Source organism: Lactuca saligna, chromosome 7 (genome assembly GCF_052625555.1).
Source record: "Lactuca saligna cultivar CGN05327 chromosome 7, ASM5262555v1, whole genome shotgun sequence".
Taxonomy (NCBI): Eukaryota; Viridiplantae; Streptophyta; class Magnoliopsida; order Asterales; family Asteraceae; genus Lactuca; species Lactuca saligna.
In genome coordinates this window covers 26,269,107-26,341,195 of record NC_136423.1, presented here as the reverse complement: position 1 = coordinate 26,341,195, position 72,089 = coordinate 26,269,107, and the positions used below count along the sequence as shown (strand labels likewise).

The 72,089-nt window shown below is 36.1% G+C and overlaps 4 protein-coding genes and 1 pseudogene across 5 annotated transcripts; 4 read left to right on the top strand and 1 right to left on the bottom strand.

Annotated features, from left to right (window-relative positions):
• The first annotated feature begins 17,653 nt into the window (after positions 1-17,653).
• Positions 17,654-23,486, top strand: LOC145003914 (putative leucine-rich repeat receptor-like serine/threonine-protein kinase At3g14840). Its single transcript, XM_078962819.1, has 24 exons — positions 17,654-17,931; positions 18,271-18,445; positions 18,575-18,646; positions 18,769-18,837; positions 18,928-18,999; positions 19,098-19,169; positions 19,259-19,330; positions 19,408-19,479; positions 19,629-19,700; positions 19,796-19,867; positions 19,946-20,017; positions 20,107-20,175; positions 20,320-20,385; positions 20,471-20,533; positions 20,648-20,695; positions 20,793-20,836; positions 20,990-21,381; positions 21,484-21,679; positions 21,760-21,906; positions 22,030-22,148; positions 22,220-22,430; positions 22,500-22,737; positions 22,828-22,978; positions 23,053-23,486. Exons 1-24 carry the CDS (start codon positions 17,838-17,840, stop codon positions 23,398-23,400), a joined length of 3,006 nt encoding a protein of 1,001 aa, XP_078818945.1. The 5' UTR covers positions 17,654-17,837; the 3' UTR covers positions 23,401-23,486.
• Positions 23,487-45,724: 22,238 nt separating this feature from the next.
• LOC145003915 (putative LRR receptor-like serine/threonine-protein kinase At1g07650) lies at positions 45,725-53,925 on the top strand. Its single transcript, XM_078962820.1, has 19 exons — positions 45,725-46,023; positions 46,145-46,319; positions 46,419-46,490; positions 46,619-46,687; positions 46,780-46,851; positions 47,008-47,079; positions 47,177-47,248; positions 47,329-47,400; positions 47,575-47,646; positions 47,738-47,809; positions 47,880-47,951; positions 49,786-49,854; positions 50,052-50,225; positions 50,376-50,454; positions 51,913-52,047; positions 52,123-52,275; positions 53,020-53,114; positions 53,372-53,581; positions 53,678-53,925. The coding sequence occupies exons 1-13, from the start codon at positions 45,930-45,932 to the stop codon at positions 50,143-50,145; spliced, it is 1,077 nt and encodes a 358-aa protein (XP_078818946.1). The 5' UTR covers positions 45,725-45,929; the 3' UTR covers positions 50,146-50,225; positions 50,376-50,454; positions 51,913-52,047; positions 52,123-52,275; positions 53,020-53,114; positions 53,372-53,581; positions 53,678-53,925.
• On the bottom strand, positions 50,901-53,240 carry LOC145006759 (glucose-6-phosphate isomerase, cytosolic 2B-like). The gene is made up of 6 exons (XM_078965815.1): positions 53,226-53,240; positions 51,515-51,578; positions 51,350-51,423; positions 51,197-51,250; positions 51,050-51,118; positions 50,901-50,975 (listed from the first exon to the last, which is right to left on the bottom strand). Exons 1-6 carry the CDS (start codon positions 53,238-53,240, stop codon positions 50,901-50,903), a joined length of 351 nt encoding a protein of 116 aa, XP_078821941.1.
• Positions 53,926-55,353: 1,428 nt separating the features above from the next.
• Positions 55,354-56,325, top strand: LOC145006758 (putative LRR receptor-like serine/threonine-protein kinase RFK1). Its single transcript, XM_078965813.1, has 4 exons — positions 55,354-55,752; positions 55,828-56,023; positions 56,104-56,198; positions 56,308-56,325. Exons 1-4 carry the CDS (start codon positions 55,354-55,356, stop codon positions 56,323-56,325), a joined length of 708 nt encoding a protein of 235 aa, XP_078821939.1.
• Positions 56,326-56,559: 234 nt separating this feature from the next.
• LOC145003916 (putative LRR receptor-like serine/threonine-protein kinase RFK1) lies at positions 56,560-57,807 on the top strand (annotated as a pseudogene). The gene is made up of 4 exons (XR_013662194.1): positions 56,560-56,773; positions 56,843-57,080; positions 57,172-57,322; positions 57,397-57,807. The product of XR_013662194.1 is annotated as a putative LRR receptor-like serine/threonine-protein kinase RFK1 (transcript).
• Positions 57,808-72,089: the final 14,282 nt, after the last annotated feature.

The following is a 72,089-nucleotide window of genomic DNA, read 5'->3' as shown; positions in this document are numbered from 1 at the left end:
AAAAATAAAAAAAAATTTGAACCGAACCCGAAATGGACCGGACGCTCGGTTCATTTCGGTTCCTAAAAAAATATTTTTGGATTTTTAGAAAGACAGCTTTACAAAAGGATACAACCATAGACAACACCTTATTGAGATTTGAGCGAAAAATTTGTTATGGGACCGAACCCGAAATAGACCGAACGTTCGGTTCATTTCGGTTCCCATGTGAACCGAACCCGAAATGGACCGAATGCTCGGTTCATTTCGGTTCATGTCGCTCCTTACTTTTTAACTTTGGGATGAAGTCTTTGGAACTGATTCAGATTCCATCATTCCTAGACCATGAAGGATTTTATTGAAACTAGCTTCAGGTAGAGCTTTGGTGAAGATATCCGCCAGTTGATCGGTGGTTCGAACAAAGTGAATTTCGACATTACCATCCTCCACATGATCCTTACTGAAGTGATACCTCAGTGTTATATGCTTGGTCTTAGAGTGTTGCACTGGGTTCTGACAGATCCTAATTGCACTTTCTGAGTCGCAATATAGTGGGATCTTTTTCATGTTAAGCCCATAATCCCGGAGCTGGCTTTGGATCCATATTACTTGAGATGTGAAAGAGGCGGCTGCAATGTACTCCGCTTCGGCTGTAGAAAGAGAAACGCATGTTTGCTTCTTTGACTGCCAGCTGACCAATTTCCCATCAAGAAATTGGCAACCACCTGTGGTTCTTTTCCTATCTAAACCACATCCTCCAAGGTCAGCATCAGAGAAGGCTTGAACGAAGAAGCCTGAGTTGGATGGATACCAGAGACCGAGAGAGGTAGTTCGCTTCAGATACCTAAGTATGTTCTTCACTGCAATCAAATGAGGTTCTCGTGGGTTTGCCTGAAACCTAGCACAATAACATACGGAAAACATGATGTCAGGCCTGCTAGCAGTAAGATACATCAAAGATCCAATCATCTGGCGGTATAGCGTAATGTCAACTGCTGGTTTCTCCAGTGAAGGGGTAAGTTTGGTTCCGAAAGCCATTGGAACTTTGACCTTTGAATCTCCATTCATACCAAATTTGGCAAGAAGAGTTTTGGTGTATGCCTCCTTGTTGATAAAAATGCCTTCGGGTCCCTATGTAATATTTAAGCCAAGAAAAAAATTAATCGGACCCATGGAGCTCATTTCAAATTTAGTCTCCATCAGCTTTCTGAATTCAGCTGTTAAGCTAGGATTCGTTGAGCCAAAGATGATATCATCGACGTAAATTTGTACAATCATAAGGTGGTTACCTTCCTTTTTACGAAAGAAGGTTGGGTCAACCGAACCTTGTTTGAATTTAGACATCTTTAAAAACTTTGTTAGCGTTTCATACTAGGCCCTAGGAGCTTGTTTCAGACCATAAACCACCTTGTCCAGAATATAGCAGTGATTTGGGAACTTCTCATTGACGAAGCCGGGAGGTTGCTCCACGAAGACTGTTTCTTCGAGTTCTCCATTCAGAAAGGCACATTTGACATCCATTTGGTATACCTCGAAGTTTTTGTGTGCTGCATAAGCCATAAAAATGCGAACAGATTCCAGCCTTGCAACTGGAGCGAAAGTCTCTTCATAGTCAATCCCTTCCTCCTGACAGTATCCTTTCACGACCAGACGTGCTTTGTTTCTAATCACATTCCCTTCCTTGTCCATTTTGTTCCTGAAAACCCATTTGAGACCTACAACTGATGCATTTTGAGGAGTTGGAATGAGGCGCCAAACTTTGTTCCTTTCGAATTCGTTCAGTTCGTCTTGCATAGCTTGAACCCAATCGGAGTGATCAAGAGCAGTGTTAACTGTCTTGGGTTCAACTTTTGAAACGAAAGAATTAAACATACAAAATTCTACTTTGGAAAATAGGGAAGTTTGTTTTTCTTTAAGTTGCGATCTGGTCAGAACCTTTTCAGAAACATCACCTACAACTTGAGAGACTGGATGATTTCTGGTCCATGTGATGAGAGGAGGATAATTTGGATCATAGGAAGGATCCAATTCAGCGTTTACCATCTCTTCTGGTTCGGATTGACTTTCATCGTCAAAGAGCATATTAGCATTCTCCCCCTCAAGTGAATAGCTTTCTGAAACAGTCGGACTTTCGGGTATATTGAAGAGTTTGGGTGCTCCTGTGCCTTCAGATGTTGTGGAGTGATCAAATGCTACAGTACCTTCGGGTGATGCAGTACTTTCGGGTGCTACAGTACCTTCGGGTGCTGCAGTATCGGCGTGCTCCCCCTCAACTGATGTATTGTGTTGGGGTGAGTCTTGTGACCCTGATTCTTCTTCATTCATTCTTCTTGCGGCATCATCAATAAGTTGCTTCAAGTGTTCTACCCTGTTATCTGCTGCACTGGCCTCAGAAAGAGTGGCCTTCTCTGGTTCATCAAAAAGCTCCATGAATTTCTCGAATAGATTAGCGATCGAGGCTGTGACTTGGCCAGTTAGAGGAAAGATTTCTTCAGCTGTGTCTGTGTTAGCCTTTAGCTTTTTAACATAGCTATCATCAAAAGTCACGTAGTAGGTTTCTTCTATTTTCCTTGAACGCTTGTTTAACACCCTGTACGCTTTGGAAGTAAGTGAATAACCCAGAAATGTCCCTTCGTCGGCTTTAACATCAAACTTGTTGCGGTGTTCTTTGGAATTGAAAATGAAACACCTAGAACCAAACACATGGAAAAACTTCACGTTCGGCTTCCTGTTGTTGATGATCTCATAACGAGTGAGAGTGAAGCGCTTGTTAAGATAAGACCTGTTCTATGTAAAACAAGCAGCAGAAATAGCATCAGCCCAAAAGTATAAAGGTAAGGAAGCAAAACTTAGCATTGTTCGGGCAGCTTCACATAAGGATCGGTTTCGTCTTTCGACAATCCCGTTTTGTTGAGGTGTGTAGGGAGCTGAGAGGTTATGACTGATTCCCTTTTCTTCCAGGAATTCTTCAAATTCTTTATTTTTGAACTCCAACCCATTGTCGCTTCTGATATTTCGAACTACTTTCTTCAGTTGCACTTCCACCTGCTTGATGAACATCTTTAGTTTATGAGTCGATTCAGATTTAAGCTTTAGAAAGAACACCCATGTAAAACGTGAAAAGTCATCAACAATAACAAGAATGTACTTGCTACCACCGATACTTTCAATTGATGAGGGACCACACAAGTCAATGTGAAGTAACTCTAGTGGTTCAACAACTTTTGTGTTTATAATTGATGGATGACTTTGACGACTCTGCTTCCCCATTTCACATGCCGCACACAAATGTTCTCTATCGAACTTGAGCAATGGAAGACCACGAACATGACCTCCGGCGACAAGTTTGTTGATGTCCTTGAAGTTGAGATGAGAAAGCCTTCGGTGCCACAACCAGCTTTCATCAGATTGTGCTTTTGATAATAAGCAGATTGTTGGATTCCCTTTGATTGGTTTGAGATTTAGGGGAAACATTTCACCTTTGCGCTCTGATTTGAGAATAACTTTGTTCGTCTTCTTGTCAATAATTTCCGAACCCTCATCATCGAACGAGACCTTGAGACCAATACCTCCAACAAGCTGAGATACACTGATGAGATTATGTTGTAGACCCTCTACATATGCAACTTTCCTGATTGAGAAATCACCGTTTGTAATCATCCCGTAGCCTTTAATGGTGCCGAAGGAGTTGTTCCCAAATTTGACGTTTCCACCATTTGAAAGAGATCTGAATTCCCTTAGCTCTTCCTTCCTTCCTGTCATGTGACGCGAGCAGCCACTATCAATGTACCATTCTTCGTCAAACTACTCGTCACTGATAACCTGCACAAATTAAACAGATTTAGGAACCCAAATTTTCTTGGGTCCACATGAGCCTTTCACAGGAACAGGAGCAGAAAAAGAGATGTCAACAAAAAATGTTCTTTTTATCAAAGTTGTTTCATTTTTCTTTTTGATGGTGTAAACCTTAATCTTTGTGGGATCTAGAACTTTTGGTTTAGTCTCTGATTTAACTGACGAAACCTTTGATTTTTCTTTCAGGTCAGTTGGAGATTTAGGTTTTTGAGTTTGAATAGAATTGGATTTAGAATGGGGTTGAGAAGAAGAATGATTGGAAGAATTAGAAGAGTTAGAATGAGAGAATTTAGACTGAGATGATTTCTTGACTTGATATTCTAGGTGACTCTTTCGGTTTTGATTATCAGTGGGACCGAACCTAGAATTTTGGTCTCTTTTGCTCTCTGAACCGAACTCCTCCTTTCGGTTGTTACTGTGCTCTGAACCGAACTTCTGCTTTCGGTTATTACTGTGCTTTGAACCAAACCTCTACTTTCGGTTGTTATTTTTCTCTTGAGATCCAACAGTATTTTTCTCTGAATTCAAATTTTTGTCACGAAATGAGAAATAGGCATTTTGAGATTGCCAAAACTGTTTTCTTTCAGAAAGATTCTTCTTGTATCTCTGATTCCTTTTTCGTTTTTGATTTCGCATCTGTTTCGGCTGATGATGGATGTTTGCCTTTTGATTTTGACTGATGTCAACAGGTCCACTTTGAACCGATGTTGATTCTCTTGAATCTTCCTTATCTTTAGGAACATCTTTTGTACCACTGGAACTCGGCACGTCAAAGTTATCAGGTTTGTTGAGTGGCTCAGGAATGTATCTTCCTTTTGCTTTCAAGGAAGTTTGCTCTGATAGACCAACAGTTTCATCAGCATTGTCAATAGGAGCCGACCAGAAGAATTCATCACAACCATCAGCATTGTCTTCGTTTACAATGGCTGTGAGTTCGGTTGTCTGATGTTCGGTTACACCTGTGACTTTGTACACCTAATTTGTTGTTGTCCTTACCTTTTGATAAACAACAGCTTTTTCTTTAAGTTTCGGGGACTCTTGTTGGGACAACCGAGCGAACTCCACAGAATTTTCTGAAATAAGATTTTTGTGGTTCTCGGGTTCATTCTTGACAAATTCTGAACAATCAACAGTGTCCTCTACAGAAATTTCACTCATATTATCGTCCTCATTAAGCTCAGATGCATTTTCAACATCAATCTTATTTTCTGAGCTCAACTTGGCATTCAATGAGTCAAATTTTTGTATGGTTTCGGTCCTTAGATTCAGTTTGTCATTTTCATCCAAAAGGTTTTTCAGCATGTCCTTATGGTCTTTGGACTTAATGAAGGATTCAATTTTGTCTAGACCATACAAATACGTTGGATTAACATCCTCAGATGAAATAATACTCTCACAATTATAAGCATCAGCATCAATTTCATCTTCTTTAAACTCAAGAAAGGGTAAAATCATGCGATGAATCTTTTGCGCTATTTCACAATTCAAATGAAGCTGAGTAATATTAGTATAAAGACGTTTGGCAATTAGACAAAAAACATTTCGCTGTTTCAAAAGCTTTAAATTGTCTCTTTGCAAATAAATGTTTTCATCTTTTATTTTGATTAACTCCGACTCCTTCAGTTCGATCCACATCCGCCGTTCCTCACTCTTCGAAGACACCCTGCTTAATTGATCAGTTAGGTTAGAATTGGTGACCCGAGTTTGAGTTAAACTACTATCTAGATGAGAGATTCTCGAATTAACAGTTTTTAATTCCTTTTCATAAGAGCATAGTGGGACTTTAAATGAGACAAAAACTGATTGTACCTTCTTGATTAGTTCATCAAGTTCGCTGAACTGCACGTTGAGTGGTTTGGCAGTAAAGCACAGATTCTGCTGTTCCTTGTCATCATTTCCACCATCAGTGTTGTATCCCCTCATCTGAGAAACGTCAGACACCATCAAGCATCTTCCTCCACTACTTTCTTCTTTCGCTACATAAGCCTTTCCATGTGAAGGATTCCTTACTTCTTCGTCTTTGGAGTCAGTTGACCAGACCTCCACGCCACCGAACTCATCATCAGCTACCAAGCCCTGCACAATTAAAGCATTCATAGAAGGGTTAGCATCAGATTTCTTCTTTCTTAACTCATCGAGCTTTTTCATCAACACAGCTTCTTCATCATTTTCTTCGTCCTTTTCTGCCATCTTTTTGAGGACGCAGTCTTTTGCATAGTGGTTCTTTTTTCCACAATAAAAGTAGCTTACTCCAGAATCTCCTTCCGCCTTCGGTTCCTTCTTTGATTCTTCAGCTTTCGGTTCATTTTTGACTTTTTCAGCGCTATAGCTTCCTTGCCAGTTTCGGTTCCTGTTGGTGGGGAGTCTCTTCTTGATGAATCTCTTAGGGTTTGACACCATCATAGCGTAGTCTTCAGACGTGAGATCATAATCATCCAAGTTGAGATCTTTGTCCTCTATCACCGCTTTGCTTTTCGGCAAGAGGGCCAATGAACCAAGACCTGAAACCACGTTTTTCTTCTGTAATACGATCTTCTCTTGAGACTTCAGTATACCCACCAGTTTCGCTAGAGAATAAGATTTGAATTGCTCATGTGCTTTAACTGTGGACACAACAGCTCTCCACTCAGATCTGAGGCCGTTAAGAAACGTGACTTTCTGCTCAATCAACTTCCTTTCAATATCATGTTTAATCATCTTGCTAAGAAGATGATTGAAGCGATCGAACGTTTGAGTCACAGTTTCTTCGACTTTCTGCTTGAATTCACCAAACTCGGATAAGAGTAAGGTTTGAATGGAGTGTTAAAGATCTTCGTCCGTAGAATACAATTCGCGAAGCCGATCCCATATTTCTTTGGCAGTAGTGCACGAACTCACCAGCCTGAAAGTGTCAGATTGAAGAGCGAATTTGATTAATCTCAATGCTTTAATATTGCACTGAAATTTATCTTTTTCGTCTTGGGCAACATCTTTAACATCTTTCAAAAGATCATTATACTCTTTTTGAGTTTTAATAATCCTTGAAGTTGCAGAATGAGCAAAGGGTCCCGAAACGATTGCTTCCCAGATAAGGTATCCATTGTCCTCAGATCCTATAACATAGTCTTCAAAGTGATTTGCCCAGACTTCATAATCTTGGGTGTAAAGGATGGGAATCTTGGTTGTTGATCCAATGCTGTTCGAAATATTAATGGGATTAGATGGAGACTCGTCCATGCTTGATCAAATAACCTGTTTGAAAGATCAGACTTGTAATATATAATATTAGGGCAAAACGAACAAGTAATGAGATACGTCAATTATGGGGTGACGGCTCAATAAATATTAGTTAATGCGGAACAAACCCTAATAGCTTCTTTCACAGAAGAGATGTGTATGAATTACACAGCCTCCGGCTCTGATACCAATTGATGAGTTAAAAACCTTTATGATCGAATAGATATTTGAAACAGGTATATAAAGAATGTAAAGCAATACTCAAGAATGGATTTGAATCTGTCGAATGATTAAACTTTCAATCCTCAGCAGAGCTCCGTGAAGAACTTCCGCTGTAGACGATTCTGGGGTTACAAAAAGATAACTTCTATAATTACACCGTAAAACCCTAATCAATCGGTTACGTAAAAGATGCATGCAAGCATCTATAAATACACAAACCCTAGAAAATAAGATACGGATGGACAGGATCATACCGCACAAAGAATGGACTAGGAAGCGAGACCAAGACGCAACATCAATAACCCAACATTATGCATATTAATCACCGCGTTGGCCGAGTTTTACAACACTGCTTGCTTCTTAGTAAGGGGCCGATTGGGGAGTACTCAAATTTTGTAACTCGCGTCGGTAGGGGGCAAATAGGGAGTACATAGACGTGTAATCAACCAACTCGGCGAGTTTTACAACACCACATATTCTTGTAGCTTTAATAACTAGATTTCTTTTATTTCTCTTTTACTGCAACTTCTGTAGTTGCTTTACTTAATGCCCAGAACATGTTCTCAAAATAGGCTCCATTATATATTTTCCTGAAGTTGGAAAAGATGTGTCTTGCATACTGCATGTGCTCAGAATGAGGTAGTAAATCCTTGATAGCCTCCATTAGTACCTATACAAACATGAAGTTAATAAAATAAACTATATTAAAAACATGAGAAATAACATAGTACCCCGTGTTGGTCATAAATTAGTGTTAATACTTGTCCACTGTCCAGATCAAGATCATCAATTAGTAAATCCAAAAACCATTTTTCAGTACTTTTAATTTGTTTTTGACACACACAACACATAATGCAATAGGAAATAGATGGTTATTGGTATCCCTCCTTGCAACAACAACTAATTCCCCTTTACAAATGCCTTTGAGAAGACATCCATTTATCCTTCTTAGTCTTCTGTAACCATCCATAAAACCCTTTTTTGGTCCAACCAAGCAAACATAAAATTTACTAAAGTAATTTGTACCATTCGACATTCAGTTAACATCCATTTTGGCTGTGAAACCAATGTTTAATCTTCTTATTTCCTCAGCATAAGATAACATTCTAGCAAAGTGTTCCACAATATCACCCTCAATTAGAGTCAAATCATACTCCTTTTCCCTCTTGCATTGCCCAACACCAAGCTCTATTCCAAACTATTTCATAACTTCAACTCTAAGTTGCCAATGACTCAGTTTCTGATATTGCATTATCTTTCATTTATTCTAGACAAAATTATATAAATGGGCCTCGTGGTTTACAAAAAGTTACAACTTTAGCCCTTTCTAATTTTTTTGACAAACATAGTCCTTGTGGTTTCTAAAACTTGCATGATTAGTCCCTGAGCCACATGAAATGTCTTTTTTACCTTTTTATTTTTTTATCCTTTGGCTTATTTAAATTTAATCTAGAAAAAGAAGAGAAACTCACCCTATATGTATCCCCCAAGTTCCACTTATTTCCGCTTCTTTTGTTTCATTCTTTCTCTAACCTAACCCAATTCTAATTCATCACTTTCTCGCTAGAGAAACCCCGATCCCTCCAACTCTTCATCCAATTCTAATTCATCGATTGGGTGAGAAATTAAAAGAGGAACTTGATGATTCGAGATATATAGATAAATATGGAAGGAAAGTTGTAGGGAATAGAGAACAACTCTAAATCACTATTGTCGTGATGGATGCTAGTAACGTCAGTGATGACTAACCAACATCATCACTCCCGATTTCCTCCACCTACATTCTGATGCTCTAGTTCCTAATTTCTAATGTTTCGATGCTTCTAGTGCTCCAGTTTCAATGTTCATATTCACTAGTGTCTTCGTTCTGATGCTCCAACTCTTGAGGAAAACCAAATCATGGTTCAAGGAGGTTAACGATAATGGAGATGGTGGTGATGGTTAGTGGGGATCTGATTGGTGGAAAATGATGAGGGAAATGTGTGTGGAGGTGATGAACACGATTCTTTTTTTTCTTTCTAAATTATAGGTGTTCGTACTTCACTCTTGATCTTCATGTCTCTTATTCTACCTTTTTTCTTTGTGTTTTCTAGTTTCAACCAAAGAAACAAATCAATGTGGATTTGCTTAAGTTTGATTATAGTTGGATGGTTTGGTAGGTGGATGATGTTAGTCTAAATATATGGTTCTAGTGTCAAAATGATGAAGGTCTAATCATAATATCGACTACCTGAGGAGATGATAATATTGGGTGATGAAGATAATTAGGTGGTGGCTAAAATGAAGGCATAAAATTAGTGATCAAAATATTTTTATTTAATGTGTTCTTAGCGGTGGTGTTTAATCATCAAAGTTAAAGTAGTCAACGATGAAGGATGGTAAAGAATAGGATGAAATGGTGGGTTGGTAGCGTAGGTATAGAGGTGTAAAGAAGCAAAAGACATTGGGGTTTTGGAGACAGGTGGGCTAATGTTGATACCTATCACCAACATCAAAAGCATCCCTCATAATTGTCATATGGCTTTCTCTCAGGATTTGATAGCAACCCTTTTCAAGGTGGTTGCTCATCCCAGGTCCGTTGAATCGTGGTTTGCATTGTTAATTCTTCCTAGGTGTTTAGGCCCAAGAATATACAAGAAAGTAGGTATGGTAACAAAAAGTCTTTGCAACATCGTAATATTTTAAGCGCTTTAGCTCCTTGGGGAACTAAATACGGTATCGCTAAGCTAGTTAAAAACTTAGTTGACAATACAAGACTGGAGCAACAAGGAAAAAAAGTACATTTAGGAGGAAAGAACATTGGGTTCCTCGATGGTTGCTCCATCATTTGAGGATAAACATCCATACAAACCACCACCTTCCATGTCGAACACCATATTTTCAGAACCTCCCCTTATAGTGGATGTTGAAAATGTCCTTGGGGGCATTAAATCCTTTCTTAAAGGAACCTAGTGTAGGAGAGATAGGGTGAAAGCTCAATTGTAACATCCCAAAAATAATGACATAAAATTTTCGATTTTGATTTTATAAATCGTTAATACATATCATTACCCTAAAACCGTAGGAATCAAGATTTAGCAAAACATCATCAAATCAGAGTAAATCATAGAATGTAGAAACATGTGGTGTGTGTCCTTCAACCATCTCGAGCTCTTCCATTTGAAAACCGAAGTTCCTGAAACATAAACTGAAAACCGTAAGCACAAAGCTTAGTGAGTTCCCCAAAATACCAAATACTATACATATCTAAGCACATAATAGGCTCCGCCTACACTCGCATTACGGACCCCGCCGACACTTGCATATCGGGCCCTACCCACTGAGATATGGGCCCCGCCCACATTAACATATTGGATCCTGCCCACTGACATACGGACCCCACCCCCACTCTCATAACCATATAATCATATAAACATTCAAACACATGTGAAAATCACAAAGATAATAGCATATTGTACAATCATCAAGCCCCGCCCACATACAATCATATATGTATAACTAGATATAGAATAACCATCAGTCCCCGCTCAGTAAGCATACAAACACACACACACACACATGCAAGAGCCATACATACATCTAGCACCATACATAGTAAACCATGGGTCGACATTGGTGGCTTCGACCCGCTAAACATAGTGAGGAAACTCACCTCGAGTTGCTGAATCCTTCAGATAATTCCTGGCTGCTGGCTTGATAGATATCAACCACAAGATAAGCATCCATCAATAATCGGATCTGACCCACACCACATATCCAAACTAGGGTAAAAGACCTTTTTACCCTCTCTATAACTTGTCCCCAAAGCCAAGGCCCAATTCAACAATCCAAAAGACCCAAACATGGTCGAAAACATCCCAAGGTCAACCCTGATCAAACTTCTGGTTAAAGTCAAAGTTAACAACCCATGTTGACCAAACATACCTTGTTGCCCCTTGGACATGCTGTGTTCCTTCCTCATCCAGATAATCAGGAAATCCCCAGCCAACAAGCTGTGTTGGCTTGCAAACACGCCATGTTTTCCCGAGATTCAATAGCTTAATACAGTAAGCACTTAATCCTTAAAGACGTGTCCCCAAAACATAGATATGACCTCCTTGAGCTGGATTGTCATGTAAAATTTCCAACTTGACATCCATATATGACTAAGTGAAGCTCTTAAGCTAAAAAAAAGGACTTAATAGGGGACTTGAAGTATGCATGACACCATTCCTCACATAAAGTTTGCACCTTTATGCTCAAGGATACCAAAACAGACCCAGATCCGAAAGAACATGCCCTTAAACAACTCAACTCATCTAAAGACCCAAAAAGGAGACCAAAATCATAATAAACTATCCATGAAGAGATCTAACCATACACAAGCCAAGATACAAACTTGATACCTCAGAGAGACTGCAAGAAGTGGAGATATTTTGGATCTATGATCATCCGTCTAGGCTAAGCACCTTCAATCTTCAAAGCTTCCTTTGGAGATGAGAAAAATAACAACAAAATCCACTCAAGGCTCAAGAACACCACCAAGAAAGCTTTAGGGATGAATTAGGTTTTTAATGGCAATGGAGGCTGGTAAGGAGGCCATACATGAGGACTTAAGGCCTTTAAATAGGGTGCAACACCCTAAAAATTAGGGTTTCCTTCCCTGCCACCAACACATCGTGTTGGGACACCACAACATGATGTGTTGACTTATTAAACTCCGTAATTGTCCTTAACTAGACACATCGTGTTGGTTCCTCCAGCACGTCGTGTTCTAATCCCTAAAATGGGATTCATTCCTTATAATTGTTCCTCAAGATTTTGGGTGTTACATCAATATATTTTGGATGCTCTTTGTGGAGAAGGTTAAGTTATATCCAAATGTCACACCCCCAAACCAAGATGGCAGAAACGTCTGGGGATGGATGACTTCATGAGTCGTATCACAACAATATGTATAATAGTGATCAAAGCAAAACAAAACCATCATATTTATAATTGAAAGAGTTACATTGTTGTAAGGTTTGTATGTTTTAAAACCAATTGCAATATGATGATGAAAAGATTTTTCTGACGCCTTAGAGTCCCATCCTGAAAAGCTTGTAGTTACCTGCTTTAATGATTTCCTGAGAATACAAGTTGTTTAAAAAAGTGTCAACATCTAAGTTGGTGAGTTCATAAGAGTTTGTATGAAGAATTGTAAGCTTTTCCTTGTAAAATGATAGTGTTTGTTTCCAGAAAATCCAATATTTTCCTTAAAATGAGTTGTCGTCTTAGAAACTCTAAGACCAAAATGGATAAGTATTTCTATACTTAAAATAGTAATATGTAGTTTAGAAAAGTGTCAACATTTAAGTTGACACTTTTAGAAAAGTGTCAACATTTAAGTTGGTGAGTTCATAAGAGTTTGTATGAAGAATTGTAAGCTTTTCCTTGTAAAATGATAGTGTTTGTTTCCAGAAAATCCAATATTTTCCTTAAAATGAGTTGTCGTCTTAGAAACTCTAAGACCGAAATGGATAAGTATTTCTACACTTAAAATAGTAATATGTAGTTTTAATCTATATAAAACCATTTGAATGTATGTTTTCTCGTAAACTAAATGTATCATTGATTCCCCATGTGAGTTATAATAATTGTGCTAAAACATAGATGGCTTGTTATGATATTCTTTAGGCGTCGAAATGTTAGACATTTGTCACCCCAGACCTACCGGTCTAGCTATACCAAGTAGCTTAGGTGTAGGATTGTCAGGCCCATATAGATCTATACACAAGTATCACGCTCTCTTATGGGAGATTCTGGAAATAATACATGACTTTTATAGGTACTCTGGTAGGTATGCTGAAGACTTTGTCTTAAAAATTGATTCAATGCGTGTTTACGTTTTGTTGTAATAAAAACCTTTGTATGTGTAATTATCACTTTTCCATGATAATAAAATAGTATAAAATAATTATATATATCTTTATATAATCATCCGCTTTGTTCAAAATGTTATAATAGTGTTCATGTCCCATAAACTATACCTATTATGGTTTATTATAATATATTATTTGTATCTAGAAAAGTCATATTATGTTCATAAAAACCCTAGTTTTTATAGTTTTATGTTTATAATTTTTTCTTAAGAACATATAGCATGTTTTTACTTGTTTTTCATAGTTTTGTACTTTAAACAAACTTTTACATCTAAATGTTCATAATGCTAGGTAATAACCTTATTTCATGTATTTAGCCATTTTACACAACATATAAGTATGCATGCATAACAACTTGTATATTTGTACAAGTTTACTTGTATTCTCCCCCCTAAAACTTGGAAAAATCGAAAATGAAAGGGTATGAACTCACCTTATGTGTGTTTTTGTTGGTGGATAAAAGGTTGTAAATGGAAAGATTCTAGTTAAGAACACTTGAAGATTTAAAGATCCTATGAATAGTAACACATGATAATGTTCGTAAATGGATTGAAACTAGTTTATAAGTGTGTAGATTCACTAGATTAAGAAGGAAGTACTTACCAAAAACTCAAGAACCAACTTGGAAGAATTTAACTATGGAAGATAAGAGCTTTTCCTTGGAGAAGAAGATTGAAATGAAGAAAATGATGATGATGATGAAGGCCTCTTCGGCCGAGAATAAAAGAGAGAGAGAGAGAGAGAGAGAGAGAGAGAGAGAGAGAGAGAGGGGGGGGGAAGGGGTTGGGGGTGGGTAGGGGTATGGGGTGACAAGGATTAAACTTATGGTGTATTGTTAACACGCTGTCGTGTGCGTATTAAACAAGTAAATTATCACTGTTGGTTTCACTAAAAATATAACACATGGAAGAAGGGCCGAATCCGCAGGGACACAGCTGAAAAGTCAATGCCTTTTTGCATCAGGCGCAATCTAGTCAAGACATAAATTATTAAAAGGGGGATTTAAATTAAACTAAAAACTAAAATTTTGCAGTAGTATTAAATTAGACGAAAATCAATAATAAAAACGATTTCAATTTTGGTGCGACTTTCCTAATCATGCAACTAACCCATATCTGATTATTTGAGATGCGCTATATCTAAGCTAGTACTGAGAAAAACTAACAAGCTCTAGTATAATCTCTTTTACCTAAACTAGTTAATCAAAACAAGCTTTGACTTAACCCTAAGTTTTTACGGTTTAATTAAATAAGCTCTTAATTAAATCAGAAAAATTGCATTAAGTTCTTTATAAATTTCCCAATAATATCCAATACTTCTCACAAGCTCGGAAGCGTAAAGATATGATTTTTCAGTTTATACCAGAGTTAAATCCCAAAACGGAACCATTCTGATACTTGTTATTTTTTTTTTACTAATTAATTAGAACAATTATGGATTCTATTAACTAATTAACTGGAATGATAAAACCCTAGCGAGGTGATCAGATAAACAAGAATTTAAAACCAAACATTTATTAAGAACAAAACTGAAGAATCTAGATAGAAACAGAAATCAAAAAGTAGATCTAATGATCAATCACATGAAAAGTACTTGTCTTTGCAGAACTGAAAACTAAGGTTTTAGCCAAACATGGCTAAAATTTTATAAAAACAAATGAAAAAAGACATCATATAACTAATCTATCTGAAATAGATGATCCACAGTCTTCAGATCTTCAGAAATTATTGAAATCGGAGAAGAAACACCTCTAAAATTTTATTTTCATCATCTGGTACCTATGTAATCGCCAACTTAGGTTACTGGAAGGTTATGAGGGTCTATTTATACGTCCAACAGCAAAAACGACGCGCATGTGATCGCATGTTTCAAAGTTGCAATCGCATGTTTTGAGAAAAAGCATCACAAGCCTTTTTAATGAAGTAGGATGCTATTTTGGCACTTTTTGGGATACCTCCGATCGCATAGAGGGAAGCTAAGATCGCATGTACACATGTTGCAATTGCATGTTTTTCCTAAGACGTCCGAAATTTTGTCTACTTTTTAGATCATTTTGAATCACGTCAATTAGAGTTACGGTTCATGAGATATGGTCAAAATACTGACAGGGGGTCAAAGCTGTCAGCAACATCCTTTAACTTTAGATTGCATATTCTATCTTTGTGTGATCAATTCGATCGAATTTTTCTTGACCAAAGCATCTTGCAAGAATTCCTCATAATCCTTCATAATTCCCAAGCTCCATTTTAAGTTCCAAACATGCATCCAGCTGCTCCCAAAGCACTATTCCATTTGAACTATCTGAAATTGACATAAAAACATGAGTAGTACAGGAATTCTAACGAAAGACATGAGCTTAACATTATTTAAATAAATGACACGCAAATATACAAAATATGATGCTAAAATGATAATAAAAACTACCCTATAAGATACATAAAATGGCATATAACATGTACTACTCTAGGGTTAGTGTAGTTGCTTATTTATGATGGAGGTACAACTTGGTAACTAGTGATTTTTATAAAAGAAAAAAAGTCAAACCTTTATAAACTTGGCATGCTTTTATAAAAATGATGGTGTTTTTATATAAAAAATATGGTATAAAGGATGTATAAAATATTTAATTTGAATTATAAAAATTCAAATTATTATAACAAACATTATTATCAAAATAATAATACGTTACATAAAAGTTAGGTTTAATTGCTAAGTTTGTTTCGATAAAAATTGGGTGTTTAGTCGGGTATAGACTTTGTCACATTTGACATATTTAAGTGTGTCGGGGTTTCCACCAAGAAAGAGGCACTGTGGATTTCTTGACTGACTCAACTGAAAAATGGTCAACCCTTAAACCGGCTGATATTTTGATTTTTGGATGGGTTGGAGGGAAACACGCATGTATGGACTATACATAGGTATCCCCTCTCGTGGGCTGAGGGTTTCATGGTGGGACAAACTACTTTAAAATCTGCTACAGACAAAGTCACCAAACATGAAAAATCGTGCATGGAAAATCAACATGTGTTCATACTATTTTCATTTGATACGTTTGGTTTCCGCGCCTCGGATGCGGTGGAGCTTCCTAATAAAGTATAACGGATCATGCATAACAATGTTATATCCCATAGATTTATAAATATAGTCTTCAAAAGAACTGACTTTACCTTACAAAAAGGCTTACGTTGCAGCCTGTTGCTAGTTTGCTAACTCACTAGTTGTACGATTATAACTAAGATATTATAAAACATTTAGTGAGAATTATTTTTTATGATACGAAGTGGTGAGATATATCGCAGCGGAATAATAACCTTATAATTAGTGGCTAATTGGTAAGTTTGATCTTGCTGGAAAAAGTAAGAAAAAGAAAAATAGAATAAACACTTATATAATAACAATTTTAGATTAAATCAGTAATAAAATGAAAAAAAATAGAAACCAATCATACATAATTTAAAAACCACATATACCATGTTCGTCAAAAAAATTAGGGAAAATGACTTAAGAGACCATTGAAGTTTCAAATTCGTTAAAAAAAAACCATTCAAGTGTTACATGTTCAAAAAACAGCATCAAACTAAGACATATGTTTAAAAAACAACAACGAAGTACATGTTCTGTTAAAAAAACATCATCTTTATGGTTTGGGATAACTTACATATTTAGTCCCTAACTTTTTTTTAACTCATACGGTCCATTTAGTTTAAATTTGCTTCGACTTCGGACCCTGATCGAGTTTAAAGACAAATATGCTCTTATTACTTTCATTTAACATTATTTTTAATATTTATTTATTATTTATACAATTTATGTCACTATTATTATAAATATATCAATTGTATAAATAATTAACAAGTAATAAAAACAAATGTTAAATTAAACTAATAAGGGTATATTCATCTTTTAACTCGATCTTGATTCGAAAACAAAATAAATATAAATGCTAAGGAACGTCCGAGTTGAGAAAAAAAATTAGAGACTACTGATGTAAGTTATCATAAACCATAAAGATGGTGTTTTTTTAACATAATATATACTTCTTTGATGTTTTTTGAGCATATATCTTAGTCTCATGGTGTTTTTTGAATATGTAATACTTGAATGATGTTTTTTAAACAAATTTAAACTTGGATAGTCTTCTAAATCATTATCCAAAAAATTAATAGAAATTGAAGTTGTAACTTTTGGTACCATTAAAAATTTAATGAGATATATTTAACCAAAATTATTTATTACAAAATCTAATTTATGATATTTACATAAAGATTTAAAAAATTATTTTTCAATTAAAATGGCACTAGATCTCATTCAATTAAAAATTTAATAGTTAAGAGTTTAATTAACTAAATGCAATTAAACATTCAACGATCAAACCCCTTTTCAACTTTTCTCATTAACCGTAACATATTATAACCGCCACCATAATCCAGTCATAATCCGCACGTTTTTTCTCAATAAGTTAAGAAACACCCATCTGAACGATGAATCTATCATCATCAGTAGTTTTCATGCCGACTGCTTACTAGAATTAAAAAAGGATTTGCAGATTTGACTTATCTTGAATCTTCAAGAACTGCAGCAGATCGATCTCAAATAATTTCACACCCATTCCCACATTCGTCTCTATCTTCTCCTCTCCCCCACCTACTCCTGAACTCTGCAACAATGGCGGAAAGTAAAGCTTCATTCATACTCTTTCTAACCTTCATCTTCGTCCCCTTCCCACAATTTGCTGAATCCATTGTGCCGCAACAAGAAGGTAACCTAATTTTTCTTAACATTTAGTGAAAACCCCCATTTTTTTTCTTCTCTTTACAAGTTCAGTATCTGCATCAAGCTCTTTCTCCCAAATTGTAAGAATTTTATGACCTGGGTTGTCTTTAAAAGTCAAATCCTACATCTTTTCATTGTTAAAGATGATTAATCTATTGTTATTGGTTATAATTTAGGGAGGAACTGAATCTAATGATATATTAAACCAAATCATCAAAATCCTACTTTATGCGTAGTTTGACTGCCGAGTTTTGACCAAATGATGATTGCAATCTTTCTTGTACACTCTGGTTTAAAAAAGATTGATTTTTTATTTTCGATTCAGTGGAAGCTGTTGTAAGCATTCTTGCTGCCATGAATGCAACAAATTGGAGGTTTAATGGCGACAATTGCAATCTCGACACCATTTCCGAAGTCCCAAAGCTGTCTCAAGAAGCTAATGCAAGCATCGGATGCAATTGCAACATTGAAAACGATACAAATTGTCATGTCGTAAGGATGTATAAACTATAAACTCCCTTCTTTTTTTTTTTTTTTTTCTATTCACTTTTTTTATTTAAAAATATCATTTTTGGCTATGATTTTAGTAGAAAGTTAGAGAAATTAAATAATTTTTTTCGTGTATGCAGCACACACAAGTTTTATAGTCTTGACGGCGTTCTTTCACCTGAACTAGCAAACCTTCCTTTCCTCCGGTCCTTGTAAGTCCCCTTTTTTAGATGAAATGTGAAATCTCTTTTTTACCCTTTAATTTCATAACCTATTTTATTACAAAAAGTTTTCCAGATTAACGAAATTGAAGAATATTCCCATTCATTTGCAGTGATGTTGCTTACAATTACTTACAAGGGACGATTCCACCTGAATGGGGTTTAACACAGTTAGAAGAAATGTGAAATCTCCTTTTTACCCTTTAATTTCATAACCTAATTTTATCATAACTAAAAAGTTTCTAATCTTAAGCTTATTCTTTCATATTCAGTTCGCTTCTTGGAAACAGATTAACCGGAGAAATCCCACCAGAACTTGGCAATATCACCACTCTCACAAGACTGTAAGTTCATTTTATCTTGAGGGCAATTTGGACATTTTACCATAAGGGTCAAATTCTTTTTGTTTATATATACTCATCCACTTCAAATTATTGATTAGGGACCTTGAAGCGAACAGACTTTCGGGAACCATTCCACCAGATTTAGGGAGATTAATCAATTTGCAATCTTTGTAAGAACAATTAAGTAATATCTATAAACCTAATTATTGTTCAAAAATAAGTTTATTTAGCGATTTTACTAAAAAATATTAAATTTCAGGATCTTGTCCTCAAATCAGTTCACTGGGAGGCTGCCAATTACGCTTGGTCAACTAGGAAATCTAACAAATTTGTAAAGTCTTTGACTTTTCTTTGATTTTCCCATTATTTGAATGCTAAAATCGAGAATATTTTTTCTTTATAATGCAGTAGGATAAATGAAAACAACTTCACTGGATCGATACCCGATTTTATACAAAATTGGAGACTACTTTCTAGATTGTAAGAAATAGCAACACAATTTCATTTATTTGTGATATATTATTGGATCCCACTTTAATTTCTTTTTGTTAAAGCATTATTCTTTTATTTTACTTTTTTTGTTATACCTTCAAACACGTCATAATTCTAATATTTGGATGTTTTTGAAGAGAGATTGTGGCGAGTGGACTCACTGGACCTATTCCTTCAAACATATCTCTTCTCGAGAACCTAAATGATCTGTGAGTTGACTCATGGGACCCACTTGTTCTTCGTGATATTTTATATTTTTATCTCAAGAATGTTATAAGCTCATGGTTAATTTCCATTATTACAGGAGAATTAGTGACATAAGTGGTCCAACTCAGAGATTTCCTCCACTTGAAAATGCCACGGGATTAATAAGATTGTATGTTGATAACTCATTAACTCTAACATCGATCTTTATAATAACAAATACATAAACTGATAATTTATATAAACTTAGGATCTTGAGAAACTGCAATCTTTCTGGAGAATTACCCGATTATATTTGGCAAGTGAGAGAACTCGAATTGTTGTAAGTACATCAATTTTAAATGGGTTTCGGTTCTTTTGATTCTTGATGATATACATATTCTTAATGACGCCTTTTAATGAATTTGATAGGGATACAAGTTTTAACAATTTAGTAGGGAGGATATCTAACAACATCCTAGGGAGAAGCATACGTTTAGTGTAAGTGTCACTTTTTTCAAATTTTATTGTGATTCTTTTACTATTAATTGTCTTTTACTATTAACACAATTAATGTGTCGTAAGGGTGACAATAAGTTGTAACTTTTTCCTCTTTAAAGGTAACAAAACATGGTTTTTTGATAGGTTTTTGACAGGTAACATGCTAAGTGGAGACATACCGGATGCATTGTTGGTAAATGGGGCTTCTATGTAAGTTTATTTCGTAAAAAGTTTGTTAATATTAAATGTTTAATTTTTAAGAAATTACCAATTTTATTTAACTAATGTGGTGCAGTGATCTTTCCTACAACAATTTTACATGGCAAGAACCTAATCAACCCACATGTCGACAAAACACGTAAAAACTCCTATTGGAATATATTTCATTACTTATATATTAGTAATATATTGTGACATCTTGTCGCATACTCTTGTTTTTAATAAAGTGTTAGTGCATTTCTTGTTATATCAGGAATATATACTTAAACTTGTTTAGAAGCTCTTCAACTGGAAACCCGATGTAAGATTGTTTTCGTTACTTTTACTATCATTTATATATATTTTTTTATTTTGTAGCTACAATCTACAAAATAAACTTATGACGATTTTCTCAACAGACAGGATGTCCTTCCATGCAACCAGGATACCAAGTGTCCGAAATGTAAGTATCATTTTAAAATGATATTATTTTTCGACAAAAGACGACACAGAAGGAAAAAAAATAAACAAGGGAAAATTTGTAAAAGATTTGGACTTGATGGGAAAAGCCTCATTTTCCCAACTTTATGTTGATTCTCATATTGTTTTATGGCAGATGCGTGTTCGGTGCACGTTAATTGTGGTGGGAATGATGTGACTGTCAGAGAAAGTAATGGGCGATCGGTTTTTTATAAAGGAGATGCTGACGTGGATGGTGGTGCAGCAAAATTATATGAAAGTGATAAGAATTGGGGATTTAGTAGTACTGGAGACTTCATGGATGACAATATTTTTCAAAACACTCGATACGTAGATTCTATAAAAGGGAACACAAGCTTATCACCATTGTACACAACCGCACGTTTCTCGCCACTTACACTCACTTACTTCGGTTATTGTTTGGAAAACGGGGAGTATTTGGTCAATTTGCACTTTGCGGAGATCATATTCACTAACGATAGCACGTATAGAAGTCTTGGTCGTCGGATATTTGATATTTATATTCAGGTGATTCTATTTTCTATCTGTCTGTTGTTTGTTGTTTGTTGTTTGCTGTTTGCTGTCTGTTGTCTGTTATCTGCTGTCTTATCTGAGTTGTATGTTATATAGGGACGGCGGGTTAGAAGGAATTTTAATATTGAAGATGAGGCCGGTGGGGTTGAAAGGGCGGTGGTTGTACCGTTCAATGCTAGTGTGACCGATAATATTTTAGAGATACGGTTTTATTGGGCGGGTAAAGGGACGACCCGTTTTCCTACAAGAGGAGTCTATGGACCTCTTGTATCGGCTATTGATGTTAACCCATGTAAGCATGAAAATATATCATTCATCACAAAATTTCCCTCGTTTGGTTTTTGAATCTTGATGGAGTTTTACGTTTTGTAGACTTTAAAATTTGTTCAACGGGTGGAAAAAAGACGAAAAAGGACGTTTATATTGGTGTTGGGATTGGTGTTCCGTGTCTTGTATTGGTAATCTTGGTCATTTTGTGGAGGAGAAAATGCTTTAAAGGCCGAAGAAGTAAGGAAAAAGGTATGGATACTTCTTTATCTTGATTAATCTCTTTAAATTTTTGCTTATGAATTTGAGGTTTCATAACTATGCATACATGAGTGGTGAGTTTATCTGTATTTACTCAAACTTTTTCTTGAAAAGATTTTGAAGGAATGGAGTTCAACACCATTTCGTTTTCGTTGAAACAACTAAAATCGGCTACGGACAACTTTAACCCTTCAAACAAAATCGGGGAAGGAGGTTTTGGAGCGGTTTACAAGGTCATAATCGTAAAAAACTCATTTGTGTGATAGTGATTTTTAAGTTTGTAACATTTGCATGATGGTTGCAGGGTACTATGAGTGATGGCACTGTGATTGCAGTGAAGCAACTTTCCGCTCAATCAAGGCAAGGAAACCGTGAGTTCTTGAATGAGATTGGTGTGATTTCATGCTTACAACATCCGAATCTTGTTAAACTCCATGGATGTTGCATTGAAGGAGACCAATTGTTGCTTGTTTATGAGTACTTAGAAAACAACAGCCTCGCAAACGCTTTGTTTGGTGAGTATTCTTATTGTTTCAATTTGATTCTCCTTATTATGTATCACTAACTTCTTGTTGTTAATATAGATTTGGGTAAAAATCGATTGATGTTGGATTGGGCAACGAGGTTCAAGATATGTATTGGAATTGCTCGAGGTTTAGCTTTTCTTCACGAAGAATCAAGGATCAAAATCGTGCATCGAGACATCAAAGCAACAAACATTTTGCTTGATAAAGATCTAAACCCTAAAATATCAGATTTTGGATTGGCAAGGTTAAATGAGGATGAAAAGACTCACGTTAGCACCAGAGTTGCTGGAACAATGTAATCCTTCAAATACTTTCAAAAATAGTCGAAAAATTTGTTTCTTTAATCCTTTTTTTTTGTGCTTAAGAGATCTTGATCAATTTGCAGAGGATACATGGCACCTGAGTATGCACTCTGGGGTTACTTGAGCGATAAAGCAGATGTTTACAGCTTCGGGGTTCTAGCATTAGAAATCGTCAGCGGCAAGAACAACAACAGTTACATTCCAACAAACGATTGCATTTGTCTTCTAGATTGGGTACGTTTCCAAAATTGAATTGAGTTAACTGAAATTTGTCTCTAGATCTGATTACTCTTGAATCGATTATGCAGGCTTGTCGATTGGAAACGAGTAAACACTATGAAGAGCTTTTTGACGAGAGATTGGAGTCGAGAATCAACAAAGAAGAAGCGGAAACAATGGTGAAAGTTGCGCTTTTGTGCACGAACGGTTCTCCGTCGATGAGGCCGACGATGACAGAGGTTGTAAGTATGCTCGACGGGAAAACTTGTGTGCCGGAGATAATTCCGGAGGCAAGCGGTTACTCCGAAGATCTGAGATTCAAAGCGATGAGAGACTTTCGGCGTGAGAGGCACGGTCAACATAGTTACAACAGTGGTCAAACTCAGAATTCTAACACCATCCAAACAGATACAAACGATTCTTTTACACAATCATGATAACTGTGTTGATGAACAAGAATTCAGTTGGAAATTCAAAACCATTGTAAAAATTCTTTAATTATGAAAATCAGAACATTATATTATATGAATGTATATAAAACAACCCCACGTTACATCTTTGTGTTTATTGGGTTACATCTTTGTGTTTATTGGGCGACAAAGGAACTCAATATTGTTTGTCCAAAAGAGTCCTTAGAAGAGATGAGAGACTTTAATAAACATATAACATGTCGAAACGATGTGATACAATAACATTATAGACTTCCATGAATGACAGAAAAACAGAGTTTGTATTTCTCCGACTGCTTCTCGAATTTAAAAGCACCCAAAACCAATGTAAATTAACTATCTTTTACTAAGTTAAAAATTAAACTAAAAATTATTAGTGTAGATTTATTAGCATAAGAAAGTAATTTGGTTTTGGGTTTATGTTGGGACTTTTGTTTAGCCTTTTAGTTAGGTTAATTGTTGGGTCGAATGTATATATAATGAGGAGTCGAATGTAGTCAATGTCTGTAAAGTGTCAAAAGTAGTATGGTTTCGACACTATATCTATTTACACGCAGTTGAGTTTTGATACTTAATGTCTAGTGCTTGGATTTTTTGAGTTTGTTGTACCTTGTGAATGGGGTAAGTACATAGAGGAGGGTAATGACTTGAGCGTCGTTTTGACTTATACCAAAAACTCTCTTGTACTCTTTAGACTATAATCGAGCCAAATAGATCTTTTAGATCTCGTGTGCTTTTATTGAATATATTGTGTTCTTGATCAATTTCTAACTCACATCATTTGATATCAGAGCAGGATTTACTCAATCGATTGAAGTTTTCTCGTATATATCATTTTTTTTTAATCGCTCTTTTCGATTCAAAATTTTCCGCAAATTGAATAAGGAATCTGGTGTCAGTTGATTGGATTGAATTGATTATGCACTCTGTGTGTTAGTTCAATTGATTTCAGATTGATTTCTTTCTTAGATTTCTATTCAAATAAAAAATCTCTTTCTTCGAAATATGTACAAAAATGGCGAATTTGAATGTGAACACGATGACTAATTTCTTTCACTTGTTCGGATCATCAACAAGGATTCCGATGTTGACTCCAGAGTATTATGAGTAATGGCTGACATGATGGAGGATTATATGAAGGGTATTGATAAATATTTGATGAGATCCATCAAAAGTGGTCAATTTGATCAGGAGATGTTAGTAAATGTTGGTACGTCTATAGCTTCTGAGGACATGATCACAAGAGGAAAAATGATGAAAAAAAAACGATAAGAAATGTATGCGTGAATTATGTGGTGCTCTTCCACAAGTAGTTTACAGTTATGTTTAAGGATGTGAAACTACAAAGCAAATTTGGAATACTCTGAAGGAGAAATATCAAGGTAATGAGAAGACAAAGAAGAGTTGGGTCAAACAATGCTTGCTAGAGTTGGGAGAATTCAAGCAGAAGGAAACATAATCAATCGAATTATACTATGATCGATTGAATGAATTGATCTTCAAGTGTTCTAGTTATGGAGTGACACGTTCATTACTGGAGTTCAATCTCCCCTACTTATGGGTTTAAGAAAGGAAGGAAGAAATATCAGTTTGATGATCAAAACACAAGAAAGCTTTGATTGTTACTCTCTTGCAAATCTATACAATATCTTGAAAGCACATGAAAGCGAGATTAATGATATTGCTGAAGAAAGTAAATCGAGTTTCGGAGGACCATTGACATTGGTGTCGAAAGTTGCTGCAAGGAATCTGAATCCGAAGAAGAAGCTAAGGATAGCAAAGAAGGATTCTTATTCAACTCTAATGATGAAGCAGTTGTATATTACTCAAACAATAAGGTCAATAAATTCTTTAAGAAGCCATTCAATGGAAAGTTCAAGAATAATTTTGAGGGCAAGGGTATATCATCGACTGGGAAATCTATGAAACAAGTTGTAAAGGTCGAATAGAAAGGGGTGGAGAGTTCGAATGAGAAGAAGAAGGAATTTAAGTTGAAGGGTGATTCTAGAAATAATTGTAACTACTGTAATGGTTATAATCACTTAGTGAAAGATGTTATGCTAAGAAAGAAAGAAGAGGAGAAGGAGAGAGTTAAGGACGGGGCTTATTATGTTGACAAGCTTGAGGAGATTCACTCTCGAACAAAGAATGTTACACTGATTGCTAAAGGAGATGATGAAGAAGAGGGCACATATCAAATCTGGTCTTCAGGATCAGATGATGAGGAAATGCACCATGCCACTCATGGTGCATTGTATGTGAAACTGAAGGATATTGATGAAGAACGAATTGCAGGGAGATGCTTTGTGTCAAAGGATGAGATCAAATCACCAATGACTGCAAAGGTACGTGATCTTTTAGCCTCATTTAAAATTCCTTCATTTTCTTTTAATGATGTTTTATCTGACTTTGATAATACGTGTTCTCATCTTAATGCCATGTTTATCTCCATGAGTAGTGAAGCAGAAAAGTCCAAAACCCTCTACTATAAAGTTGAGAATAAACTAGAAGAAAAGAATGGTCTAGTAGAATCTCTAGACTTAAGGAGTACCAATATTTTGATAGATAGAGATGTTATTTGAATGGACAATATTATGCTTGTAAAACAACGAAACATTTATTTTAACACTACAAAAAGGTTGTATGCGACATTAACTAGAACTTATCATTCTATTGAGATTTGTGATGAACAACATCAAAAGCTACTTCCTTTTCTTGCTTTTAAAAGAGAACAAGTAGACGAAACCACATACGAATGTGAAAGCAAGATAACACACTATGATAAAATTCCAAATGATTCATATGAATATGGTATTGTAGATATTAATGAATGTTTGAATGCTAATGATCTTGTAAAAATTGTAAATGAGACCTTAACCAAAACTGAACAAGTCAAGATTTTGAACATGACTAAGAATTCGACACCTGGTTCTCAACAAAATTTTCCTGAAATAGAAGATAATTCTGGCAATATCCGTGAAATTGAGGAAGAAAAATGTGTCGATTGCTCACGATTGTCGGTCATTAATGTCAGTTCATTGGCTAAAGTCAAAGAATGTAATGATTCAACAATGATCATGTAACATCCCAAAATTTAAGACCAAAAATTTCAAATTTAAATTAAATAATTATAAAACCATTTGTCTAAAAACATCCATAATATCAAATCATATCAAAACCCATGTATCAGTAGTCAAAACATGTCATGATAAAACTACATCAGAGTATAAATCCCAATGATCTCTAGTGCGGAAAATTTAGTGTGATGCGTTGCGCTCATGTCGGCTAATTTCCCTTCAAAGAGGAAGTACCTGAAACCAAAACTGAAAACCATAAGCATAAAGGTTAGTGAGTTCCCCCATCATACCACATACTATACAATAAAATACTGGCTAGCATATTTGGGTGTTGGCCTACCCCTTCGGTCTCTTTCAACCGGTAACTACCTAGCATATCATGGTGTTGGCCTACCCCTTCTGTCTCTTTCAATCGGTAACCGCTTAGTATATATGGTTGCTGGCCTACCCCTTCGGTCTCTTTCAACCGGTAACGGGGACTATTTCACTCCTATCACTACAACATATCATCCTAATACATAAACACATAAGTCACATACTGCCTAGCATATCTGGGTACTAGCCTACCCCTTCGTTCCTTACGATCGGTAACGGGGTCTATCATACCCTTCCTACCACTATCACATAATATCATAGCATATTAGCACATATAGCGATATACTAGACAATTATCACAAAGACAATCATCTCAACTATAATCAACTGCTAGTGGGCCGACATTGGTGCCTTCAACCCTCTTCTACTGGAAGGAAACTCACCTCAAATGCTGTAAACTAGCTAGAAATCCTCGACTCCGACAATCCACCCAACTCAACTCCTATACATAAAATATTTCCTTAATTACCCTTTAAAACTCATGACCCATTAAGGGCCAACTTTGGTCAAAGTCAAAGTCAGGGTCCATGCCTTGGTCAAAGTCAACATTCTAGGTTGAATTAGCTCGTTGAGTTCATAAATCATAAAACCCTAAAATCACGATCCAACTCGCCGGGTTCTTTCATGAACTCGTCGAGTTCCTCCTATCCAAAGAATCGAGACTTTCCCACCCAGCTCATCGAGTCCGTCCTTAAACTCGTCGGGCCCTTCCTTTTACAGAGTCGGGGCATTTCGACTCAACTTGTCGAGTTCCTCTATGAACTCGTCAAGTTCTTCAGTCTGATAAGCTTCCTTAATGTGTTAAGCCATTAATCTTCGAGTCTAAGTTCCATATTCCAGATATGAGTCGAAAACACATCTAGGAGGGTAAAGTTTCTGACTTTACCCATTGAGACCCATCCTAGAAGAAATAAGCCCTAACTCTTGCTCAAAATGTCTTTGTTCCAACTTCAAAAACCATTAAAACTTCAAGATAAGCCATAGGATCATATATATGGACTCTAGGGACAGTTTGGTCACATAAACTTCCTATCTTTACTTGCATGCATAGACTACTTGGGTCAAAAGGCCAAAAGGATGGTCTACAAGTTGCATGGGACTTCCATAGCCTAAAGTTGACACCTTTATGCCATGAAATCCCCTATATACCCTAGATCTGAAACGTTTTCCCCCATGGGATGTCCAAGTCCCAAAGACCACCACTCTTGGGCGAAAATATGGATGAAACCTCCCAAAACTAGATCTAAACATACTATAAGCAAGGTAGGAGCTTTATACCTTAGATGAGCCAGAAATGAAGCTCAACTTCTAGATTTACGCTTCTCTTACACATCCTTGCTCCTTCTTCAAGTATCCTATTCCTCAAAATCACAAAGAATGCAAAAAAATGGCTCAAACTCTCAAAAGTATATTAAGGTTTCGTGGCTAGGGTTTGGGACAATGGAGGTTGTAAATGAGGCAAGCTTATGGGGGTTAAGGTGTTAATTAGGGTGCAAAACCCTGAAAATTAGGGTTTCATTCTGCCAGTCCTACTCATCGAGTAGACTTCACAACCCGCGTCCAATGATATTTGGGTTTCTTAACAGTCACAGGTGGTTTTGAAACATGTTTCTTATCAGTTTGCATTGAGCATTTGGATGTTCTACCAGAAGTGGTTGAAGATCCATAACTGCTATTTGACGAAACGATGTCGGCAGAGCCTTGTTCGGTTTTGGCAAACTTTTTGTGACTTTGTTATGAAAAAACCCTTTTGTTCTTTTGAAAAACTGCCCCTTTCTACTTCGATCAATCTTCCAATCATCATCTCGAGAACGAGTTCTTGAGGACTTTCTAGTTAAAGACCTTCCTCTATATTCATTCTTACCTTTTGGTGACATATAATGTACAAAAATCCTATTTGAACAATTCCTAGCTATATGACCACCAGTACCACAATTAAAAAAAAATTTGTTTGTTATTATTAAAACTGATACTGCTTTTCTCATATTTATTTTCTCTACTGACACCCTAACTTTTCCCACAAGAACATGTGCAAGAAATAAGTTGTGAGATAAGTGAGGGTGCAATAGATGGTGTGACTTATGGAGTTGGGTTATTATTGGATGAGGCAAGGTGTAGAGCGAGATAATGGATGTTGTACATGTTTAGGAAATGATGAGTTTATCCACAGTGAATAGTAGGTGGTTAGGGACCTTATTGTGGTTAGGGACTCTTCAAGTTGTAGTGGTTGAGTTCGAGGCGGTTAGCTCGTTGAGGTCCAGTTTCGACTGCTGAGACTTTCTAGTTCGATATATGGGTTATTATATACACTCTGGGGAGGGCAGCAGTTGATTAGGAAACCAACTTTAGAGTCGGTATGAGTATTCCTGCAGGGACTTTTGATCAGTAGAGGATGAGGTTTTAGATTTTCGTCAATGAGTTCTTAGTCATTGACGATTCATCTCTGCTTCAAATTACGAATTGGAGTATTTTGAGGTGACGAGATGTCCAATAGGAAGATCAACGGACGTAGTGAGACATCATGGAAATTTTGATGGTGTACCAAGGAATCCGAGTATGATGCCCTAAGATTTTAGATTGTTTTGAGACTCAAATTTGTGAGGTGGCAAGCGGAGTACCGAGTGACTATCATTCCAGTGGGAACCCATCAGTTAATTGTCATTAGAGGGGGAATTATCCAAGAGTGTAACTGTACCGAGGAAGGTGCCTTGTCTACGAGAATTTTCATAAAGAGTAGCGATGCTTAATCTGGGTGGGTGTGTGCACGTATCTATGATTATACCACGGAGCATGAGTTAGCAAACTCAGTGGGGTGATGACTCGAGGATGAGATTATGGGGTGATAAGAGAGTGATTGGATCCGAGCGGGAATAATCATTTGAGACTATCAGGGAAACCATGGGGTGAGCCCCTGGCGAACGAGAGGGTATTGTGGAACTGCAGGGAGCCGTAGCTTCCATTAGAAAATGAGTAAGTAAGAGCATGGTCGAACTGCAGGGAGCCGTAGCTTTCACTAGACAACGAGAGAGTATTGTGAAATTGCGAGGAGCCATAGGTTTCACTGGTCAACAGGAGAGTATTGTGAAACTGCAGGGAGCTGTAGCTTTCACTGGTCAGATATATATATATATATATATATATATATATATATATATATATATATATATAGAGAGAGAGAGAGAGAGAGAGGGAGAGTATTGTAGAACTGCGGGGAGCCATAACTTCCACTAGCCAACGAGTGAGTAAGAGCATTATGGAACCACGGGGAGTCGTAGCTTTCACTAGACATCGAGAGAGTATTGTGAAACTGCGGGGAGCCATAGCTTTCATTGGTCAGCAGGAGAGCATTATGAAACTACGAGGAGCCATAGCTTTCACTGGTCAGCAAGAGAGTATTGTGAAATTGCAGGGAGCCATAATTTTCACTAACAAACGAGTGAGAAAGAGAGTTAAGAATCTGCGGGGAGCCATAGCTTTCTCAAGCCAGCAAGAGAGTAATACGAATCTGTGGAGAGCAGTAATGATCACTAGTCAGAGCACAACATAGGGATTTCTTAGGCTTGGGTAGCCTTACCCATCGAGTATTTGGGAACCTGGTGGCCGGACCAGGGGAGAGACTAGGGTCTTCGTGATGGCCGGGAATCATTATATTCCAAGTTAGGGTTGGGTTCTCACAATTGGAAGGAATTGGAGAAGTGATGTACGCATGGGTTCACGGATCATAGGTCGGGAGTTGAGTATCAGATTGGAGACAAGTGGTGCCAATTCTGCTGTCAAAGCATACTCTCGAGTTTCTAGTTTGGCTCTAGTGGTGTATTGGGTTGTCAGGATGAAATTCCGGATGAACTGGTAGATATCATTTTGAGTGGTAGTGGGTTCCATCTGATTCCCTTAGAGGGTCAGTTCGTTGGTTTGGGATGGACCACGAGGCGCATGGGACTAGCAAATGGTTTACGAAGGAGGTTGGAGATGAGGTGACATCAGATGGGATTGTAGTGTTCGCTTGGGGTAAGGCGAACTTTATGACTTCGTGTGTTACATGATGGGTTGAGATAGCTATTTTGAGGAGGAATTTATAAGGTTGATTTGTTGGGTGTGCAATGAGTAGCCTTTGGAGGTTCATTCTTTCAGGTAAGTTCTGCTAGTTGTTCAGGCGGTGGGTCCTTGGTGTGATGTAGCCTTTCCGTTCCTTTTGAGCTATGATATGGATTGATTGGTGTATTCGGTATGAGGGATCGGTAGCCAATTGTTGGTCAATGACTGGTTTCCATCAATCGCAGCAAGAGAATCAGAGTTGGCAGTATGTTCTCAAGGTCTGTTATTTAATGAGCGATTAACATGATGATATCTTGCAAGGGCAGTCTACCAGGGAGAAAGACCACTACAGTTTTCAAGTCCTGGAGAGTTAGAACGAGCATCGTAGCGGTAGAGGGGTCCATCCTTTTTTGGGATTGGGAGTTCCTATTTGGGTTCAGGTGCCTTTGGAGGGAGATTGTTGTATGATATAATATACTTTCGGTGTTGCTTCTTGGGCTATTAGGTTCAATCTATGGGTTGTTAAGGATCGATTTCGAGGGCGGAATCAAATTAAGTGGGGGAGAATTTTAACATCCTGTTTCGGATCGTTTGTGATCTAGGGTTCGTGAACTACAACCCAGGCATGAGAAATCCTTGAGACTGCAACGAGTTACTAGAAGTGTAGGGCTTCTCTCCATATTCCTATAGACGTAGGGATTTATTGGAAACGGGCTTATAACGAGGAAGCTATGATAGTTTGAAGCATTGACAAGTTTGGTCCCTTATTTAAGAAAAGGTGGCATCTAAGTACGCGAGACGTACATGTGTGTACACTCAGCGTACTCATGTATGTTTTTTTGATGCAGAAGCCACGTAGTACGTTGGGCGTACCAGAGGGTACGCTGGGCGTACTAGGCCTAGAATGAAAACCCTAATATAGGGTGTGGCCCTATTTAAAGGACATGATGGCCTCACTTATGGCCACCATTCCCAGACATCAACCCTCTCAAACCCTAATTTCTCGTCTCTTGAGCTTGTGTGTCTATTTGCGAGCTATTAAGTCTTCTTGTATTTCTTGGAGTGAAGAAGGAGCTTTGAAGAGAAAGGAGTGGGAGTCCAGGATTTTGATCTGAGCTTGTATATGGTTGGAGCTTCAGTTACATGTATAAATCTCAAAGCTTTCTCACCCTTTTGTTTTGTGCATCATTTTATTTCATTTTAGGGCTTTGATCCCAAAGTTGGATGCTTTATGAGATATTGAGTTCCAGAGTTTTTTATCAGCTCCTTTGAGTTTTTTTAGTGGTGTAGAGTCATAAAAATCGAGACTTGGATGTTTAAACCAACCCATGCATGAGATATGAGCATTTTTGGGAGAAAGGAGTGAGAGTTTTTGGGGTTTGGGACATTATCAGCTATGCAAAGGCTTAAAGTTACGAACTTTATGTAGTATGAGCCTTTAGGGATTCCAAATATGAGAGTATAGCTATAGTCTTAACGGTTTAAGGCTAAGAGAGAGGGAAAAGCAAGACTGGACGTACGCCCCGTGTAATTCTAGTATGCCTGAGATATTGAGAAAAAGTCCCCGATTAGGATTCATGTGTACACTAAGCGTATCAAGAGAGGTATGCCCCTGCGTAACCTCGTTGTAGGATTTTTGGGCTAAATCTCTTATTGGGCCTTGAGTGTTGGGCCTAGATTTTCGGCTTGTTGTATTGGAGATTTGGATAAGAGGAATATATATATATATATATATATATATATATATACACATATATATATACATATATATACATATATATATATATACATATATATATATATATATATATATATATATATATATATATATATATGTGTGTGTGTGTGTGTGTGTGTATGTGTGTGCCTTGGACCCTTGTGTTGGGCTTGCCACTTGGGTTATTTATGGGTTGGTTAGTGGACTACCTTTAGACTTAATGAGTGAGGGTTTGGATTTAGATCCTAATTGGGTTAACTGTGGGTTTTGCTCAAAGATAGAGGCCGATGCACAACAACAACATTTATAGGTGTTGTTCATCATCCGAGGTGCGTTTTATTGCTATACCTACCTAAAGTGGTAACCTTTGTGTGACCGAAGGGTCTTTTGTGCTTATATTGAGTATTGTGATATCGTGCATTATGTCTTGTGATTTATGTTGTGTATTATTCTGAGCTTTACTGAGTTAAGACCGGAGGGTCCTCCCCAGTTATTAGACCAGAAAGCCTTCACTGAGACACAGGATCGGAGGGTCCATATCGAGCCATGAGACCAGATGGTTCTCACCGAGACGCATGAGATCGGAGGGTCCATGCCGAGTTATAGCCATGAGAGGCTTATTATTTGTGCATATGGTATTTTTGGGAATTCACTAAGCTTCATGCTTACCGTGTTATGTGATATGTGCTTCAGGTAATTCTCAGGATCGCATGAAGGCGCCGACTTGATTGTACACACGAGAGAAAGAGTTATGTTTCGAGGATCCTAGCTTATTAATCAAGCAATTATGGAGTTTGTGTTTTTTTAGTTAGATAATTGGGATTTTTGATAAATGTGTTATGAGAATTATGTGATTTTAAAATGGAAAATTTGTTTGAAAATTATGATGTTACAGCGGGGCCCTAATATCCTAGACAATGAAGTGTGGGTAGGGCTTGAATCTCCTAGACAGCAGAGTGTGGGTAGGGCCTGAATCTCCTAGACAACACGGTGTGGGCTCGGCCAGAATCTCCTAGACAACGGAGTGTGGGCGCGACCCGAATCTCCATGAGAGTGAGCGGGGCCCGTATCTCCTAGCTGCATGTTATGTGTATGGTATGTGGTAGTTTGGGGAGACTCACTAAGCTTCGAGCTTATAGTTTTCAGTTTTGGTTTCAGGTACTTACGATAGCAAAGGGAAGAGTCAAAGATGATTGATGTGCACACACCATTTGTTCAACCTAGGATGTTTATACTCTGATATATTTGATAGATGTTATGATATTCTTAAGATACATGATTTATGATTTTTATATGTTGAATGATAATTATGGTTTTATTAATGATTTAAAATGATTTATTATAAATGTATTTTTGGGATGTTTAAAGTTGGTATCAGAGCCTTGGTTTGAGGGCTTCAGGCATACTCTCGGGTGTGTCTGGACTCAAACTGAGGACTTGGTACGAGAATTTTCAAAGGAAATCATTTTTATAAAAAGAATTTTGAAAAGAGAAAAGAATTTTGAGAAGAGAAAAAGAACTTTGAAAAGAAAAAAGATTGTAGTGCACGCAATCAGCCGAGTTCAAGTAAGTACTCCAAAATTACCCATACATGTTTATGTTATGATATGTGTATCGGCTTTATGAGAAATGCATGCTAGATTAGGACTAAGGATATAAGAAGGATGCCTTATGTGCCTGTTATATGTGAATCGACTTTATGATAACTTCATGCTAGATTAGGACTAAGGATATTGGAAGGATGCCTTATGTGCCTATTATATGTGTATGAGATTTATGAACTACATGCTAGTACTAATTAGTCAATGATATGATGGCATGATTAGGATATGTTTGATTATGTTTACTCAATGCTCGAATACTACTTGCTTTGTGCTTTTAAGAGTTCTAGTTATCTTTAACTAACTAGTAAACGAATATGTTAAGTTACATATTACGAGGATTAAATAAATTTAGAAGGTTAGGTGTAGCGCTATTTCGCAGCTCTTGTCTGATTCCAACTGTTGTAGGATAGGACCTCTCATTCGGGGGAGATATGTAATGGTATTCGCAAGCTAGTTAGGGGGAGATAGTAGGGACTTTTTATGCAGCTAATAGCGGAGAGTGGTTTGGTGATTACCCTAAGGCAATCCTAGGATGCGATTAGCACGAGATCAGTAGTTGTAGTAGAAGCGACTTGGTGGAGTTGAGGCAGTTCTTAAGGTAGTACGGATAGATTTGGGAGGTAGTATGGGCCCGTACTACTGAAAACAGAGGATTTATACTCAAATCAAGGAAAGCTGAGATGAATCCATGAAACTTGTAGTGTGTGAGATCCCTCGAGTTATGATGAGTATTATGATGATTGTGATGGTATATTACCGAGTATAGTGACACTACATGGTAGACTAGATGGTAGTTCTGGTGCCAGCAAGGGATTAGGTTCGGACTCTCGAGCCGGGTAGCTTGATGGTCAGAGGAAGGAGTTTATTCCATCTGAGAGTACGCACAATATCACTTTCTAGACTCATGTGATCTTCGGTGTGATCAAGGAGGGCATTTTAGAGATTTGTGATGGGAGTCTGAGAGCATTATGCATTGAGATAGTAGCCATGATAGGGACGCGTACGTTGATGATTCGGGAGTTCAGAGCTCGTGAGGCTCTAGATTATCATGTGGCTAAGGACCCCATTCCTAGTAGCAGATGGTTGGCAGATGTCACTAACACTTTCGTACCAACCGTTGCCCGAGAGGAACAAGGTCCAACTTACTTCCTGTTTCGTGAAGGACAGGGCATGTGATTGATGGCAGGAGGTTGGTAGTAAGTTGGCTGATGATTCTATGTCATGGGATGACTTTTCGACCAGATTCTAGGCAGAGTTTGCCAAGGCGATTGAGGCGCATCAGTTGGCACAAGATTTGTTAGGTCTCCGCCAGACTACTGAGATTGCAGTAGAGATCATTGGCAAGTCTCGGGAGAGAGCTTATTTGGTACCACAGTATGCAGAAGATCAGGAAACCAGGAAGGTAAGGTATCATGTCATACTGTAGAATGATAACAAGGAGATCGTGAGTATCTCGAGGTGCGAGACCCGAAATGATATGACTTCTAGAGCCTAAGAACAGGATATTGACTTCGAGCACATTATGAAGAGGGAACCATATGAGTTGCTTATATTGAAGGGTCTTGGGAGGAGACCCAAGATTTCAGATCATCTTTTGAGAGGTCAGCAGGGCCATATTCAGTGCAGCACTTACGGGAAGCTACACGATGGAGTTTTTCGCTCCAAGGGATTGGGTAAGGGTACACTTGGGTTATTTCCCTGTTTGTGTTAGGGTTGTATCTTCAAGTGATTTCATATGTCATTTGCATGCCAAGAATTATTAGTGGGACGTGGAAGCTCATTTTCCTAATTGTGGATCCGGGAAGTGTTGATACTTATGATTGGCTAGTCATGGAGCACTGGTTAGTAAGATCTGGTTGTCATCAGATCGATCATTAGAAAGTGAGGATTAGGAATTCTTCAATTTTTAGGTATTATGAAGACTTAGTTGAATCTAAGTGGGGGAGAACCATCCAGGGATCTAAAAGCAGGAGTAGTTTTGAAACTGGGATAAGTTTCGGATTCTTGTGAGGAAGGAAGACAGCCCAAGCGGCTATATGGATTGAGGATAGTGTGAGTTGGAAGTTCGAAAAACTTGCCAATAATGAGATCGCGTTATCGGATTGTTTAATATTAGGCCTTAGGGAATCAGGTTGGGGATTCCAGTCAGGACATGAGTTCAGTTTGTGATGCTGTGTCATGTGTATGCTCGACGTTGGATGTGTTCGGATTGGTAATCAGCGATTGAGACAGTGTGGAAAGTGTTGTAAGACTGCGGGATAGTCGTAGCATTCACTAGCAGCCAGATAGTGTTAGAGTGTTGTAAGTCTGTGGGTGTATCCATAGCATTCACAAGGTTGACAGACAGTGTTAGAGTGTTGTAATTCTATGGGTGTAGTCATTGCATTCACAAGGTTGACAGACAGTGATAGAGTGTTGTAAGTCCGCGGGTGTAGTCGTAGCATTCACAAGGTTGACAGACAATTTTAAAGTGTCGTAAGTCCGCGGGTGTAGCCATAGCATTCACAAGGTTGACAAACAGTGTTAGAGTGTTGTAAGTTTGCTGGTGTAGCCATAGTATTCACATGGTTGGAAGATAGTTCTAATGCGTTGTGAGACTGCGGGTGTAGTTGTAGCATTCACTAGGTTGGTAGATAGCATGAGCGTGTTGTTAGATCGTGGAAGGAACAATAGTACCCATCTGTTCGGGTGCAGTAGTAAGGGCATGGCAAATCCACAAATTGGTTTACGGATTTCCCCAAATGAATTATACATGTTTGAGCAGTGATAAGACCATAGGAACATCACTGCAGTCATGGAATCAAGAAAGCAATGGACTGTTTAAGGTCATTTGTGATATAAGGCTACCCTTGGTCATGTAGCAATCACTTTTAGCCTTGGATTTGGTAATGTCAGGACGCGGCGTATGGATCCGATTATTTAGATCAGAAGGTCATTAGAGCCACAGTGGCAAGATAACTAGTTGTAACTATTGATAGACAACGATTTCGTTCGGAAGTCGGGTGGAGCAACCACATAGGAGTCTTTTGGCACCGCAACCGGGCCGAAACCCGGTATTTCAGATGACTGGTGAATGAATTGACACCAGGGAGGTCTCGGTAGAGTTTGGCAAGCAGCCATGTGACAACATGTTGTTTCGGGTAATTTTAGTGTTTTGGCAGTATTAGTATTGATGTTTTAGAATTTCAAGTATGGATGGGAAACAGATTGCTTGGCTTATGCTAAGTCACTCACAACAGGATTATTTGAGCCTTGGCCAAGTATAGTGATCAGAAGGTATAATTGTGTTTATGATTCTGTTTCCTAGTGGGAACCTCGAATTATCAGAAGTTGAGTAGTTAGTTGAGTGATAAGTGGATTGGGTTCAACAATAATGATTCAGTATAGGCGGCCTGTCAGGGAGTCAGACCACCTCGAGGCTTCAAATTTCAGCTTGAGTAAATGTGATTAAGTTGCAAAGGATTCATTCATTTGCGGGTTGTAGAGCCCTATGAGGGTGGATTGGAGTACGCTTAGAGTTGTGGTCGTGTTGTTCAAGTTGTTTTGGTGTGTCGGGAATGATAAGGAATGATTTTAAGGACGAAATCTAACTTAAGTAGGGGATAATTGTAACATTTTTAAATTAAATAAAATAAGTAAATAAAAAATAAACCCTAAGCCCCGAGATATAAATGATATTTTTATATTATACTATTGAAGCCCTAAATCCATAATAATTTATGGATTGTTAGCCATGGGAGTTAAATGTCATAATTTTTGTAATTGTGGGGGTTAACTGTAATTTTCGGAGTCACTTTGTAAAGATTTCTGAAGGCAATGGCTATTTGGTAGGTTTGGGAGCTAGATTGAAAAGATCTTGTAGGGAGGGATGAATTTTGGAAAAATGACCAAATGTTTGAATGGAGGCACGCAATTTACACTCGACAATCCTTCCTCTTGTGTAGGTGTTATCAACCCTAAACCTAATATGATGCAGCAGCCACCACCACCATGTGAACCCTCTTCAGCTGCCGTCACCATACCGCTTGTTGCCTTGCTGGTGACCGCCACCCTTCCATGTATTGTGTTGTCATCAAAGTGCTACCACCACACCTTACTGCCGGATGTTGTGGGTAACCGGAGAACCATCGAGGGAGTTCAAAGCCATGTTCGTTATGCTTGGTTCATGAGTGACTAGGAAGCCTTCAGTAAGGTTAACCGCTACTCTTTTTTCCTCTCCGTCGTCTCTCTCGTTGTTTGATGTTGTAAATGTCATTGTTGCCTCCGGTGGCTTTTGGGGTGTTGTGATCGTCAATTCTGGCGATGTTAGCCGTATAAGAGGTGCCAATATTTTTATGTGTTCGAGTATATATGTTGTTATTGTGTTTATGGAGTTCTATACACATCAGTTGGCAGAAAAACCCACCACCACCACCACCACCGTGAGGTGGTCGTTGCCACCTACTGCCGCCATTCTGCTTCCATCTTCGGTGGATGTGTGCATTTGGGTGCGTTTGTATTGTTTTTTGGAATACATTTGTCCTTATTTTTGGCCAAGAATCATAACCACCACCACCACTGTGAGGTGGTGGCTTCCGTCGTGAACTGCCGTCGAACACCACCGCCCAAGGTGGCAGTGGGTGGTGCTTGACATAGTGAAACCCTAATAAGCCCAATATCTTAATATGTACTTAGTTGGATTGTGATTGGGATGGAAACCCTAATTAGGGTTTAGAAAACCCTAATTTTGGGATCGTTAGTTTGGAATTGCCGGGACCTGCGTTTGGACTGATAGACTGGAATTTTGATTCATGTGAGAAACCCTAATTTTGGTTGGGCCGTTTTGTTGGGTTTTAGTGAATGGGCTCTTGATTGACCATCTAAGAACAAATATATGGACTAGAATATTTGGATTGGGCTTAATGATAAGGCCCATTGGACAGGCTTGGGCCTAATTGGGAAAATTGGGCCATAGATGGGCCATAACTCGACCTTGATGATTATGAGATATTCCACCAGTGGACTGGAAAGTGTTTAGACCAGAATAAATGGTTGGGCCTTAAGGTATGACCATGAGAGGATTTTGGGCTTAATTTTCCATATGTTGGGCTTTGGTTCATAGTTTGACTTTTGGGCCTTTGGATTGGGCCTTCAGCTTGAATGAAGTTAAGATGGGGGTAAAATATTCTTTTACCCAAGCATGGACTTATGGTTATGTATTGAAACCCAATTATTAATTATGTGTTATTTTGATGTTGACAGGTTGGAAATATGTCATTCAGTATCTAGAGTTTTGTCTGCGGGACTTCAGTAGTGTGAGGTGAGTTTCCTTCAGTAGGAACGGGTCTATGGCACCAAGGTCGGACCGTATATGTGATATGTTAGTAGCTGAGTGTGGGTGGGGACCGAATCTCATAGTAGTTGAGTGTGGGTGGGGCCTAATCTCGTAGTATTATTTGAGTATGGATACGTGACTGCTTGATAGAATTAGATATACTTGTTGTCTGTGTGATACTTGTATGCATGTTATTAACGGAGTGTGGGCGGGGCCCGAATCTCCTAGATAATAGAGTGTGGGTGGGGCCCGAATCTCCTAGACAATAGAGTGTGGGCAGGGTCGGAATCTCCTAGATAGTGGAGTGTGGGTGGGGCCTGAATCTCCTATGTGGGCGGGGCCCGAATCTCCATGAGAGTGGGCGGGGCCCGTATCACCTAGTTGCATGTTATGGGTCCAAACTCAGACCGGACGGACCCGAATGCGGAAAACCCGGAACTGGTTAATGGGATTTTGAAGAACCAAAAACTGGACCGGTATTTAGGAACCGGTTCTGGTTCGGTTCTGGGTACAGTACCGGGTAAAATGGGTCTAGAACCGCGAAACACGGAAACATCAAAGTGGGTGGGTAGCTTGGAACCGGATAATGTGGGTTTAGAATCGGAAAACCCGGAAAAACCGGAATTTTTTGGTGATTACTTACTACTTAGTGGGTTGAACTTTGAAAATTTTCATATTGATATCCTGACTTTGGGATCTGTAACTTATTGAATATGAAACCAAAATTAACAAAATTATAGTCTAAAATCATGTCCAAAATCTAAAATACACTCTAGAAAAAACCGCTTGTCAGTCCGACTTTAAATGAATGAGATATGCATGTGTTAACATTTTCGCAAAGTACAAAAACAAATAGCTAAAAAGTTGAAAATTTTCAGTTTTGATATCCCGACTTCGGAGGACTGTAAATCATTAAATATTAAACCAAAAATGATAAAATTATAGTCTAAACTCATGTACAAACTGTAAACTATAAGTTGGAAAAAACCACATGTCAATTCGACTTCAAACGAATTAGATATGAATGTTTTAAAACTTTCACCGAATACAAAAAACTAAAAAACTAAAAACTTGCAGCTTTGATATCTCGACTTTGGGGGACTATAAGTCAATGAATATAAAACTAAAAATGGAAAATTTATAGTCTAAACTCATGTACAAACTCTAAACTACATATTCGAAAAAACCGCATGTTAATCGAAGTTGAAACGAATGAGATATGCATCTTTTAAATGTTTCACAAAAACTGGTTCCGACTTTAAAAGTGATTTTGGTTCCAAACACCGGTTCCGGTTTTTAGACTTGGTTTACCCGGACCCGATGGACCCAAACCCGGATTACTCGGAACCCAGATAAAGCCAAATTTTAAATCCGGAACCGGAATCGGAACCAGTTTTATATATTCCGGTTCTAACGGTTCCGGTTCAGGTCCGGTTTTCAAGTTCTAAATCTCATCCCTAGTTTAGGGAGACTCACTAAGCTTCGTACTTACAGTTTTCAGTTTTGTTTCAGGTACTTTCGGTAGTAAAGGGAAGATCTTTGCACTACCATTTGTTTAGTCTGTGATGTTTATACTCTGATATATTTAAAAGATGTTATGATATTATTGAGATACACGGTTTGTTATTTTTATATGTTTAATGATAATAATGGATAATTAATGATTTAAAATGAATTTTTTGTTGTATTTTTAGGATGTTTCAATGAAGCACAACAAGTGTTTGATATAATGCTTGAGGGCACTTGATTTCAATGGTGTTTGTTTACATACCATGTTTTTATTCTTCTTCTATTTGCATAGATTCTATTAGATAACAAGGAATATATATATATATATATATATATATATATATATATATATATATATATATATATATATATATATATATAAAAGAGGTGTACTATACTTAGAATTATTGTACTAAATTGTTTGAACTTCTTATGTAATTTGATTTGGAGAATGGAATGACGAATATCAAGATGGATGACATTAATTATGTTCCCTTGATTGCTATACTTAGACTTTCATGGGAGCTTTATGTAGTTCTTGAACTTTTTTGTATTCATTGCAAGACAAATAGTCATGTTCATCCAAGGGGGTTGCAGTTACATAATAAAATTTATTTATTTTATGATAATATTATGCAGATAGGACAACACAGTTTTTGAAGGTTCAATTTTTTTTATTATCAGGATGTCCGCCGAGATACTGAGTCAAAAGGCTAAAATTCAATATTCTTTTATAAGTTACAAATAGAGGTAACAAAAACCTTGATGGCAGTGAGTATTTTCCTTAAATCGCAGAAATTTGCAAGTCACGCTTTTTAATTTGCGGAAATTTTTGGTTTTACATCTCGTTTGGTGTTACACTAGATTAAACCCCTCAATATCTACTACTATAAAATTCCTAACAAATCACTTGTAATATTTACCACAGTAGTAAGAGTAAGAATTTCATTTTTAATGATAATAATGGCAAAGCTAATTTCATTTTTATCCATATTAGCAACTTACTAAACATTTGCTATGAATTTGAGTAATCATATTTCTATTTCAATTAAAATTGTAATTACATTATTATTCAATAACTAGTAGCTATCCATGATAAAAAAAATCCTAATAACAATATTCTTTTATTGAAGAGAGAAGGGAAGGCAATGAACACTTTGCTTGTCGAAAGGCTGAAACAATTTGATATATAGATTTTTGAGATAGCCTGAAGTTGTTCACATTTAGAGTAAAATGATTCTCAAACAACCTTTGAAGGTTCCACCTACCTTGAATAGCTCACAAAAAAACTTTACAAGAATCTTGGTGATAGGTTATGATATTATCACACATGTTATCCCTTTGAATGTTTTTGTGTTCTATATTATATACAGGGTATGTTAATGTTGTAGTGAATAAGGGATTAGATTTTCTTTTTCATTGTGGTTATTGTAACTTTGTATCTCAAAAGTGTCATTTTATTGGAATTTATAGTTTGTTTTCATTTTTTTTTCTCTGAGTCGATTATTGTAAAGGTATCTATAAATTTTTTCCTTGCAATGTCAAACCTAAGATATGTTATACTTAAAATTACCATTTCTTTTGAAGTTTTGATATAGTTTGTTTGTTTAAAAAAATTAATTTTTTTGTATATCAATGCTATTTGCATGATTTCTTGTCTTTTTTTACTCTATTCAAATTTATATTTATTCTATAAAATCATAATTTTATTAAATGTCTACTCATACATACATAACGTATATGAGGTATTCAAATATATATAAAAGTCTAAGCAAAACTTATATCTTATTAATTTATTAAAATTTTATAAATCTTTTATTTTTCATTACCATTTTTCATTCCACGGGTTGTAATAAAGTTAAACATTTAACAATCAACCCCTTGCAACTCTTTCATTAACCATAACATATTATAACTAAAACGAGTTATAGTCAACATGTTTTTTTCTCAATGAGTCAAGAAACACGTATCTAAACAATGAATCTCATTCATCATTCAGTAGTTTTCATGTCGACGACTTACAAGAATTAAAAAAGTTTTCACGTGGACGGCTTACAAAGAATTAATAAATCTGAATTTATTCTGAAAGAATGATAGAATGTTAACCATAAACGGATAAGTATATTTTTCGATTTTATTCTGTCAGAATGATAAAATGCCAACCATAAACTATTAAATACATTTTGAAAAGATTACACAAAATCAATTCTTGAACTAATAATATACCAAATAATTACATTGTATGATTGTGATTCATTGAATAATAATAACATTCTGAAAGAAAAAAGAATAAAAAACCATCAAATCTAACAAAAACACTAATCTATTCTGATAGAAAATTATTTTTAAGCAACATTTTATACATTGTAGCATAACACATTCTGGTATAATACACTCTCGTGCTCTATGTTTTCTTCCTTCTCCACATCAATGTTAGCCTCATCAAAACCTAAATCCACAAAAAAAACATAATCAAGTTTCAAAAATTAAAAAAATTCAATACATTCTAAGAGAATAAAAACTATAAATTCTAACAGAATATATTAAAGACTATAAAGTTTGATTTAATATAGTAGAAAATAAAAACTATACATTCTGACAGAATGTAGTAGAGACTATAAAGTCAACCATAAAGCATCACAAATTAATTACCAGTTAAACAAATATACTTGTTCTTAACAATTATTCTCAAACATTCTAACATAATACATTTATATAAATAATTTCTAATAGAATATATTATAGAATTCAAGAGCTGTGATTGAATACATAATTCAAGAGTTGTGATTGAATACAATGCGCTTGAAATCTTGTTCATTTCAGGAAACAAGTTCTTAAAGACATCTCCTGCATCATCATGTATCATATTTTAATGCATACTAATATACAAGTTAAACAATTTTCCACCCTTAAATACAGTTGTAATCAATTTGTAAAATTTGCCTCCAGAAATTTTGGGCTCCCCTACTAAATTCTATTACATTGAGGCTTCCTTTGTACAAAGAGCATGCCGAATTGTGTCTAAATCAAACAAAATTTGCAAAATTTGCAAAAATCTAACAATCATTTAACCCTAATAATAGAGAAATAACAAAAATTCAACAATAGAATCATCAGAATATTATATACATAAAACCAACAAGGAGAATTCTTACTGGAGGCTCAGGTGATGGAGGAGGAGACTGATCAACGGGAATGCCGGTTTATTTAAGCAACTTAACTCATGAAACAATCATTGTTTCATCAGGTTTTAATTCTATCTGAAATCGCTTCTTGTCGTTCTGTACATCATAAGAAGATTCATTCACTAGCAACCGACCACCGGCAGCGGCGACGGCACCACCACTCTTGTTGTCACTCTCCATTTCATAAACTTTTGAGAGTAAGAAACAAATGCCCTTTCTTCCACGTATTTTATTATTAGCAGGTCTGATTTGTTTCATGGAGTGGTAATTGGCGTGTTGATGTTGTCGACGATTGTGATGAACACGGTGAATGGTTCGACAAAGGGGATCGATGGTATATAGGGTATTGCGACTGAAGAATAGCAGATTCTTTTTAATAAGATGTCAGATAAAAGAGATATTAGGCCAAACTTAATTATTTTGTTTCCTTAATTGAAGGGATTTAATTAAATGATCACATTAACTGAATGTGTCAAAAACCCAGAAATACCCTTTTGATTTAATTAATTATTTAATTATTTGCTAAATTGTGATTGATGCATTTAGGAACACAATAGTTGCTAGAAACATTTGAACCTAACTCTCTCTCTCTCTCTCTCTCTCTCTATATATATATATATATATATATATATATATATATATATATATATATATATATATATATATATATATATATATATATATATATATATATATATATATATATATATATATATATTAACAAGAACCCATAATCAAATCCATGTTCTTTGATACCAAACAAATATTTTACAGGTTCGAAAACCTATACCAACATAAACACAAGACAAGAACGAATAAACAACAGACCGTACATAAATTGCCGATACTTGGGGAAGACGTCTAACGATAATTTGAAAACAAAGACAATAAGATGATAACAACAACTGATTTTGCATCCAAGGATAAATAGCAAAAACGTAGCAATGGATAAGTTAAAAGCTACATTTATTTGGTAAATATTTTTCTACATATTACACTTTAATGATATAATTGGGTAGATTTGTCATGTACATTGTTAATATAGGAACGAATGAAAGTAATATGCTATAAAGATAAGATACATCGATATATTGTTTATATATTTGTCAACATGTCTACCGGATGGACATAACACTAGTTATAAGTAATGCGGTTATATTCAACATGTTTTTTTCTGAATGAGTCAAGAAACACCCATCTGAATGATGAATCTCTATCATCATTCAGTAGTTTCTATGTGGACGGCTTACAAGAATTAAAAAAGGATTTGCACATTTTGTTAGAAACAGGTCGGCATCTGCACAGAAACAATTAGAAACTCAAGATACAGGGGTAAACAACAAGAACGGGGGATGAATTTGGGGCAATTTTCTGAGCTTTATTTCTTACTGAAATTGGAACTTTCACATCAAGAAGAAAAGACTTCTACTTGTATTTAAATACTGCAAAAACGACTTGGAGAAAAACGGAAGAATACTCTACTACTATATCCTAGACTAATGCTAACATGGTTTTACCCATTTTTTCCAGCAAACTCGGTCAAAACTTGACTAAGTCAGGATTATCATCCAACACATTTGACTTATCTTGTCTACCAATCTTCAAGAAGTGCAGCAGATCGATCTCAAATGATTTCAAACCCGTACCCACATTCATCTCTATCTTCTCCTCCCGCCCCACCTACTCCTGACCTCTGCAACAATGGCGGCAAGTAAAGTTTCATTCATACTCTTTCTAACTTTCACCTTCGTCCCCTTCCTACAATATGCTGAATCCACTGTGCCGCAACAAGAAGGTAGCCTAATTTTGGTTTGACTTCTGAGTTTTGACGAAATGATCATCCGCAATCTTTTTCTTGTACGCACTGGTTTAAAAAATATGTGATTTTTTTTTCTTCTTCTTTCAATTCGATTCAGTGGAAGCTGTTGTAAGCATTCTTGCTGCCATGAATGCAACAAGTTGGAGGTTTAATGGCGACAATTGCAATCTCGACACCGTTTCCGAAGTCCCAAAGCTATCTCAAGACGCTAATGCTAGCATCGGATGCAATTGCAACACTGAAAACGATACAGATTGTCATGTCGTAACGATGTATAAAGTTCTTTCTTTCTTTGATTTTCAGTTTTTATTAAACATATCGGTTTTGGATATGATTTTAGTAGAAACTAAATAACTTTTTCGTGTATGCAGCACGCACAGGTTTTATAGTCTTGATGGCGTACTTTCACCTTTACTAGCAAACCTTCCTTTCCTCCGGTCCTTGTAAGTCGTCTTTTACACAGTTAGATGAAATGTAAAATCTCTGTTTTACCCTTTAATCTCAACAACCTTTTTTAGTACCAAAGATGTCCAGATTAACAAAATAGAAGAATATTCCGTTTTATTTGCAGTGATGTTGCGTACAATTACTTACAAGGCACGATTCCACCTGAATGGGGTTTAACACAGTTACAAGAAATGTGAAATCTCTGGTTTACCCTTTAATTCCATAATCTTTTGTTATGAGAACTACAAAGTTTCTGATCTTAAGCCTGTTCTTCTCCATATTCAGTTCGCTTCTTGGCAACCGCTTAACCGGAGAAATCCCACCAGAACTTGGAAACATAACCAGTCTCAAAAGACTGTATGTTCATCTTATTTTGAGGGCAATTTGGACATTTTACCATAAGGCTCAAGTTCTTTTTGTTTATATATATATATATATATATATATATATATATATATATATATATATATATATATATATATATATACTAATCCACTTCAAATTCTTGATTAGGAACCTTGAAGCAAACAGATTTTCGGGAACCATTCCACCAGATTTAGGGAGATTAACCAATTTGCAATCTTTGTAAGAATGATTATGTCTTTTCATTTCTCTGAACCTAATTATTGTTCAATAAAATGTTTATTTTATGATTTTACTAAAAAAAAATATTAAATTTCAGGATCTTGTCCTCAAATCAGTTGACCGGGAGGCTGCCGATTACGCTTGGTCAACTAGTAAATCTAACAAATTTGTAAGATCTTTGACTTTTCTTTGAACTTCCAATTATTTGAAGGCTAAAATTGAAGATATTTGTTTTTCATTGTAATGCAGTAGGATAAACGAAAACAACTTCAGCGGATCGATACCTGATTTTATACAGAATTGGAGACTACTTTATAGATTGTAAGAGGTTCTATCTTTTCTATTCGTGCTAAACGCAACAAATAACAATGTACTTTCATTTATATATGATATATTTGTAATAAACAAATCAAGGAAAATACATTGCTATTTCTTGCATTTGTGGTTTTATACCTTCAAACACATAAAAATTCTAATATTTGGCTGCTTTTGAAGAGAAATTGTGGCGAGTGCACTCACGGGACCTATTCCTTCAAACATATCTCTTCTTGAGAGCCTAACTGATCTGTGAGTTGACTTACGAGACCCACTTGTTCTTCGTGAGATTTTATATATTTATATCAAGAAAATTATAAGCTCATGGTTCCCATGTCATTAGGAGAATTAGTGACATAACCGGACCATCTCAGCAGTTTCCTCCACTTACCAATGCCGTGGGATTAATAAGATTGTATGTTGATAATTCTGGCATCGATCTTTATGATAACAAATACATAAACTGACATTTCGTATAAATGTAGGATCTTGAGAAATTGCAATATTTCTGGAGAATTACCAGATTATATTTGGCAAGTGAGAGAACTCGAATTGTTGTAAGTATATTCAAAATGGGTTTTGGTTCTTTTGATTCTTGATGATATATATATATATATATATATATATATATATATATATATATATATATATATATATATATATATATATATATATATATATATATATATAAAATTCAATTGAGAAAATTAAAAAGGTTAAGAATAGAGGAATGATTCTCAACCATTTATTTATTTTTGCTGCAAAAGCCTCTATCGTACCAACATAGAAATAGAAAATAAATATAGGTGTGTTTTCCAACGAAAAATGTTTCCTTAAATTATGCTAATAATTACCTTATTATATAGAAAAACATAGTTTTTTTTTTTGTTTTTTTAATTTTTAATGAGTTATTTTTATCTAAAAATGATTTTAAATATATTAAAATTCATAATTTTTTATTCTCTATAAATAGACACCAATATTGATATAATTTGAAGATAAAATAAATTTTTTATTTTTTTTTATGGTTTCAGCTATCATTATTAATAAGTGAATAAAAATACATCAGATTGTACATTCGTTATTAAATTATAAATAAGAAATATGATTAATTTTTTTTTACAGTTTAAGTATCATTCTTATATGAATAAAACATATAATAAAATTTTTATAGTTTACATATCGAAAAATTATTTTAAATATATCAAAATTCATAATTTTTTTTATTTTTTATAAATAGACATTAATATTGATATAATTTTAAGATAAGACAATTTTTTTATGGTTTCAACTATCGTTATTTATAAGTGAATAAAAATGCATCAGATTATGCATTCGTTATTCACTGATAAATAAAAATATGATTAAGTTTTTTACAGTTTAAGTATCATTCTTATATGAATACAACATATAATAAAATTTTTATACTTTACATCAATTTTCGTCACATGTTACCATGTTACATTCACATAAGAATAAAACAGATATTATCTTTCATCACAAGTTATATTCATATACGAAAAACACATTTATCATAATTTTGTCACAGTTTATTTATTATTCATATATGAATAAGTAGTATGTTAATAAAAGATGAAATTCAAATTTCAAAATACTTCATCTTTATTAACATACTACTTATTTATATATGAATAACAAATTAACTGTAACAAAAATATGATAAATGTTTTATTAATATATGAATATAACATATAACAACAACTAATACATGTTTTATTCATATATAAATATAAATGTGACGAAAGTTGATATAAAAAATATATTTTAGGTAATAAAACTTTATTATGTGTTATATTCATTACTAAACGATACTTAAACTTTAGAAAAGTTAAACATACATTTTATTCATAAGTTAATAACGAATGTACTATAATAGAAAATAGATGCATTTTTATTCACTTATGAAAAGAGACTTGAAACTCTAAAATTTGTTATATCTTAAATCTATATCGATGTCTATTTATAGAGAATAAAAAGTTATGAATTTTAATATATTTAAAATCATTTTTTGATAAAAATAGCTTTCTAAAAATCAAAAAAAAAAAAAAATGTTTTTGTGTATATTAAAGTAATGATTAGCATAGTTTAAGAAACATGTTTGATTGAAAAACTTATATGTATCCCTTACTCATTTCTGCCGGTACGCCCAAGTATTTTGCGGCAAAATAAATGTGTGGTTGAGAATGATTTTTTTCTCAATTGAACCATCCCCTCTCTCTCTCTCTCTCTCTCTCTCTATATATATATATATATATATATATATATATATATATATATATATATATATATATATATATATATATATATATATATATATATATATATATATATATATTCTTAGTGACGCCTTTTCTTTCATGAATTTGATAGGGATACAAGTTTTAACAATTTAGTAGGGAGGATATCTAGCAACTTCCTCAGGACAAACATAAGTTTAATGTAAGTGTGACAATGAGAATTGGTTTTCAGATTTTATTGTGATTCTTTTACTATCACTACTAGAAACTTGAGTTTCAGCTACGGATTTTGCTACAGATTTATTCTCTAGCAAAAATTTAGACTTATAGCTACGGAAATACGACAGATCTACCATGTTTTTAATAATTATTTTATTTATGTAATATATGAAATATTAGCGAGGATTTACCGAGGGATCAGCTACGGATCTGGCAACTATTTAACGATGCATCACTATTCCTCGCTAATCACTCGAAAAATGAAGGCCCTTAGCTAGGGTTCAGCGAGGGATAACAAAATTGTGGCATATGTACGCGTGCAGCGAGAGAACGACGACAGAAAATTTATTTGGGGTGCGCACGTTTTCTTTTTTCTCTCGCTGAAATTGGCACCCAGTTCCATCTTCACGAAGCCAGTGAAACTTTCCTTCCCTCCAGCTTTATCACTCTTTACTAAGTGTAATTAGCTTCTGCTTTATCTCATCACCATCTCTGTTCGAACAGATGACGACGCCACTCACCCGATTCCGGCAAGCTCCATATCTTTAAATCTGAAAGTATTCTTCGTTAACCTCCGATTCAGGTAAATCTCATCCCTCTTAGGTTAGTTTTAGTTCAATTTCACAATATACTTTGTTAGGGTTTAATTTACCTTGAAACTTTCTGGTTATTGTGTTTCGTAGCCATATGGAATGCCTTCTTCATTATCTGCAAGGTAGTTTCAGGTCTACCATCGATTGCATCTATATAACAATAAACACTTAGAATTAGAACTTGAGTTAGGGATTGATTCATCATAGTTTGTCTTCCAGTTCATGAGAATTTAAGGATTCAGGAATCCTTACGTTTTTAGGTTTTCCCTAATTCTCTTTCATATTTAGGAGGTGGCAACGTGAATTTGAGAAGAAATAGGTGACTTATCCTTCATTATAACAAAGGAGCTGTTCGTTTTCTTACTTAATGGGTACTTAATCTGGACACCTAATGACTGACTTAGTTTTCTTTTTGTGGTCTAGAACTGTATACATATTAATAAACCCCAAATGAATTGATACCCCAAATGAAACCTTCCACAGCAATTCTGTGCTCATACATAGCTAGCAACTAAAATATATATATATTTTGTAAGATGATGTCAGCAAAATAAATGAAGATTAGCAACAATAAAAATACTAAACCTGTCCAATTCTATAAGCATCCAATGATGGAAGCAGAAGGCTAAGGGAGGGCCTATTCCCAGTAAATGTCTGTCAACAAAAAAATGAAATTAGTATTTTTTTTTTAATTTAAAAAAAAACAAATTTTAATATGAAGTAGGAAGTGACCTTGTGAGGAACAAGATGAGATGCAACATTCTCACTTCGCAATTGTTCAGGGGTCTGGAAAGATAATGTTAGTTGTGAATAATTAATATATTAAAAATGATTAGAAAAACTTATATTATTTAAAAGGTGAAAAGTAGAAAGTAGATTGATTACCTTTCCATAAGCAAGAGCATCAGGTTGTGCAAAAAAGTTTGACATGAGTTCATCATGGTTATTTACCACTTCATCTGAATACCAAAATTTCACATTATATATAAAAATATAAATAAAAAAAAAGTGAAGTTATAACTTAAAACTACAGAGGAAAAGGATTGGTACCTCTAAGGTAGACAGGTTGTTGACTCTTGACAATACCAATGAAATCACAAGGAATAACACGCCCCTGAAGGGTAAATTAGACTTTTTATTAGCAAACAAGTTGACTTACATATAAGTAAAAATAACACTTTTTTTTTTAAACAAAAAACATTAATAATCGGCCTTATTTTTATGACTTTGTGTATTAAGTACAAAAGAAAAGTCATTTTTATCTTATTAAAACTTGACTATGGTTTTTAATTTTTAATTTTTATACAGAATGTGAACGCTGTTTTTGATGCAGCCATTAAAGTGGTTCTGCAACATTTTTTTGTTTTTGCTGTTACAAACTTGTCCAAAGTCCAATCTACTTGATATTTGGCACAACACAACATTTTTTTGTTTTTGTTTTTCTTAAGACAGAAAGCAAAAGTGAGCAGGTACTTTTAAGAAAAAAGGGTAGAAAGGTAATTAGCACCACATGGTAGAAAGGTAAATAGAACCACAAAAGTGAGCAGGTACTTCATCAAATAATCAGGCCTGATCTTCACAGAGTAAGCAACTTAAATTGATTAAACTTGTGGTTTATTGATAATGGCATTTTCGTAAATTTTGTCATCACTTTTCAGGTTCTGTTGACTTAAAATCATACATTATAACAAGTAAACTAGATCCTGGAGTCTACAAAAAGCATGTTGAAGATACAACAAAATCAAACTTGACTGGATTTGCATTTGTTGTTATTGGCATTGTTCATCTTGCTGGAGGCAAAATTTGTGAAGGTATTGTTATAACTTCTTCAATCAGACCATGATTTATGTTTCAACAACACATTTAGGTGCCCTTTTTTTTTTTTTACTTAATTGGATTAATGGAATGAGCTATATATGGGTGTTTCTTTTTTTACTTAATGCAGAAAGAACACTTAATAGAGAAAGTAAAGAAAATAAGGTGCTGTTTCTTTTTGTCTTAATTGGTATACAATGACTTGATGGTTAAGCCAAAAATACCTGGCTTAATGTATTAAGACTTTAAATCTTTATGTTTTTTCCCTTCTTTTTTATTTCTCCCAACTTCTTTATTGTTACAATTGATGAATATTGTGAAAATTTTGTTTTGGGATGTAAGGGTAAAACCGTCATATTTTTTAATTCTCTTATCATTTAATGATTTTGTCTTTTGACAACTGCTCGTTTCGATTAATCTTTGTATTGATTAGGGTTTCTTGATTTGGTTTTGATTTTTGGATTATTAGGGGTTCCGATTAGGTTTAGGTGTTCCATGTTTGCTTAAACGAAAGGGTAAATTGGTCATTTAAATTTTCAGAATTATGTTTTTACATATTTTTTTTATTTATAATGTACATATTTTTTTTTTTATTTATAATCTAAGAAAGAACTTATGAATGTTAGTTTAGTTTGTCTTTTTCACTTTTTAAACGATTTCACATTGTATTTTTTTTTTTTGCTTTTCTGGTTGAGTTATTGATCAATTCCCGTTTGAAAAATGGTGATTTTCCACAACAGGTACTGTAATAAATTTTGTACTTTATAAAAATTTATATGTGTCTGATCCAGCGAGCTTTTTGGAAGGAACATCTAGTACAATAACATCCCAAGAGGTTCGTTTAATTTTGTACTTTATAAAAATTTCTTATCATAGCATTGTACTTACAAAGTTTCCTATCATGGCATTGTACTTACAAAGTTTCCTATCATGGCATTGTACTTACAAAGTTTTCTATCATGGTATTATACTTACAAAGTTTCCTATCATGGCATTGTACTTACAAAGTTTCCAATCATGACATTGTACTTACAAATTTTCCTATCATGGCATTGTACTTACAAAGTTTCCTATCATGGTATTGTACTTTAGGTTGTCTATGAACGTGTACGAAACGAGATGCGTGACGAAATGGATGCTAAAGCTGCAGAAATGGAAGCTAAACATCAACAAATGCGTGAGGAAATGGATGCCAAAGCTGCAGCAATAGATGCCAAACAACAACAAATTGATGCAAAATATGAAGCAATGGAGAAGATGTATGCAGCCTTGCAAAATATGATGGGAAATTGAAAATTAGAGGTAATATGATGTTAACCATTGGTATTTGATGTTTTTGAATGACTTGTTAACCTTTTGTATTTGATGTTTTTGATTGTTTTGAATAATGTTTTATAGGAATGAGAACCGAAGATGATTGGATGGACATGAAATGAATAGAGCAGCTAAAATGTTATTGTGAAGGTTAAACTTTTTTCTGTTTGTACCTCTTTTGCATACTTTGGATTTCTTAGTGCTAAAATGTTATTTTGAAGTTAAACCGTTGGGAGTTTGATGTTATAAGGATAGTTTCGTTTTTGGATGTTTTTTGAATGACACTTTGGTAAACTTTGATAGTTTTGGTATTGTAATGCTTGGTTGTATCATTATTTGATGTTCTTTAGTATAATAATTTGATGATTATAGTATTTTTTTTCTTTTAGAATCATAATAAAAAAAATGATATTACAAGTTCGTGGTGAGAAAATAAAAAGTATTTTAATGCATGAATTTTGCGAGGGATTAGCTACGAAAAAAAAACCATGTCTAAAGTGTGCGACGGATCAGCGACGGAAAGGAAAAAAATTTAATGTATGAATTTTGCAAGGGATTAGTGATGAAAAAAATCATGTCTAAAGTTTGCGATAGATCAGCGACGGAAAAAAAATAGTATATGAATTTTGCAAGGGATTAGCTACGGAAAAAAAAAACTGTTCATGGAAAATTGCGACAGAACAGCGACGGAATGCATTGTGACATTTAGTGACATTTAGCGACGGATATTCTGTCGCTACCTTTGTAGCAAGGAAAAACCGATCTGTCGCTAAAACCCTCGCTGAGAAATTAGCCACATTTTTATTACCTATGGAGGGAATCCGTCACCGATCCATTGCAAACAACATTTAGCGACGGAATAGCGACGGATTTTTCCGTCGCTAAAACCCATGTTTCTAGTAGTGTATTAATACAGTATAATTATTACTTTGTAAGGGTGACAATAAGTTGCAACTTTTTTTTTATCATTACATCATTTTCAGTCATAGTCTAATACGTGTCAAATATAGTACAACCTGTTTTCTCCTACTAAATTATTGAGTAGATGTAACAAAAACATGTTGAGGTGGGTTTTTTGATAGGCTTTTAACAGCTAACATGCTAAGTGGAGATATACCGTATTCATTATTGGTAAACGGGACTGCTATGTAAGTTTATTTTGTGAACGTGTATGTTCAAAATTGGTTTAATTTTGTATGATTGTTTTTTTTTTTTTAAGAAATTAACAATTTTATATGTGTAATGTGGTGCAGTGATCTTTCCTACAACGATTTCACATGGCAAGGACCTAATCAACCCACATGCCGACAAAACACGTAAAAACTCTTTTCTTGTAATTTAATTACTTGTATATTAGTAACATTGTGACATCTTGCTGATCATTCTTGTTTCTAATAAAGTGTTCATGCATTTCTTCTTATATCATATCAGGAATATATACTTAAACTTGTTTAGAAGCTCTTCAACCGGAAACCCATTGTAAGATTGTTTTCGTTACTTTTACTACCATATATATTTTTCATTTTATAGCTAGAATCTATAAAATGAACTTATGATGATTTTCTCAACAGACAGGATGTCCTTCCGTGCAACCAGGATACCAAGTGTCCGACATATAAGTATCATTTTAAAATGATATTATTTTTTGAAAAACAACGACACAGAAGGAAATAAAATAAACTAGGGTAAATTTGTAAAATGTTTGGACTTGATAGAAAAGCTTCGTTTTCCCAACTTTCTGTTGATTGTCATATTGTTTTATGGCAGATGCCTGTTCAGTACATGTTAATTGTGGCGGGAATGATGTGACAATTAGAGAAAGTAAGGGGAGATCTATTATTTACAAAGGAGATGCTGACGTGGATGGTGGTGCAGCAAAGTTATATAAAAGTGACAAGAATTGGGGATTTAGTAGTACTGGAGACTTCATGGATGAAAATATTTATCAGAACACTCGATATGTAGATTCCTTGCAGGGGAACACAAGCTTATCACCATTGTACACAACCGCACGTTTATCGCCACTTACACTCACTTACTTCGGTTATTGTTTGGAGAACGGGGAGTATTTGGTCAATTTGCACTTTGCGGAGATCATATTCACTAACGATAGCACATATAGAAGCCTTGGTCGTCGGATATTTGATATTTATATTCAGGTGATTCATTTACTTTCTGTTGTCTATTATCAGTTGTTTGAGTTGTCTTAGTTGTCTGAGGTGTATGTTATTTAGGGACGACGTGTTAGAAGGAATTTTAATATTGAAGATGAGGCTGGTGGGGTTGAAAGGGCGGTGATTGTACCGTTCAATGCTAGTGTGACCGATAACATTTTAGAGATACGGTTTTATTGGGCAGGTAAAGGGACAACACGTTTTCTTAGAAGAGGAGTCTATGGACCTCTTGTATCAGCGATTGATGTTAACCCATGTAAGAATGCAAATATATCATTCATCACAAAATTTTCCTCATTTGATTTTTGAATCTTAATGGAATTTTACGTTTTGTAGACTTTAAAACATGTTCAATGGGTGGAAAAAAGACAAAAAAGGATGTTTATATAGGTGTCGGGATTGGTATTCTATGTCTTGTATTGTTAATCTTGGTCATTTTGTGGCGGAGAAAATGTTTTAAAAGACGAAGAACTTATGAAAAAGGTATGGATACTACTTCGTATTGATTAATCTTTTTGAAATTTTGCTTATGAATTTGAGGTTTTTAACTATGCATAGATGAGTTTTGAGTTTATCTGTATTTACTCAAACATTTTCTTGAATAGATTTTGAAGGAATAGAGTTCAACATCATTTCGTTTTCGTTGAAAAAACTAAAATCAGCTACGGATAACTTTAACCCTTCAAATAAAATCGGGGAAGGAGGTTTTGGAGCAGTTTACAAGGTCATAATCATAAAAAACTCATTCTAGTGATTGTAACTTTTGAGTTTGTAGCATTTGTATGATGGTTTCAGGGTACATTGAGTGATGGCACTGTGATTGCAGTGAAGCAACTTTCAGCTCAATCAAGGCAAGGAAACCGAGAGTTCTTGAATGAGATTGGTGTGATTTCGTGCTTACAACATCCAAATCTTGTTAAACTCCATGGATGTTGCATTGAAGGAGACCAATTGTTGCTTGTTTATGAGTACTTAGAAAACAACAGCCTCGCAAACGCTTTGTTTGGTGAGTATTCTTATTGTTTCAGTTTGATTCTCCTTATTTTGTATCTCCAACTTCTTGTTCTTAATGTAGATTTGGGTAAAAATCGATTGATGTTGGATTCGGCAACGAGGTTCAAGATATGTATTGGAATTGCTAGAGGTTTAGCTTTTCTTCACGAAGAATCAAGGATCAAAATCGTGCATTGAGACATCAAAGCAACAAACATTTTGCTTGATAAAGATCTAAACCCTAAAATATCAGATTTTGGATTGGCAAGGTTAAATGAGGATGAAAAGACTCACGTTAGCACGAGAGTTGCTGGAACAATGTAATCCTTCAAATACTTGCAAAATTAGTCAACAAATTTGTTTCTTTAATCCGTTTTTTTTTGTGCTAAAGCGATCTTGATCAATTTGCAGAGGATACATGGCACCTGAGTATGCACTCTGGGGTTACTTGAGCGATAAAGCAGATGTTTACAGCTTCGGGGTTCTAGCGTTAGAAATCGTCAGCGGCAAGAACAACAACAATTACATTCCAACAAACGATTGCATTTGTCTTCTAGATTGGGTACGTTTCCAAAATTGAATTGAGTTAACTGAAATTTGTCTCTAGATCTGATTACTCTTGAATCGATTATGCAGGCTTGTCGATTGGAAACGAGTAAACACTATGAAGAGCTTTTTGACGAGAGATTGGAGTCGAGAATCAACAAAGAAGAAGCGGAAACAATGGTGAAAGTTGCGCTTTTGTGCACGAACGGTTCTCCGTCGATGAGGCCGACGATGACAGAGGTTGTAAGTATGCTCGACGGGAAAACTTGTGTGCCGGAGATAATTCCGGAGGCAAGCGGTTACTCCGAAGATCTGAGATTCAAAGCGATGAGAGACTTTCGGCGTGAGAGGCACGGTCAACATAGTTACAACAGTGGTCAAACTCAGAATTCTAACACCATCCAAACAGATACAAACGATTCTTTTACACAATCATGATAACTGTGTTGATGAACAAGAATTCAGTTGGAAATTCAAAACCATTGTAAAAATTCTTTAATTTTGAAAATCAGAACATTATATTATATGAATGTATATAAAACAACCCCACGTTACATCTTTGTGTTTATTGGGCGACATTGGAACTCAATATTGTTTATCCAAAAGAGTCCTTAGAAGAGATGAGAGACTTTAATAAACATATAACATATCCAAACGATGTGATACAATAACATTATAGACTTCCATGAATGACAGAAAAACAGAGTTTGTATTTCCCCGACTGCTTCTCGAATTTAAAAGCACCCAAAACCAATTTAAATTAACTATCTTTTACTAAGTTAAAAATTAAACTAAAAATTATTAGTGTAGATTTATTAGCATAATAAAGTGATTTGGTTTTGGGTTTATGTTGGGACTTTTGTTTAGCCTTTTAGTTAGGTTAATTGTTGGGTCGAATGTATATATAATGAGAAGTCGAATGTAGTCAATGTCTGTAAAGTGTCAAAAGTATTATGGTTTCGACACTATATCTATTTACAATGCAGTTGAGTTTTGATACTTAATGTCTAGTGCTTGTATTTTTTGAGTTTGTTGTACCCTATGAATGGGGTAAGTACATAGAGTAGGGTAACGACTTGAGCGTCGTTTTGACTTATACTAAAAACTCTCTTGTATTCTTTAGACTACAATCGAGCCAAATAGATCTTATTTAGATCTCGTGTGCTTTTATTGAATATATTGTGTTCTTGATCAATTTCTAACTCACATCATTTGATATCAGAGCAGGATTCACTCAATCGATTGAAGTTTTCTCGTATATATCATTTTTTTAATCGCTCTTTTCGATTCAAAATTTTCCGCAAATTGAATAAGGAACCTGGTGTCAGTTGATTGGATTGAATTGATTATGCACTCTGTGTGTTAGTTCAATTGATTTCTTTCTTAGATTTCTATTCGAATAAAAAATCTCTTTCTTCGAAATATGTACAAAAATGGCGAATTTGAATGTGAACACGATGACTAATTTCTTTCACTTGCTTGGATCATCAACAAGGATTCCGATGTTGACTCCAGAGTATTATGAGTAATGGCTGACATGATGGAGGATTATATGAAGGGTATTCATAAATATTTGATGAGATCCATCAAAAGTGGTCAATTTGATCAGGAGATGTTAGTAAATGTTGGTACGTCTATAGCTTCTGAGGACATGATTACAAGAGGAAAAATGATGAAAGAAAATGATAAGAAATGTATGCGTGAATTATGTGGTGCTCTTCCACAAGTAGTTTACAGTTATGTTTAAGGATGTGAAACTACAAAGCAAATTTGGAATACTCTGAAGGAGAAATATCAACGTAATGAGAAGACAAAGAAGAGTTGGGTCAAACAATGCTTGCTAGAGTTGGGAGAATTCAAACAGAAGGAAACATAATCAATCGAATTATACTATGATCGATTGAATGAATTGATCTTCAAGTGTTCTAGTTATGGAGTGACACATTCATTACTGGAGTTCAATCTCCCTTACTTATGGGTTTAAGAAAGGAATGAAGAAATATCAGTTTGATGATCAAAACACAAGAAAGCTTTGATGGCTACTCTCTTGCAAATCTATACAATATCTTGAAAGCACATGAAAGCGAGATTAATGATATTGCTGAAGAAAGTAAATCGAGTTTCGGAGGACCATTGACATTGGTGTCGAAAGTTGTTGCAAGGAATTTGAATCCGAAGAAGAAGCTAAGGATAGCGAAGAAGGATTCTTATTCAACTCTGATGATGAAGCAGTTGTATATTACTCAAACAATAAGGTCAATAAATTCTTTAAGAAGCCATTCAATGGAAAGTTCAAGAATAATTCTGAGGGCAAGGGTATATCATCGACTGGAAAATCTATGAAACAAGTTGTAAAGGTCGAAAAGAAAGGGGTGGAGAGTTCGAATGAGAAGAAGAAGGAATTTAAGTTGAAGGGTGATTCTAGAAATAATTGTAACTACTGTAATGGTTATAATCACTTCGTGAAAGATGTTATGCTAAGAAAGAAAGAAGAGAAGAAGGAGTGAGTTAAGGACAAGGCTTATTTTGTTGACAAGCTTGAGGAGATTCACTCTCGAACAAAGAATGTTACACTGATTGCTAAAGGAGATGATGAAGAAGAGGGCACATATCAAATCTGGTCTTCAGGATCAGATGATGAGGAAATGCGCCATGCCACTCATGGTGCATTGTATGTGAAACTGAAGGATATTGACGAAGAACGAATTGCAGGGAGATGCTTTGTGTCAAAGGATAAGATCAAATCACCAATGACTGCAAAGGTACGTGATCTTTTAGCCTCATTTAAAATTCCTTCTTTTTCTTTTAATGATGTTTTATCTGACTTTGATAATACGTGTTCTCATCTTAATGCCATGTTTATCTCCATGAGTAATGAAGTAGAAAAGTCCAAAACCCTCTACTATAAATCTGAGAATAAACTAGAAGAAAAGAATGGTCTAGTAGAATCTCTAGACTTAAGGAGTACCAATCTTTTGATAGATAGAGATGTTATTTGAATGGACAATATTATGCTTGTAAAACAACGAAACATTTATTTTAACACTACAAAAAAGGTTGTATGCGACATTAACTAGAACTTATCATTCTGTTGAGATTTGTGATAAACAACATCAAAAGCTACTTCCTTTTCTTGCTTTTAAAAGAGAACAAGTAGACAAAACCACATATGAATGTGAAAGTTAGATAACACATTATGATAAAATTCCAAATGATTCATATGAATATGGTATGGTAGATATTAATGAATGTTTGAATGCTAATGATCTTGTAAAAATTGTAAATGAGACCTTAACCAAAACTGAACAAGTCAAGATTTTGAACATGACTAAGAAGTCGACACCTGGTTCTCAACAAACTTTTGCTGATATTGAAGATAATTCTGGAAATATCCGTGAAATTAAGGAAGCAAAATGTGTCGATTGCTCACGATTGTCGGTCAAATGTCAGTTCATTGGCTAAAGTCAAAGAATGTAATGATTCAACAATGATCATGTAACATCCCAAAATTTAATACCAAAAATTTCAAATTTAAATTAAATAATTATAAAACCATTTGTCTGAAAACATCCATAATATCAAATCATATCAAAACCCATGTATCAATAGTCAAAACATGTCATGATAAAACTACATCAGAGTATAAATCCCAAAGATCTCTATTGCGGAAAATTTAGTGTGATGCGTTGCGATCATGTCGGCTCATTTCCCTTCAAAGAGGAAGTACCTGAAACCAAAACTGAAAACCATAAGCATAAAGCTTAGTGAGTTCCCCCATTATACCACATACTATACAATAAAATACTAGCTAGCATATCTGGGTGTTGGCCTACCCCTTCGGTCTCTTTCAACCGGTAACTACCTAGCATATTAGGGTGCTGGCCTACCCCTTCTGTCTCTTTCAATCGGTAACCGCCTAGTATATCCGGTTGTTGGCCTACCCCTTCGGTTTCTTTCAACCGGTAATGGGGAGTATTTCACTCCTATCACTACCCCATATCATCCTAATACATAAACACATAAGTCACATACTGCCTAGCATATCTGAGTACTAGCCTACCCCTTCGGTCCTTACGATCGGTAACCGGGTCTATCATACCCTTCCTACCACTACCACATAATATCATAGCATATTAGCACATATAGCATAACATATAGTGATATACTAGACAATTATCACAAAGACAATCATCTCAACTATAATCAACTGCTAGTGGGCCGACATTGGTGCCTTCAACCCACTTCTACTAGAAGGTAACTCACCTCAAATGCTGTAAACTAGCTAGAAATCCTCGGCTCCGACAATCCACCCAACTCAACTCCTATACATAAAATATTTCCTTAATTACCCTTTAAAACTCATGACCCCTTAAGGGCCAACTTTGGTCAAAGTTAAAGTCAGGGTCCATGCCCTGGTCAAAGTCAACATTCTAGGTTGAATCAACTCGTCGAGTTCATAAATCATAAAACCCTAAAATCGCGATCCAACTCACCGTGTTCTTTCACGAACTCGTCGAGTTCCTCCTATCCAAAGAATCGACTCAACTCATCGAGTTCCTCTGTGAAATCGTCAAGTTCTTCAGTCTGATAAGCTTCCTTAATGTGTTAAGCCATTAATCTTCGAGTCTAAGTTCCAGATTCTAGATATGAGTCGAAAACACATCTAGGAGGGTAAAGTTTCTGACTTTAACCATTGAGACCCATCCTAGAAGAAATAAGCCCTAACCCTAGCTCAAAATGTCTTTGTTCCAACTTCAAAAACCATTAAAACTTCAAGATAAGCCTTAGGATCATAGATCTGGACTCTAGGGATAGTTTGGTCACGTAAACTTCCTATCTTTACTTGCATGCATAGACTACTTGGATCAAAAGGCAAAAAGGATGGTCTACAAGTTGCATGGGACTTCCATGGCCTAAAGTTGACACCTTTATGCCATAAAATCCCCTATAGACCCTAGATCTGAAACGTTTTCCCCCATGGGATGTCTAAGTCCCAAAGACCAACACTCTTGGGCGAAAATATGGATGAAACCTCCCAAAACTAGATCTAAACATACTATAAGCAAGGTAGGAGCTTTATACCTCAGATGAGCCAGAAATGAAGCTCGACTTCTAGATCTACGCTTCTCTTACACATCCTTGCTCCTTCTTCAAGTATCCTATTCCTCAAAATCACATGCAAAAAAATGGCTCAAAACTCTCAAAAGTAGATTAGGGTTTCGTGGCTAGGGTTTGGGACAATGGAGGTTGTAAATGAGGCAAGCTTATGGGGGTTAAGGTGTTAATTAGGGTGCAAAACCCTGAAAATTAGGGTTTCATTCTGCCAGTCCTACTCATTGAGTAGACTTCACAAGCCGTGTCCAATGATATTTGGGTTTCTTAGCACTCACAGGTGGTTTTGAAACATGTTTCTTATCAGTTTGCATTGAGCATCTGGATGTTCTACCAGAAGTGGTTGAAGATCCATAACTGCTATTTGATGAAACCGATGTCGGCGGAGCCTTGTTCGGTTTTGGCAAACTTTTTGTGACTTTGTTATGAAAAACCCTTTTGTTCTTTTGAAAAACTGTCCCTTTTCTACTTCGATCAATCTTCCAATCATCATCCCGAGAACGAGTTCTTGAGGACTTTCTAGTTAAAGACCTTCCTCTATATTCGTTCTTACCTTTTGGTGACATATAATGTACAAAAATCCTATTTGAACAATTCCTAGCTATATGACCACCAGTACCACAATTAAAACAAATTTGTTTGTTATTATTAAAACTGATACTGCTTTTCTCATATTTATTTTCTCTACTGACACCCTAACTTTTCCCACAAGAACATGTGCAAGGAATAAGTTGTGAGATACGTGAGGGTGCAACAGATGGTGTGACTTGTGGATTTGGTGTGTTTTCATTAGAAGCATCACAAACATCAGGATTATCAAATAACTCATCAAACACTTAAAATTTTTTTAATTCAACATGAGTAGATGCAGAAGTATCAGAAAAAGTATTGTCATTTTTAACATTAGAAGCAATAAATTCTTTATTTGGAACAAAAACATCAGGTTTAGACTCAGTTTTATTTTCAAGTCCATACACAATTTTATTATCAGAAACAAATCCTTCAACTTCGTGCTTTGACTAATCTAAGGATTGATCTGCATGAGAAGTAGAAGCATTAGTACATTCAGTATTAATAAATCCTCCTGAAACAAAATCAGTTGGTTTTCCATAAACTATGAATGGTTCGTTGGCAATCTCCTCTTTAGTCAAAGGGTGATACTGATATGTGTGATTAAAAGGAAGAGGTAGATTATCGTATCCTAAACCCTTTTACTGGTTTTGTTTAATCTGCAGATAATAGTCAATCATGTTGGCAACTACCTTGCTTGACACATCAAACTTTTTAAAATCAAAATTTGTAGTTTCAAATTTGCCTTTTAATATGTCAAGCTCAGTAATTAGCCCAGCATTCTGTATCTTGATATAATTATAATTTTCACATTTGTTACTGCAGTCTTCCTGAAGTCTCCTAAAGTCCTTTGATTTTTGTTTCTAACTGGGCCTTTTGGGGTTTTTGTCCTTTTCTAAGTTGATAGCCCTCCTATCTAATGTCGTCTACTTCTCTACATAATGATTCTATTTCGTTACCGAAGAACTTTAAGATAATCAATACATGTCTGAGAACAAGAAGGTAAACTTACCTCACTTTTCTTGGGTTCGGAAGTAGAAGATACCATCAGTGAAAAATGCAGCTCCATCATCTTTTCTTTAGGATCAGCTGCAACATTCTCCATGGGAACATCATCATTGATTTGGGCTAGGTGATCATTTTTGGGTCCTAAAATATTCAGAGCCCGAATCTGGTCCTCCCAATCAAATGACTGAGCAACCATAGTAGTCTCACTGTTGACCGTACCACCTCCATGATTGTTTCCCATTGCAACCATCATCCTGTCATTATTCAACCTTCGATCCGGTTTCGGGCACTCACGAGCAAAATGACATGGCTCGTGACAGTTGAAACATCACAACTTCCCCTTGTTGAAACCTACCTTTTTATTAGCATTCATACCCCAGTTGTTCTTCCCTGTCTTTTTAGCAAACTGCTTTGACTTGAATAGCCATAGCAATTTGCCATGTAATATCCATCTCTTCCATATCTTCTGGATGAATCTGATTCAGATTAGTAAATGATAGCTGGGGTGGAAGCTCTCCAGCTACGAGAGCATTGTAACAATTGACAAGTCCAGTGGCAAGAGCAAGATTCTTATCACATTCCTTTGTTTTTGAGGAAGAGGCTACAAGTGGTACATTAGATGAAGGAACAACTTGTGGAGTAGCATACGACTGGCTTTGTGAGTGAGGCATGGATGACTCAGCAGTAAAGGTTTAAATATGAGGTTATTGAACAACAAATGCTTGACCTGAGGAAGAAATGATTGATGAAAGGGAATTGTTAGAAGAAATTCCGAGATTTGCAGTCGAATACGAATTCACATGGTTAATCTCTCGCTGTTTATCATCAATATCACAAGCTTTGATGATTTCCATTGTTTCAGCAAGAGTGATGCGATTCAGATCCTTGGTCTTCTTAATAACTGCTACATTCATGTCCCATGACTTTGGAAGATCATTCAATAGCTTTTTGTTTATCTCGGACTTGGTCAAGCAGATCCCAGATATGTTCATCTAAGTAGTGAGAGTGGTGAATCGTTGCAGCTGAGCCTCTAAGGTTTCTCCAGGAATGTAATTGAACATGTTGAATTTCTATCGCAACATATCCTGACAGCTTTCCTTCATGTCTTCATTTCCATCATACACCTTAATCAAGGCTTCCCACAAAGCTTTAGCTGAAGTATACTCTCTGAAACCATGAGCTATATCAAGAGATAAAGCCATGGTTAGAGTGGCCAAAGCCCTTTCTTGTTCTTCAACTTTCTCAAAATCCGCATCTTTATAGTTCTCAACTGCTTTGTCAATTAGTTGTCCTGCTACAGTGGTGGTAATTCGAATAGGACCGTTGATGATGCTTCTCCAAACTTTGAAGTCTTTCATTTTAATATACTTCTCAATTTGATATTTCCATTCAGGAAAACCATCTGCAGACAGCAGTCGTGGAATACGTGTGGTTGTGCCCATGACAGAATCCAGTTCATGATGATGTGTTTGACTTTGAGATTCCATTTTCTTTATTATTTTTTAACGTCAAAAATTAAAATAAGGAAAAATGTCAAAAATGAGTTTCCGGTGAGATGGTTTACGGCCGTAAGCTGAGTTTACGGTCGATGTTTACGGTTAAAGTGTTTACGATCAAAGTGTTTTTGGTCAAAGAAGATGAGTTTACGGTCTATGAAGATGCTCTGTTTACGGTCCAAGAACACAATTTATGGTCTTTGAAGATTCTTGAGTTTACGGTTGTAAATTGAGTTTACGGCCATAATCACTTGGCAGTAAACTCACAGAAATTCACGAAAACACAAATTTAGAGTAGATTTGATCCCTTTTAGCAATGAAAATACCAAACCCAATCTCGAACAGTGAATAATATGAGTTTAAACGGCCAAAAACTTGATTTAATGATGCTTTGACACCAGTTAACCTCTTATACCAATTGTAAGCTCCTGGAAACGGATCTTACCAGTGATTAGTCAATTAAACAACCAAAGAAACAAGAATTGGAATAGAAGAAGAAGAAAAACAAGCTTGCACACGCTTTATAACTGAAAACATCGGGTACAACTTGTGTTTACAGTGACCGTGAACTCTAAAGCATCAACAACCACAAATGACCAAGACTAACCCTTTATATAGGGGACACGGTCCGTAAATAAGGTTTACGACCGTAAACCTGTTTACGGCCGTTCACACATACACATGCCGTGAACTCTCCAAACACCCTAGAAATATGCTAGATGTCTCAAAAAAACCTTTATACAAAGTAAATCCTAGAACAAACCACTAACTAAACCCTTCATTGTTCGATGTGTGATGGTTTCTTGGGATCGTTAGCATTGAATAAGCACTGGTTTGGAGTCGTTTTATGGATAGGGATTTCGAATTGTGTTTTGCAATTTCGATTTGGATGAATTTTATGAATCGAGTTCGATCTATGAATGACAATTTCGACATGAGAAGGTCGAGGTCGAGCAAGACTTCCCTATGGATCATCTTTTGGGTTTAGAGATCGAGGGCTTCGCTATTAGCCGATTTGAAGACTTCAATATGGGTAATCAAGTTTGATGTCAAACACATTTTTGCTATGGATCAATATCTCAGTGTCGAACACACTTGAGGTCTTCATTGTATGAGTTTCTCATCGAACGCAACTGGATAGCGAAGTGAAGAAGAGAGCTAATGTGTAGATTTGAATCCCTAGCAAAATTTGAATGAAGTGATAATTTTGACCCACTTTCGACATCGGAGTTAATTTGTTGATAAGTATGCAAAAAATTTTATTCCAAACTCTATAATTTATGTGAAATGGAAGAATTTAACCAGTTTTGACATTCGGCTAAAATTATGATAATTATGGAGTTTTTTTGTTTCAGGTCCTTGAAGCTTATGCGGATTGACACTTTATGCCTAGTTTTGCATTTGAGGTAAAGTTTCGCATTGGAAACTGTTTTGGTGCAATGGGTCACTGCACAATTACGAAATTTACAGTCTTTACCTAGATTTTTGAAATTCTTGAACCTCTCACCCAAAAGTCAAAAATTTTCACAAAATTTGGAAATTTTTTTTTTGACTTTTCATGATTGTTTTTTGTGCAAGATTTTTGCGGTTTCATTTTTGGCACACATCGAGGGGGAGATTCGTCAAGTTTATTCCTTGAGTGCTTCTCATCTTTTGTGGGTTTTATAATCACTTATTGATTATAAAAGGGGGAGAATGTAGAAATGGGTATTCGCAGACTCTCGAGTATTCATTGCGGATTTGAAGACCAATATTACTTCAAGGGGGAGTTGGTCTTGATCACGTAAGATCATTTGGAAAATGAAGCTGAGAAATATAATCCTAACTTTGAGGGGGGGGGGGGAATGTTAGGGTGCAAAGTTCTCACTGGATGTGGCTTGCCCTCTTGTATGTGTAAATGGGTTGAGTCATTACTATAAATAGGAAGTCAGTAACTCCTTTTTAGTTAAGAACTTAATAGACCCATTTGTAAGTGTTAGTTTAGTGAGAGAAATAACAAAAAGCACTTGTACTCTTACTATTCGAATGAAGCAATTTTATATACTCCTTGTGTTCTTGATATTTGCATGATTCACAAGATCTTTTCAATTTTGCACATGTCATCATAATCAGGATCACTAAAAATTTAGCCTTATTTCATGTTCCTTTTTTCGTTGTAGGCTTAGGGTAGAATCAATTAATCAACTGTCTATCGCATCTAGTGTTTTGTATGATTAACATTCACAAGGCAACCACAAGCTGAATGGAAGTTTCATAAGTGAGTATGGTTGTTAGAAGACCAACATAATGAATGATTAGCCACTCTTGAGAGAGTGAGTATATGATGTATATGTATCCTAATTATTAGGCTTTATAGTCGGGAGGCTCGTAACGATCATTTGAGACAAATACAGGTAAGTGTGAAAGGTAGTATAGGCCCACACTACTAGAGGCGCATGATCCGTTTGCATATCAAAGAAGTTAAGAACTCCGAGGATTTAATGCTTTTGTAGAGATGTGTTAGCATGAATTGTGTTGTTTTTGATGTATTTTGGTTTATTTTTCATCATGGCGATCACTAGAGGTTCGGAATCAAGGACTGATGTCCCAGAGAGCCCAAGATTGAGAGATGATGAGATTCATGATATGTTCACCACCCAAGTGACCATGGCAGTTATGGAGACAATTCCAGAGGTATTTGGGTATATCAAGACTGCCATTATCGAGCTGTTTGGTGAGTGCTATGTTGACATCACTGAGGCTGCTGTTGTTACAACCACAATAGTTTTTGCTACTGCAGGACTCCATGGGAGATAGATGATTTACTACCAGGACTTCAACAATACGAAGGCCCCGGAGTTCAACAGGTTTAAGGACCTGATCGCTACCATAAGGTAGATATCTAATGTGGAGGGTTGTTTCTTCACATGTTCGTGCCCGGAGGACTAGATGGTCAAGTTCTCCTTTAACATTCTTCGCTTAGGGGAGAAGTATTGGTGGAAGCTACTTACTTGGGAGCAGTACATGGATATGTTCCATGATGAATATGTTCTATTGTCGAGAAGGAGAGCTTAGCACAAGAGTATCTGTTGCTGAAGCAGACGACAGTGTCGGTGACGAAGATAACCAATATTTTTACTAAGAGAGCTAATATGTTTCATGGAACAGGTTCAAATGTCCTAATACTTATGCATGCTCAACACTGAGATCAGGGAGTTCCCACTCTAAGATTTAGTTTTTTTCTTGGGCGAGAGAGATTAAGAATGAGCCCCAGACTAAAGAGAAGAGGTAGACCACAGTTTAGACTTGACTACTAGCGAAGGTTTCAATCCCACTGATTAATAATCTGAAGTTTGCAGGGCCCGTATGGGTAGATAAATGAGGGAGCATGCATAATAACGGTTGGGTGCCACATATATGTCAGGGAGGGACATATTGCGAAGGAGTGCTGTCAAAAGGATCCACTATCGGGTACCAGGATTGTTATCACTATGATCAGGTTGGTCATATGAAGGCTAGATGCCTATTACTTGATACGAAGCCAATACATATATTGAGTCCTACCACTCTTCGGATCATAGATAGACTCCAGGGGAGGTCCGAGGCCCAGAAGGCCAAGGTTCGTGCTTTTCAGCTTATCGTAGAGGAGGCTAGGGCAGCGCCTGACATCATTACTGGTATATATTTATTTATATTTTTGTCAAGTTATTTCATGTATTCTTATGTTTTTATCCTTGATAGGTGCCTTCTTAGTAAATTCCCTTCCTACTCTTGTGCTCTTTCACTCAGTGTGAGTCGGTCATTTATATCTCAGTCTTTCAATAGGGATTTCGATATGACGCTTGGGGATTTGGAGTGTCTGATGTGAGTTTCCATCGCCAACGGACATAGGATTTCTGCTTTGAGAGTGTTTCATGATTTTACCTTGGAGATATTCGGGATGTCTTACCTGATTGACTTAATTCCCATTCCTATGGGGGTTGTGTGTGTGGTTATGGAGATGTATTGGATGAGCAGATTTGGAGCTTTTATCGATTGCGATAGATAACTAATGGTACTTTGAACCCCAAGTGGGGGAGACTTGACCATTTATGGCAAGGGTACCAAGGTTGGTTTAGCTTTTTCTACGTTTACCAGGACTCGACAGTATCTCCAACATGGATGTTTGGGTTATTATTGCATATGTGGTTGACACTCGAGATGAGGGGAGAGTTTCGGTTTCAGATGTGCTAGTGGTCAGAAAGTTCCCATATGTTTTTTCGGAGGACTTACCCAGTGTGCCTCCTGTGAGGTAGGTGGAGTCCAGGATCAATCTGTATTGCAGCCCTGATTACAAAGGCACCGTATTTCCTTGCACCACCAGAGATACATGAGTTATCCTCAAAATTTCAGGAAGTGTTGTGGAAGCAGTTATTCAGATTGAGCAATTCACCTTCAGGAGCCCCAATTTTGTTTTTGAAGAAGAAGGATGAGTCTCACCATATATGCATAGATTACCAAGAATCGTACAAATTAATGGTGAAGAATCAATACCTACTTCCTAGGGTTGATGATCTCTTCGATCAATTGCTAGGTGCATCTTAATTCTCCAAGATTGATCCGAGGTAAGGTTACCATCAGATGTCTGTCTGAGAGGAGGATATGGAGAAGACAACATTTTGAACTCGTTATGGTCATTATGAGTTCATGGTGATGCCATTTAGGCTCATAGACGTGCTGACAACATTTATGGTTTTGACGAACCGAGTATGTTGGTCGATGGTCAGCCGATATATTATTGTTTTCATTGACGATATTCTGGTCCACTTTAAGATTTGGCGTCGCTATCTCTATGGGATTTGTTGTACCAGTTACAAGTATCACAAGAGTTTTAGATATCTTATGGATCAACCAAATCTAAACATGCAGAAGTGCAGGTGGCTTGACATGGTCAAGGATTAAGAGTGAGAGATGTTGTATCATCCAGGGAAGGCCAATATGCTCTCCAACTCTTTAAGCTGCAATGTGGCTAGTGCTCCCATTCAAGGACTCTATCTGAGGATGATCATTGACTCACCACTCCTGGATTTTATTAGGAAGGTTGAGGTCAATGTTATTAAGAGAGAAAGTTGGAAGAAGGAGAAGATCAGGGGCCAGATCGGTAGATTTTCCACCGATTCTCACGGTCTTTTGACCTAGTGTGGTTGGGTATGGGTCCTAGTTTATGGTAGCGTTTGACAACATTTATGGATGAGGCACATAAGTCTAGGTTCTCAATTCACTCAGGAGAAAAAAATGTATTGAGACTCGATACTTAGCTATTGGTGGCTATTCATGAAGTGAGCCATAGCATGGTATGTGGAACAATGTTGGACCTCTCGGATGGTCAAGGTGGAGCACTAGAGGTTGCATGGAAAACTGCAACTTTTGGAGATACCCAAGTGGAAATAGGAGAAAATCACCATCAGGAGGACTGAGGTGGTGCTCCAAATGATAGAGCTTATTCAACAAATCATGCATATATTAAAGACAAGACAAAGCCGACAGAAGAGTTACGCTGACAGAGGTCGGTCTGAGTTGAATTTTCTGGTTGGGGACATGGTTCTGCTAAAGGTATGTTCGTGGAAGAGTGTTATATGATTCATGAAACGGGGCAAGTTGGGTCCCCGATTCATCGATCCTTTTCATGTTGTAGCTATGGTCGGTAAGGTGGCCTACCGATTGGATTTTCGCACGAAGCTCAGCCATATTCATATCACTTTTCATGTCTCTCGGCTATGGAAGTGTGTGGTTGATGATTGGGCGGTGGTTCCATTAGACGGAATTTAAGTCAATGAGCGTTTAGATTATATGGAGAGGCTGGTGGCTATATTCGATAGGAAGATGAAGACCTTGCACAATAAGGTGGTCCCTTTAATCAAGGCTTAGTGGCAGCATCAGAAGGGTTTCGAATGGACTTGCGAGCCTGATTCTTAGATGCGTGAGCACTAAAAAGATTTGTTTTTAGCTGAGGATTTCTAGGAAAAAATCTATTTCAAGCGGGGGAGAATTATAAAGCCAATTTTTCTGGTATGTTCTTCTAAAAATTTCTTGTTTAAAGTTGTTAGGTTTTTAGTGGCCACGACATGGTGAATGAGTGCCCATAACTTGACCATGGTCTGAGTTTACGTGAAAGTTAAGTTGACGGTATGGCGTGATAGTATATTGGCCATGGTATGGCTTCCATGTAAAGGGAAACCCTAATTTTCGGGGTTATTGCCCCTATTTAAGGGATGTGATAGCTAGGGTTTGCACACCCTTAGCCTCCATCACCTCCATCCCCCCCTCAATGAAATTCTAGCTTTCTTTTTTAGGTCTTTTAGTTTTTGGGTGATTTCTAGCCATGAAGAAGAAGAGAAAGAGTCTTAGTGAATCATCTCATCTTGCAAGCATCACCACCCACCTTGTGTACATTTTGTAGACTCTTGTAATTCCCCAACTTCTTATATTTATGATTCCATGTTTCTAGATCTAGGTTTTCATGTGCTTTTCTCTATATTTAGGCTAATAGGAATGTTGGGGTTCGATAAAGTTGCCAACTTTATGAATCCCCAAAGTCCATTTGCAGTTAGAAATGTTGGATCTGAAGATTGGTAGAGT

Bases quoted from the DNA above. Each gene is read 5' to 3' on its own strand.
- LOC145006759 (XM_078965815.1), bottom strand. The intron at 51,424-51,514 runs GTACCAATCCTT...TTTGGTATTCAG, and splicing joins ACAACCTGTCTACCTTAGAG to ATGAAGTGGTAAATAACCAT. The intron at 50,976-51,049 runs GTTTAGTATTTT...TATATATTTTAG, and splicing joins ATGCTTATAGAATTGGACAG to TTGCTAGCTATGTATGAGCA.
- LOC145003914 (XM_078962819.1), top strand. From the start codon at position 17,838: ATGGCGGAAAGTAAAGCTTCATTCATACTCTTTCTAACCTTCATCTTC. The intron at 19,170-19,258 runs GTAAGAACAATT...ATTAAATTTCAG, and splicing joins TTAATCAATTTGCAATCTTT to GATCTTGTCCTCAAATCAGT. The intron at 20,018-20,106 runs GTAAGTACATCA...TGAATTTGATAG, and splicing joins GTGAGAGAACTCGAATTGTT to GGATACAAGTTTTAACAATT.
- LOC145003915 (XM_078962820.1), top strand. From the start codon at position 45,930: ATGGCGGCAAGTAAAGTTTCATTCATACTCTTTCTAACTTTCACCTTC. The intron at 46,688-46,779 runs GTGAAATCTCTG...CTCCATATTCAG, and splicing joins TTAACACAGTTACAAGAAAT to TTCGCTTCTTGGCAACCGCT. The intron at 49,855-50,051 runs GTAAGTGTGACA...ATGAAATATTAG, and splicing joins AGGACAAACATAAGTTTAAT to CGAGGATTTACCGAGGGATC.
- LOC145006758 (XM_078965813.1), top strand. From the start codon at position 55,354: ATGGCAGATGCCTGTTCAGTACATGTTAATTGTGGCGGGAATGATGTG. The intron at 55,753-55,827 runs GTGATTCATTTA...TATGTTATTTAG, and splicing joins TATTTGATATTTATATTCAG to GGACGACGTGTTAGAAGGAA. The intron at 56,024-56,103 runs GTAAGAATGCAA...TACGTTTTGTAG, and splicing joins AGCGATTGATGTTAACCCAT to ACTTTAAAACATGTTCAATG.